Source organism: Amia ocellicauda, chromosome 10, assembly GCF_036373705.1.
Source record: "Amia ocellicauda isolate fAmiCal2 chromosome 10, fAmiCal2.hap1, whole genome shotgun sequence".
NCBI classification, from domain to species: Eukaryota; Metazoa; Chordata; class Actinopteri; order Amiiformes; family Amiidae; genus Amia; species Amia ocellicauda.
In genome coordinates, this window is record NC_089859.1 from 40160765 (window position 1) to 40232853 (window position 72089).

The 72089-nt window shown below is 40.0% G+C and overlaps 3 protein-coding genes, 1 long non-coding RNA gene and 1 other non-coding gene across 9 annotated transcripts; 1 reads left to right on the plus strand and 4 right to left on the minus strand.

Annotated features, from left to right (window-relative positions):
- Nucleotides 1-3369: 3369 nt before the first annotated feature.
- LOC136760599 (L-rhamnose-binding lectin CSL3) lies at nt 3370-15509 on the plus strand. Of its 2 annotated transcripts, none has more exons than XM_066716086.1 (12): nt 3370-3490; nt 4048-4071; nt 4855-4917; nt 6783-6921; nt 8786-8895; nt 10539-10583; nt 11577-11712; nt 12254-12363; nt 12625-12669; nt 13275-13410; nt 13705-13814; nt 15322-15509. In XM_066716086.1, the coding sequence occupies exons 1-12, from the start codon at nt 3460-3462 to the stop codon at nt 15324-15326; spliced, it is 954 nt and encodes a 317-aa protein (XP_066572183.1). In that variant the 5' UTR covers nt 3370-3459; the 3' UTR covers nt 15327-15509. The 2 variants fall into 2 exon arrangements, with proteins under 2 accessions (XP_066572183.1, XP_066572184.1); XM_066716087.1 differs by having other exon boundaries at nt 6786-6921.
- A 4083-nt stretch (nt 15510-19592) lies between these two features.
- On the minus strand, nt 19593-19669 carry LOC136762348 (small nucleolar RNA SNORD66). The gene has a single exon (XR_010820550.1). It is a non-coding gene; the product is annotated as a small nucleolar RNA SNORD66 (small nucleolar RNA).
- Nucleotides 19670-29516: 9847 nt separating this feature from the next.
- snrnp48 (small nuclear ribonucleoprotein 48 (U11/U12)) lies at nt 29517-41314 on the minus strand. Of its 2 annotated transcripts, XM_066716084.1 has the most exons (10): nt 41226-41314; nt 38283-38456; nt 38021-38137; nt 37097-37157; nt 36515-36595; nt 32789-32974; nt 31943-32064; nt 31268-31362; nt 30762-30893; nt 29517-30284 (listed from the first exon to the last, which is right to left on the minus strand). In XM_066716084.1, exons 2-10 carry the CDS (start codon nt 38442-38444, stop codon nt 30233-30235), a joined length of 1008 nt encoding a protein of 335 aa, XP_066572181.1. In that variant the 5' UTR covers nt 38445-38456; nt 41226-41314; the 3' UTR covers nt 29517-30232. The 2 variants fall into 2 exon arrangements, with proteins under 2 accessions (XP_066572181.1, XP_066572180.1); XM_066716083.1 differs by lacking the exon at nt 41226-41314 and having other exon boundaries at nt 38283-38581.
- A 3228-nt stretch (nt 41315-44542) lies between these two features.
- On the minus strand, nt 44543-53868 carry LOC136760600 (uncharacterized). Of its 3 annotated transcripts, XR_010820223.1 has the most exons (5): nt 53719-53868; nt 53374-53462; nt 53023-53097; nt 49665-49754; nt 44543-48082 (listed from the first exon to the last, which is right to left on the minus strand). It is a non-coding gene; the product is annotated as an uncharacterized LOC136760600 (long non-coding RNA). The 3 variants fall into 3 exon arrangements; XR_010820222.1 differs by lacking the exon at nt 44543-48082 and having other exon boundaries at nt 48740-49754; XR_010820224.1 differs by lacking the exons at nt 44543-48082; nt 49665-49754 and adding an exon at nt 50513-50844.
- Nucleotides 53869-64350: 10482 nt separating this feature from the next.
- On the minus strand, nt 64351-69932 carry slc52a3-2a (solute carrier family 52 member 3-2a). The gene is made up of 4 exons (XM_066716082.1): nt 69653-69932; nt 67707-68783; nt 66731-66854; nt 64351-66201 (listed from the first exon to the last, which is right to left on the minus strand). Exons 2-4 carry the CDS (start codon nt 68726-68728, stop codon nt 65989-65991), a joined length of 1359 nt encoding a protein of 452 aa, XP_066572179.1. The 5' UTR covers nt 68729-68783; nt 69653-69932; the 3' UTR covers nt 64351-65988.
- Between the last annotated feature and the right edge of the window lie 2157 nt (nt 69933-72089).

Below are 72089 nucleotides of genomic sequence, written 5' to 3' on the forward strand. Positions count from 1 at the left end.
AGTGAATGTAACCCTAGCTCCTGGTTAAGCATAACTAAACAGTGAAAACTGGTTCCTCTGTAACATACAACACAAAGCCACATTCAATCTATTAGTCAAAATGTTGTTACCAGGTTGTTCTCTCACAATTCTATTTGCTACTCTACAACAAAGACCAAGGGCCGGATTCAATCAAAACTTTGACCCACCTGCTAATAGAAAACTACAGAACTGTACTCAGTTGTGGCTTCATTTTTATTAAGATGACACTTTCTTCTAATCATAAATGTAACTGCATATGATGTACAGGTTTGTAGTTTGCTATTAGCTGGCGGAAACAAAGTTTTGATTGAATCCGGCCCCAAGTCAGTCAATCAGGGCCATCCAGTGGTCCAGCAGGTCAGGTGGTTCCAAAGAATAATTCTTCCTCCCAGGGCTTCTGGGAGGTGTAGTGTTTGCCTGCCAGCCAAGCAGTGCTACACCCAGCACTACATCACAATATATAAAACCTTAAAGGCACTCATTGTTAATTAAACATGTAATAAATAAAATTGAAAACATAAAAATAAGTGTATACAGTCCTATAAAATCTCTTATGTATATTGTCTGTGTGACAGGCTGCTGTCTGTCACGGCACGGCTGCTGCTGACGCTCGCTGATTAGGTGCTCATGTGCTGCAGCTGTGTTGTCCACTCCCTGCGGACTCACAGCTGTGGGCAATGAGCATCGTGGCACCTGTGACGTCAGCGGCAACTGTGCCCTGTCTATTTAACCTCGCTCCCTCCCTGGTGGGAGAGGGCTAACCACGGAGACACAGAACTGTTGAGCACACCTGTTGACTGCCCGGAGCACCCTGTTTATGTGGACGTTGTCGTGTGCTGGTGTTGCTTTGTTCCCCTTTGTGTTGTTTTTTGTTGGACTTCAAATAAAGCCCAGACACCACCGGATCCCGAGTCCCTCTGTCTCCGTTACCTGTGTCCGGCTTTTACAGTCTGAAACATGTTTTTAAGAATAACACTGAATTTCATAGATATTCAAAGATAAATTCACTCAACATCTTAAAAACAACATATCTTTGAATTAAGTAACTGCTTAATTTTGCTGCAGATGTAAGATGTACACTTTTTTCCTTCCTAAGTCACCTTTGTCTGCAGTAGCATCCATAATATGTCCTCAAAATAACTAATGCATGCCTGTTTGGAACAGTGCTCATAGAAAAAGAACTACACATTACAATAGGTTTGCAGGCTGCTCTGCAAGTCTGCTTTAGGTTCCACATGTCCTTTCACAACAGTCCTTTAGTCTCGCCATTCATAGTCCGCAAGAGAAAAAATCAGTGTGAGCGCTCTGGGGTTTACTGAATATTGTTTTGTGGTCTTGCTTCGCATCACTTTGGTGCCTCTCTCTGAGTTAATCCTGAAGATCTACAAATGAAATGCATAATTGTTTCTGAAATAATTTGATAAAGTAATAATTAATAGAAACACAGCAACATGAAAAGCCCTTAACTAAGTTACATTTTAGCCATTAATGAATTGCTTTCAAAACTGATATATTAGAAGTGTGAGGTGATTTACTATGCAAAATCATAAATACTGATTTAACCTCACCTTTGCATAAACTCAAGTGTGGACCCAAGCTCCAGTGGATAGTGTACTGTATATTGAAGCAGTAGAAGCTGCCAAACATCATTGTAAAAGCTGTTGCAAAAGTGGAAATGTTGTCATTCACAATGATTTTGTCAATGATGAGAAAAAACCTTGATGTGGTCAGAAGGGAAGATCTTAGAGAGAAAAGACAAAGACAATATTTGTGTAATTTTGACCAATGCATTTCCTCCCCTTCCCATTCTTTGCAACATGTTTAAACTTATAAAACTCTGAAAACATGTAATGCTTACTTACATCTGAAAATGAATTAATCGTTAATGCTGAATATTTTCTGTTGAGTTGAGAATACCGTTAAGTTACGTTTAAGTAAAATAACATTACACAAAAATAATATTAAAGTATAGCTTAATTTTATACAATGATTTTTTTTATACAATAAATATGACACTTTGAATATGGCTTACCACACCCAACAATGCAAGGAGTTACAGGTAAGTCCACTGTGGCAACTTCTGATGGCAAACATCATCAACATAGTGAAACATACACTGATCAGCCATAACATTATGACCACCTGCCTAATATTGTGTAGGTCCCCCTTTTGCCGCCAAAACAGCCCTGACCCATCGAGGCATGGACTCCACTAGACCTCTGAAGGTGTGCTGTGGTATCTGGCACCAAGATGTTAGCAGCAGATCCTTTAAGTCCTGTAAGTTGCGAGGTGGGGCCTCCATGGATCGGACTTGTTTGTCCAGCACATCCCACAGATGCTCGATTGGATTGAGATCTGGGGAATTTGGAGGCCAAGTCAACACCTTGAACTGAACATCAGACCAGGCCACCTTCTTCCATTGCTCCGTGGTCCAGTTCTGATGCTCACATGCCCATTGTAGGCGCTTTCGGCAGTGGACAGGGGTCAGCATAGGCACCCTGACTGGTCTGCAGCTACGCAGCCCCATACGCAACAAACTGCGATGCACTGTGTGTTCTGTCACCTTTCTATCAGAACCAGCATTAACTTTTTCAGCAATTTGAGCTACAGTAGCTCGTCTGTTGGATCGGACCACATGGGCCAGCCTTCACTCCTCACGTGCATCAATGAGCCTTGGCCGCCCATGACCCTGTCGCCGGTTCACCGCTTTTCCTTCCTTGGACCACGTTTGATAGGTACTGACCACTGCAGACCGGGAACACCCCACAAGAGCTGCAGTTTTGGAGATGCTCTGACCCAGTCGCCTAGACATCACAATTTGGCCCTTGTCAAATCCTTGCTCAGATCCTTACGCTTGGCCATTTTTCCTGCTTCTAACACATCAACTTTGAGGACAAAATGTTCACTTGCTGCCTAGTATATCGCACCCACTGACAGGTACCATGATAACGAGATTATCAGTGTTATTCACTTCACCTGTCATTGTTGTTGTGGCTGATTGGTGTATATTCTCCTTTCTCCTGGAAGTAGACAAGCAGCAATTCCTGACATGTTTGCTCATAGCGAAGGGCACCTGGGGTACACTAGTTTAATTGCTCATGCAATTCCGTTACTAGATCAGATACCTGTCTGCCATGGATCCCCCCTGCTTAGTATGTGGCTGTCAGGGCTCATATTAGCGACAACAAAATAAAGTATCTGTACATATTTGTACAGTTGATATGATCTGTTTACCGAGACATTGGTCTCAAAGTTGATTAGGTGATTTTTGTTTCTCGTTTGTATTCTTGACTGAACACGGATGTTGTTTTCCAGTGGATCCTGAAAATAGTGTTGATACAGCCAACAGCCACTAATACTGGGCATCACATGACATATGTATGTCATTTATAAAGTGTACACTGCTATTGAATTTCCAGATCATCAACATCTGTCAAAATGGTGTGTAAAGAACTGCTCCTGTTTATCTGTAAGTATTCATTTTTACTTTACATTTTTCACAAATATAAAGCAAAAGGTCTTATAAATGTTGTAAAATAAGTAAGTGGTTTGGAAGTAGAAATACAAGGTTTATTTACTTTCTTTGAATACATCATATAAATATGAATATACATATGTTAAAATGCATTAAGAGTACATGAACAATATTTAACTTATATTGTTATTTAATATCATATTTTAAGTATGAATATGTTGTACATTTACCTTATTATGAAACTGGGACAATTTAGTAATATTTCAAATACATTTGGTGTTATATATGTTTGTGTGCTTACGTGTGTGTGTCATCCCATATAATTAGTTATATATAATTACATTTTTGTTGTGTTATTGTTGTAGTTACTCAGAATACATTTGTATACAGGGTTAACAGTAGCACAAATATACTCCAGGATATGTACTTGCTATGGTTAGGATAACTCTGCTTGTACACCATATGTCAGTATATTTAATATGTTTCTATAGGTTGTACCATATGCTTGCTTTATATTATAACATATTGCTTTATGCTATTTTGTTTTTCAGTGCTGGTTCCAGTTTGCTGCTCTGGTAAAGGAGTGCATTACCTTAACCTTTAACCTTTAACCCTTAATTGTAATATAAGTTGGAATTTTAATATATCTCCCGACTAAATGAACCCCTGAAATCAAGACATATTGATTAATGTATATCTAATTCATACATAAAGGAGAGGTATACTTAATTACAATGTTTTCAGTCTTACAAATCTTAAATCACAGTAAAGTGAATGCTTGAAATACAGGTACGGTTATCCCTCGAGATATGCGAGAGTTGCATTCCTGGAAGACTTTGTGTAGTCAAGAATTGCACAACGCAGGGAGCATTATCACACAGCAAACAATGGAAAACAACGGAAAACTCTGACACCTTATTTTAAACACCCCTATTGCACTTAAGGTAGCAAATTTTTTCAGTCAATACTTTATTTAAACCATTACATCATATTCCGTTAATATGTATTCAATTAACATTGATATAAAACGCTATAAAATAAATGTTGAATTGTTATCAAGGGTAATCTTAATCACTAAGAACTATCGCTGCTAACAGGCTTCCTGGCACTCATTGTCAAACCTCATTCATTTGAAATTCAAGTGTGACATTGAGATCAACCATGTGGTTGCATATATACACATTGCACATTTTGAAATTGATTAGATGTCCATTTATTAGTCGCTTTAAAGTGAAAATCAATTAACTAAAATTTGCATATTTGGGGGATTACAGGCTAAAACCAGGCCTTGCACATAGTCTTAATTTTAAATAGTTTTTGAAAGATATTTACTATAAAAAAATTTTTTTCCCTGGCAGGGTGTAAAGCAGACATAGAGACAAGCATCACCTGTGAAAGTACTTCAAGTCAACTCTCCTGTGGTAAGGATGGAAGCAGTCAAACCTATTTGCCTAAAAAGGGAAGGGACAGAACAAATACATATCTCTTTTCAAAGACCACATATTTCACCTTGCATACCATCTATCCTCAATTTTAATTCTGGACCTTCAGTTAAGTTCTAAAAAGCAGAGAGAATTACTTTGTTTTCAACTGCACTTCTTACAATCCAGTGCAATTCAGTGTGTGTAGATACACCAGGCTTGTGAGATGTGATACTGGTTCCATGCTTCCAAATATTTAATGCTTTTCAAATAGCAAAACAACTTTTACCCTAATATAAATGTAAGCATGGAAAACAAATTGGCTTGGCTTACCTTGTTGGATGCTAGTAGCTATCAAACTATCCAAGAATCTCAATCATCTTCTTAAAGCCACATTATTCAAGGGCAAGCAGAACAAATATTTTGGTCAAAATGTCCAAAATTTTCTTAATTAACACTTACTGGATGTCCTCTGTCCCTACTTTTATTAATTAACTTGATGCAATATTCTGAGATAATCTTTGAGTGTAAAACATTGTAATAATGGATGACAAGTCATTAATTCATTTATGAATCCCACAGGAATGACATATGAATGCCTCATGCACTTCCACTGAGTTCTTATGTTGATCACATGTATAAGCCCTAACCCCAAACCTAGTCTGTAACCCTATCCCTAACCCTGATCCTAACCTTGTTATATATGTGATTAACTGCAGAACACAGATGAAGTGCATAAGGTATGAATCTGTTATTCCTGTGGTATGCATATGTTCATACTTAATTATATATTTTTATATATAAAATATGTAATTTAAATCTTTAACTTTAATGTTACTACTTTGATTAATTACATCTAAGCATTATGATGGCTTTTTTGCTTTTTTTTTTTTATAGCTTACCGAATAGTCTAGATGCCCATCTATTATGGCAAGCCGAATTATCATTTAGAGATATCTTTAATTCATTTAAAGATATCTTCAATTATTTCAAGATATCTTCAAATAATTCCAGATATCTTCAAATATTTCAAGATATTTCTAAATCATTTCTAGATATCTTCAAATGACCTCCTGTTAATTTAGAGATATCTCTAAATCATTTTGAGATATCTTCAAATCACTTCCCTGTATGTAGCCCAAAATGATCACTTTCTGTTAAGTTGTTAATTCATTTCTATGTAACTAAAAGAGGAAACAGGAAGTGATAATCTTAGCCAAAATACAGGAAGTCATTTGAAGATATCTTGAAATGATTTGCAGATATCTCAAAAATGAACAGGAAGTCATTTGCAGATATCTTCAAATCATTTAGAAATATCTTAAAAAACCACCTTATTTAAATATCTCTAAATGGTTTGCAGATATTTCTAAATAATTTAAATATATGTTTAAATCATTTAAAGATATCTCGAAATATTTGAAGATATCTTGAAATGCATTTAGTGATATCGATAAATGGTAATTTGGCTTGCCATAGTCTTTAAGTATATTCAGCTTAATTTGGCACGTATGTGCCCAGTACTAAACAGCCTCTGTTTACATTTTGGGGAGTTTTGCTATAGTTTGCTACTCCCCTTATTTTGTTATCATCGACCAATATGTTTTGTAAGTCGCCCTGGATAAGGTCGTCTGCTAATAAATAAATAATCATAATATATCAAGTTTATTAATTATACCAGAACCTAGATCATATTCTATCTATTTGAGGTTTCTCGACTCAATATCAGTTATTGACTGAAATGCACATATCACATATTAGTTTGAGAATGAAGTCTGATTAAACTCCTGCACTCATCTGTTTATATTGTGTTGTGTAGTCATCTATAATGAATACAACTTCTCAATGAAAAATTGTATTTTCAGCAGGAACTGATGTCATTGAGATATACTCTGCCAACTATGGCCGCACGGATAGCTCTATCTGCAGCCAGGGTAAACCTACTTCACAGCTTGTCAATGTGAAGTGTTTCCTCCCTCAAGCAATTGACAGTGTCTCCCAGAGGTAAGATTCCTCTCTTTAGGCCAAGTGTACAGTATAAATTAGGACAAATTACATGCAAAAACAGAAAAGCGTGACAACACAATTCTCCCACACTTGGGGTTACAACACTTCTGCTTCCCCGTTTATATGTGAGTTTATATTAGAGAAAGAATGTAGTCATCCAAATGCAAACAACCTCATTTATAATAAAATAATGGAAGGGTTTATTCAAATATTAAAGAACATCTGAAAAGAGATGTTGTGCTCTAAAGGATACATTTCAATTAATCAACAATAGTTTACATGAGGTGTTATGCTGGACAGAGATGATGTGTAGGATGCAGAAGATTTGTAGTTAAAACTATTCATGCTGCCATGAAGAAGAAAATATAATATAATTAATTATATTATTACTATTAATGTCATAGTTGTAGAAGTAGAAGTAGTATGTTTAAAAAAAAGCTGACAACACAGAAATTCCCACTATTGCTTTTTTAGGCTTTGTAAGCACTATCGACGGTTAATGGAGCAGGCAGGGAAGGTACTTGACATAACTTGTCAGAATTAGGCTGTGCAGTCTCACAACATGTCTGATTAACTATATGATAAAGCAAGAAAAACACAAGATGATTGGCTATACCTAAAGCATTCAGTGTTGCTTCTGGGGACACAATAAAAAGTGCAAAAGTCATGTTACATAGATTCACGATTAAGGTATTATTAAATTACACTTAGAAGAAGCGTAGGTCACACGTTAAAATCAGGTGGTGTTATTTATCATGAATTCATATATGAATACCACAGGATTAAAACATCAATACTTCATGAACATCATCTGAGTTCTGATGTTAATCACAAGTATAACAGGGTTAGGGTTCGATTTTTGGGTTAGGGCTCCTGTGCAGATGATGTTCATGAGGCTATGGTTTAATCCTGTGGTATTAATTATTAATACTGTTTTATTGTTTTAGTATTTTACAAAATTTAAATTAAAAAACATTCAAAATTGTGATACATTTGTTTTGTTTTTTTAAATCAATCAGAGAAAATATTCATATATTAATTCATGAGGAATCACACCACCTTATTATAAAGTGTTATCCTGGATATGACTGTTTACCTCACTCTCAACTTCCCACCAGTCCTGTTGCCTACAGGTTAGGCCGTTCCCAGCATGCCTCTGTCCCCCTGTGCAAATGTTAGAGGAGCCCTCTTCCTCAGCACAGTGCCATCTCCTGACCAGATGGAGTTACAATATATACATTTTTTTAAATATGAGATTGATCTGTATAATAAGATGAGAGAAGGGAAATATTACGCTGCAAGAGGACATCAGCATGGAAGAAGCATTCATTAAATAGGGGAAGTGGAGGAGGTCTCAAATTATTTTTTTCCCTTGCACTATTGGAATGAGCACAGTCTTGGGTCATTTGTGTCATTTGGGTCACACGTCATGAAAGCACGCGCATATCAAGATTTAAACTTGTATGAAATAGCCCTATTCTTTACTGTTGTTCCCAATTCGGACTGTCCAATGTAGTACCAACTCTAATGCAGTTAAGCATCATTAGCTTCATCTGGGTTTAGGAAGCATTACAGTATCAATGGCTCTTGAGTTTACCTACGGAGGGATTATTAGGCACTGATATATAATAATAGCTTTGAACTACATACTTTATACTGCTGCATCATATTAGCTCACATTAGTTATTTTAATTGAAAATAACCACCCTTTAAAAATATTTGCAAAGTTGTTTTCTTTATAGATTCCATAAATCCTGCTGAATTATAGCCCTCCGGCAGTAGTATCTCACACTCTTGCTCTAGACTAGAGCACTGACTAATTTGTAAAAGCCAATGAAAGTGTGTAACTCTAATCTAACAGGTGTAGTGGCAAGACAAACTGTGAAGTGACAGCCAATAACGCTGTCTTCACTGATCCCTGTGTTGGTACCTACAAATATCTGGAGATTACATATGCCTGTATCCCTACTGGTGAGTACATGTAACTTACATTAATCATTGCAGGAGAATACTTTGGTCAGTATCTCTGGGGGACTGGAGAAAGTGGACCACTGGGGAGCTGCATGGATGTTTCAGGGAGTTTGTAACAAATTTGTGAAATATTAAAAAGCAAACTGATGAAAACAAATCTCATATCTCCTGCCCCTACGACCCCTACCCTGTGTATGTACTTCAGTAGTCGGAATGAAGTTCTGTTTAAATTATCTGCCATTTTATAAAGGCAAGTGAATTGTAATTACAGGCAAAAATAACTAACTATATTAGTGCATCTCACATCATGAGAATAATCTAGAAAATACAATTTCTGTCAATACAAGTGCGATTTTTAGACCATTGTAATAGTACAATATAAAGTGTAGGAGGAGTCTTTCTATTGACTTGTATGAAGCAGCTCACAATCTTAAGACCAATACAATGGACATGATATCCCAATCCTTGGCCTACATTACAGAAAAGAAGTTCTAAAGACAAAAAAAAGGATTTATACCATGAATTGTGAAGTAAAACTATCATGCAATGAGATTGTTTAATCAGTCATCCTTATACTGTGAAATGCAGAAGAATTGATTATCCATCACTGCAAGTCTAGACACAAAAGTGGATTATTTTGGCAGGATGAGGCAACTGAAGTGATGGAGGCCTCATTGTCAGATCATCAGTGTAAATGAGAATGTAATGCCCCATCATTCGGAAAAATATAGTGATGGGGCAATCGAACATGCATAAAATGTAAATTTTTAATGATTTTCATGACTTTTCTGATTTTCTTAATTGACTTCCAGCAAAGCAGCTCCACAGTTAGCACACCTGTGACATCATGGCATATTTTTTGATCTCTGATTTCTAGTACATAGAATGAGCTGGACATGAAAAACTCACTCCACAGAATATGTTTCTACTTATAGAATAACCTGAGAAAATATGGATTTTCGGTGAAGTTACCCTTTAAGAGCTCAATACTACCTAATTAACTGCCCCTCATTATTTGTCCCTACAGCGAAAATTAATTGTTGGGTGGGATTAAATACAACTTTACCCACCCACTAATAGCACACTACAAAACTGTACATCATGGTGGTTCTATTAAAAATTAGAAGAAAATGGCATCTTCCTACAAATTACAGTTCTGATGTTTTCTATTAGCAGGTGGATCAAAGCTGTGTTTTATTCCCTCGCGTTGTACGAGAAAAGATCTGCGAGAAGGTCATGTGGAGGCACAAATCATATGAGACTGAATACCACAAACGTTTAGCAGTGAGATGCATTTGGAGATGTGCTGCTAATGATTCACAGCGTAAACATTTTCTATTTGATCGGGCCCTGTGTAAAGTCAACTTAAAGAGACATGTTAAAAAATAACATTTTCGAGCCTAAACTTTGAAAACATACAATATTTATACAAACATTATACATCTATAATGTTAACCATTAATAACTTCAGATCAGCTAAATTATAATTTCTGAAATCCAACGTGTTTTTGGATATTTTGTTCATGGAATACCATATAATTCAGTGCCCTATTCAGAGATCTTATTCTGAATGAGGTATGCTTTTATATGTATTTGTGTATATTGTTGCACCAATTTAATACACTTTTCTTTTTAACTGCCAGAGATGAGCATAACCTGTGAAAGCTTCCCCAGTCAAATCAGCTGCGGTAAGACTGACAGTAACCAAAGCTTTACATTGATTATATCTAGGCTACACAAGACCTAAACTCCAGATAAACCCAAACCCCGAAAAAGGAACCTCTCCAGTGCATTCAAATTTAGTCTTTAGTTTTCAGTAGAGATGATGGTCAAACATTGACAACCTTTAAATGTTGGACTTTACATATATTTCTATTATGATTTAGCCTATCATAATTCAGTCCTTTCTTTCTCAGTCTGCGAATCTATCAGAGCTTGTGTTCTGTGGATTATTGGACATCCAAGAATCTGTTACTGCTTGTCTGTTAAACATTGTTTTGAATGTGCATAAAATATAATATTTAAAAAAGACTGTTTGACTGAAACAGGATGGGATTTTGAAATTGCCTTTAAATAAACAACATTTGCATTTTAATGAAGCATCACATTTGAGTATTTGTATTATTAAATGTCAGGGTTTCTTTCTCTACTCCCTACTTGTCTTTGAAGTAGAAACTAGCAGTGTTAATTCATGACTGTGTCTCAGTTAGATCTGATGACATCAATCATGTGTTAGTATTTCATTTGTATTACAGGGAACTTTAAACTGCAATCAAGGAATGCAGAGCAATGCAACTTTTACAGTCATTAACCGGTCAGTCAATGTGCCATTGCGTAATTCTGAGTACAATTCTCATTGGTTTAAAATTACATATAAACTTAAACCAATGACATTTCTTTCAACAAATTATTTTATTTTTCTTGAATTGTGCAGTGGCACAATGACTGATACGTAATTACTCTAATTGGAGTCATGCTCTGTATTATCTGTGTCAGTTGAAAGAGTATCCCTTCACTGGAAAGGAAATACTAATAAATGCATTATTTATTATTAGGTCCCTGAGATTTAAAAGAGAAAAAACACAAATTGCCAGTGCAATTCAGATAGAGAAAGCAGAAATAAACATTGATTGCTGATCAGACAGAATTGTGAGTGTTATAATAATTGTTATCTTTAACAGAGATGGGTTCAATTAAGATCTATAAAGCCAATTACGGTCGCACGGACTCCTCTGTCTGCAGTAACAACAAACCCAGTGAACAGCTGGTCAATGTCAATTGTTACCTGCCTAAAACACTTGATGTCATGTCCAAAAGGTGAGATGCTTCTCTTCCCAGTAACTGGATATGTCATTATTGTATCCATCTATTAAAATGTACAAATTGTCTGCCTACAGTAGTGAGTTTTCATTCATTAAGAAACACATTTTAAGAAACAACCTGAATCATTACATCATTACAGTCACAAATTACATATTGTGTGGTTATAAATACCTGGGAGCAGTTCTCCAACTTTTCTGTTAGTCAGCTGGCCTTACTTTGAAATTAGCTGACAGGAGAAAGCAGCCAGTCTTATATAAACAGGCCTGTTGTATTCACAATTGATAACAAGGGAAGAAAATGTCTGATTTAAATCTGAGCACATCTGAGCCATGTATGTCTCCTCATCCAAAACACATACTGTATACATGCTACAATGATTTTACATTTTATGATTGTAAACAAGTGTTATGCCTGGGAAGCTACTAAAACATTCAGGTGGATAATAATTTGTCTGTATTTCTTGTCATGGAGGTTATGTGAAGTGAATTGGCATCAAAGCCAATGAGTGACATTGTTTGTACCTACAACACTGTAGGTGTGATGGCAAGACGTCTTGTGAAGTTATGGCCACCAATGATGTTTTCTCTGACCCCTGTTATGGCACATACAAATACCTTGAGGTTGTGTATGCCTGCCTATCTGTCAGTAAGTATATGCTGTGTAAGTTTACTATTACAATGATGGGAAAGTTTGTTAACTTTTCAACAAAATTATTCTTTACAGCACACACATAGGCATACTGACACATTAGTTTCATATTTTAGTTAACCATTCAGAATATGTCTGGAAACATAAGATGAGACATAACTACGAATACAAATCTTAACTTTAGTTTTTTTTACAAATTCAGCACTTTTACTCAATTTTATTTTTCTTAATGTCTTACTTTCTCTTTGTTCTTGACAGAGAAGAGCATAACCTGTGAACATGAACTTGCTAAACTACAGTGTGGTAAGGCTGACGGCAACAATGGGGGAATGTATGGAGGTAGAAGGTGACCAATAACAATAAGTGATCATTTTACACAGTATTACTGCAGTTGCTGATTCATCCTGTAAAAACTCCCCAGGAGTATCCAGTTTGTACACACCAGCTATGTGAAATAAGCACATATTTCATGAGCTGCAGAGACTGGAGTTTTTAAGTGCACAAATTGTGAAAAAGCAACATTTCCAGTTTCAATGAGATAATAATACGGAAACACAGAGAAAACCTAAGTACCAAAAACATAATTACTGTTCCAATTAATGGATTTGGCTTATTAAATCTTCCCTCCTGTTTATGTAATCGATTGCATGGTTTACTCATTTGTGTGCATTGTTAATTTAAATCTGCATATATCCAATGCAGTAATGCCAGGAAAAAAACATTTTTAATATTCTGATGCCTCATCATACATCTTACATCATATACAAATTGTGACTTCTGATATTCTCCAATAATAAGGATATAATACCTTGGATAATGAAATCATCAGGTCTCAGGACATAACACTGTATTTGTCCCCTACTTGCTGCCAATCTTGTATTCTGTTGTAAAAGTGATGTCTTTGACAGGGAGCGATGCCATTAAGATCTACTCTGCCAACTATGGACGCACAGATAAATCTATCTGCAGTGTCGATAAACCCCTTTCGCAGCTGACTAATGTCCAGTGCATGCTGCCCAAAGCACTTAACATCCTTTGCTCAAGGCAAGATATTTTTCTTCACAAAGACATTTATTGCTCTAGAAAGCATATATGAACTACCTGTTCAGTGCTATTTTAAACTAATTCCAGTTTTTCTGTTATACCCTAAACCAGTGGAGTTAAGGAGAGAATATAGTTTAGTTTCTGTATTTTAGCAGTGATGATATAAAAGATGCAAAACCTGGGGAGCGCACTACATGCAGAAAGCTTGATAAGTGAGGTCCTAGGTGTTCATACTATGGACATTACAGGACTGAGATGTTGATATACACAAACCCATTCTGTGTGACTCAACAGGTGTGATGGCAAGAAAAGCTGTGAAGTGGAAGCCAGCAATGCTGTTTTCTCTGACCCCTGTGTCGGCACATTTAAATATCTAGAGATTTTGTATGACTGCCTCCCTGACTGTGAGTATATGCTGGTTTTGTCTGTCCCTCTAACTCATAAACGAATACAAATAAACACACACATAAACAGGTGTCCATTTAATTTTGTTGAATATCTGTCCATATAATCTCTAAATATTTCACACATACCAAAACAATTGCAAATGTTTGTTTTTGTGGATGAGGTTCAAATGTAGGCTATTATACACTCACCTAAAGGATTATTAGGAACACCTGTTCAATTTCTCATTAATGCAATTATCTAACCAACCAAACACATGGCAGTTGCTTCAATGCATTTAGGGGTGTGGTCCTGGTCAAGACAATCTCCTGAACTCCAAACTGAATGTCTGAATGGGAAAGAAAGGTGATTTAAGCAATTTTGAGCGTGGCATGGTTGTTGGTGCCAGACGGGCCGGTCTGAGTATTTCACAATCTGCTCAGTTACTGGGATTTTCACGCACAACCATTTCTAGGGTTTACAAAGAATGGTGTGAAAAGGGAAAAACATCCAGTATGCGGCAGTCCTGTGGGCAAAAATGCCTTGTTGATGCTAGAGGTCAGAGGAGAATGGGCCGACTGATTCAAGCTGATAGAAGAGCAACTTTGACTGAAATAAACACTCGTTACAACCGAGGTATGCAGCAAAGCATTTGTGAAGCCACAACACGTACAACCTTGAGGCGGATGGGCTACAACAGCAGAAGACCCCACCGGGTACCACTCATCTCCACTACAAATAGGAAAAAGAGGCTACAATTTGCACAAGCTCACCAAAATTGGACAGTTGAAGACTGGAAAAATGTTGCCTGGTCTGATGAGTCTCGATTTCTGTTGAGACATTCAGATGGTAGAGTCAGAATTTGGCGTAAACAGAATGAGAACATGGATCCATCATGCCTTGTTACCACTGTGCAGGCTGGTGGTGGTGGTGTAATGGTGTGGGGGATGTTTTCTTGGCACACTTTAGGCCCCTTAGTGCCAATTGGGCATCGTTTAAATGCCACGGCCTACCTGAGCATTGTTTCTGACCATGTCCATCCCTTTATGACCACCATGTACCCATCCTCTGATGGCTACTTCCAGCAGGATAATGCACCATGTCACAAAGGTCGAATCATTTCAAATTGGTTTCTTGAACATGACAATGAGTTCACTGTACTAAACTGGCCCCCACAGTCACCAGATCTCAACCCAATAGGGCATCTTTGGGATGTGGTGGAACGGGAGCTTCGTGCCCTGGATGTGCATCCCACAAATCTCCATCAACTGCAAGATGCTATCCTATCAATATGGGCCAACATTTCTAAAGAATGCTTTCAGCACCTTGTTGAATCAATGCCACGTAGAATTAAGGCAGTTCTGAAGGCGAAAGGGGGTCAAACACAGTATTAGTATGGTGTTCCTAATAATCCTTTAGGTGAGTGTATTTTATTAAGTCTTTCCTAAATACCGTCAACTTCTGTTTCAGAAACTTTAGTCTCAATTATGTTTTTCCATTTTGTATTTGTTATTGAATTTCCAACAGGCTGACTACCTGGATATGGGTTCAGGCTGGAGATAGGAAATGGAATGATCAAGAAAGATTCATTTTGAAAATCTTTGTGTGAACCACTGCACTGTTTCAGCTTTAATAAGTTCAGTAATAAGGAAGTGTCTACTTGTTTTTTTCTCAACATTACAACTGCACTCTATAATAAAACTTACTGCACAATCTCTGTGTATTCCATTTTGTATGTCATTTTGGAAGGTTAATAATCTTCAAAAGTTTGACAAAAGTCACAAGAGAATCAGCAAAGGATACAAACAAACCTAAAATCTGTTTTGATATATATTACAGCTGTATGATTGCATAGTTAGTTGTAACTATCTGAGAAAAATGTGTTATACATCATGATTATTTACATATAGAGCTCGCTACTAGTCAACTTTGCCCTAATATACTGTGCTGTGTATTACTGAGTTTAATTTGACATAAAATATTTGGAGACCAAAACACAAATGCAGTTTATTAAGTAGCAGAAGCCCTTATCCACGACAATAGTGTATCTGGTAGAAACCTCAAATATCCCATATGGAAAATAAATATGAAATTATACACACATTATATATATATATACACACACACACACACACACACACACACACATATATATATATATATATATATATATATACACCGATCAGCCATAACATTATGACCACCTGCCTAATATTGTGTAGGTCCCCCTTTTGCCGCCAAACAGCCCTGACCTGTCAAGGCATGGACTCCACTAGACCTCTGAAGGTGTGCTGTGGTATCTGGCACCAAGACGTTAGCAACAGATCCTTTAAGTCCTGTAAGTTGCGAGGTGGGCCTCCATGGATCGGACTTGTTTGTCCAGCACATCCCACAGATGCTCGATTGGATTGAGATCTGGGGAATTTGGAGGCCAAGTCAACACCTTGAACTCATGATTCATCAGACCAGGCCACCTTCTTCCATTGCTCTGTGGTCCAGTTCTGATGCTCACATGCCCATTGTAGGCGCTTTTGGCAGTGGACAGGGGTCAGCATGGGCACCCTGACTGGTCTGCGGCTACGCAGCCCCATACGCAACAAACTGCGATGCACTGTGTGTTCTGACACCTTTCTATCAGAACCAGCATTAACTTTTTCAGCAATTTGAGCTACAGTAGCTCGTCTGTTGGATCGGACCACACGGGCCAGCCTTCGCTCCCCACCTGCATCAATGAGCCTTGGCCGCCCATGACCCTGTCGCCGGTTCACTGCTTTTCCTTCCTTGGACCATGTTTTATAGGTACTGACCACTGCAGAAGCTTCCAAAAATGCTATCTAGCATGCTATCGGAGCTAAGAATCATGGAATATTGCCAAAACATTTTTTTTACATTTGACAGCCTATTATGCTTTACAGGTGGCAGATACAATGTTTGTCACTATAAAACACATATAGGAAACCAGATGGGCTCTTTGCAAGCATGACCTTCAACTTGACCTCTGACCTTTCCTTTCAGGTCAAAGGTGATTTCTGTACCATTATTTTAAACAGGATTGTTCCGCCAGCAGCTGGTGCTGTGAAGACAGTCCTCCTTCCACACTCTGATCTACAGTGCACCTCCATTCAATATAGTATAGATAAAGATATCCATACTGTTCGCCAGGCTGTACTGATCCTGCTCTATATATTTATATATATATATATATGACACCACATACACACTGATCAAAAGAGTCTTAGTTCGAAGTGAAGAACATTTTCATTTTATTTTGTAGATTAGACAGAGAAGGGAAAGAAATTTAATGAATGTTGATGCTTTCATCTTCACCAGAGAAGGACTGGTGCTTCTATTTCTAATGCTTTCACAAAAGGCCCTCTCTTCCTGGCCTGCTCTGCTCAGGCCCGACCGATGCGTGACAGGACACTTTCGCTGGAGTTCGCTTCACGTCGGTTGTACATCTTGATCATGAGCTTCTGCTGCACCTTGATCTGCTCACGGTGCACCTCCTGCTCTGCATCCTTGTGGACCTGGTCGATTGTCTTAGGACCCTGGTCACCCCTCCTGGGCACCCAGTTATCCTGAGGAAGGGGAGAGAGAGTCAGTGACCATGGTAGAGAGAGAGAACAAGAGGCAGACAGGGATTGGGGGGCTGGGAAGCTGAAAGCAAGGAAGGTTTCTATTCTCCCAACACTCATGACTTACTCTTCTCAAATCCAAGACATCCTGCAGCATGAAGCGGATTCGAGAGGAGGTCTTCCTCTTTTTGATGACCTGCTCCATCAGGCTGAAGTACCGGTCCATGCGGGGCTGGTGAAAAGGTCAGACAGAACGATTAACGATTAAGTAACTTTATACCACCGAGTGTAGCAGCATTCCTTCAAGAAGGCTTCTGCAGATGCTCAGAAACACTTATTCACACCACTATCAAGAGCAGGAGTGTCAAACTCAAGGCACGCGGGCTGAATACAGCCCCCCAATGGTTTTAATCTGGCCCCTGCAAACGTGTTGTATCATTAAGTAATTAGGCCCGTGACAGCTTGTGAATGAGGAAATTGCGTGTGAAAACTACAATTCCCATCGGCCATTGTGAATGTCATTGGCACGAGGTAGGGTTTTAACAGCCAATCATAGGCTGAGTTACTGTCCACACTCCTGTTCTTTCAGTAATCTGCAATAACTCAAAATGTCCAACAAAAGAAAAATCAACAAGGAAGGTAGAGTGTTTCAGGAAAGGTGGGAGTGGGAATATCTGTTTGTGGAGCACAGTTTAAAACCTGTATGCCTCATTTGTAAGGAGAGTTTAGCCGTGATGAAATAATTCAATATACGGCGGCACCACGAGACTAAACACAGAGAAGTATGGGTGTATGGAGAGAAAGCAAAGGCTGCACAAAGTGGCTGAATTTAAAAAAATTCTACATACTACAAAAATACTTTAAAAACACACAAAAACAGCAAAGGTGGCTACAATTTAAGACTAAGAAACACTTATTCAGACCCCTAGTCTAGAGGCCCCATCACGTTGCTGAATGTTTAGCCAGGGCTCAGTCTGGCACGGCGGCCAGACCTGCCTTACCTTGGCTGTCTCCAAGTCCAGGTCTTTGCCAATAGTGGAGAGGAGTTGGCACAGGCACTCCAGGGACTCTTCATTGTTCTTCAACAGTTTGAAGATGCAGGCGTGCATCATGGCCTCTGTCACCATCTTCACCTTGAACAGCTCCCCAACAAACTTTATGTGGCCTAGTGAGCGCTGCTGGGCCTTGCGCTTGGCCTCCTGCAGCTCGTCACGTAGACGCTGCCGCTCCTCGCCCTGCGCACACAGACAGCACTCAATTACATACTATCATAATGGAGGCATGATTTTTCAAGCATTCCAACAACTGGAAATCAGTTTTGCATTTTTCAGACTAGCATATGAACCCTGATTATATTTAAAAAAAAGTAATTCAACATTTTTTACCACCAAAGATGCATCCAGCATCTTCTGTTTCTTCTTCTCAAACTCCTTCAGGCAACAGTTCAGAAGCAGAGTGCGGAAAGGCACCATCACTCCCGGCTTGTCAGCGGTCGGGACTTTGAACTACAGAAGAGGGAGCAGGAACAACATAAACCCTAAGCAAGATGGAAACTTGCTAAGCATGGTCTGTGTGCTAGGCTGGATTCCAGCTTTAATAGGTTTCGGAGTGAAAACTCTTGATATGCGCATCACAAGACAGGCATCTGCTAGTCCATTCAAAACTGAACTCCCACAAATTACATTTCCAGAGCTAAACGAATCTGATCCATGTATTATTATTATTATTTATTTCCTAGCGACGTCCTTGTCCAATATAAGAGCAATACAAAGTGCAATAATACAGAGCAGTTCAAGGCATAATACATTTTACAAGTTCAAATTTACACAAATAGCATCTTCACAATCCTCTACCATTCCCTCCCTCCCTCTTTCACTTCACTCTCCCCGTCACCCTCCTTCTCTCACCCTCAGAAGGCACTGGCACATATTGGCATATGAGGCGGAGAAGTTGGGTTCAGAGACGGCCTTCTCGAAGATGAGCTCCATGACACCCTGGAGTCGCTGCTCCGTGTCGATGGTCAGCTCGTTCACTTGACGCATCCACGGCTGGAACATCTGTGGGGTCAGCTTGTTCAGAATACCACTCACCCTGCGGAACGGCTCCTGTTGAAGGGGAAAGGGGGGAGGAGGGAAGGAAGGAAAAAGAGTTAGTTCTGCAAACCTCGGCCAAGTCCGTGTTTTTATTTATTCTGGAGAGGTGGGTGCATGTGAGCGTACTCAGCCCCTCAGTTCCTCTTCTCCATCAGTAGAGGTCAGTGGCCCAGACACCATGGCACTACAAATAGATCATCACTGGGGCTCCAAGTTTACCCACAATCCCCTTTACTAGACTAGCAAATTATTATTCCCACCCCCCCAAACATGAACCGTGTCCTCTGCTCCTACATACCTGTGTCTTAATGACCTCGGGGTCATCACCCACTGTGGGAGCCTGCTTTATTGTAGGCTTCCAGGCCTTCTCGGCCTTGTTGAGCTGAAACTCATCCGTGAATGACACGTTGATGATTCGCGGCTCCTTCCTCTCGCCCTGCCGGGAGCACCGGGGACCCTCTGCTGAGGGCTGGGGGGAAAAAAAGTGTGGGCCATATCCCCCCATGGGCTGTATGCCAATGTTGGCAAGAGAGGGGGTAAGGTCAGGGACAGAGTTCACCCCTGTCAGCTGACTGGGGTCCAGGCGATGCGCAGGGGTATTTATGGCCTGGAGAGAGGGGAGGGAGAGAGAAAGGGTCAGACCAAAGCTGCTATTCCTTCAAGCCATAAAACAGTCTTCTGGTAACTTGCTGTGGTGGACAGGTAACACACATACAGTCATCTAAATAACAATCGCAATTAGACAGCAGTTGACAAAAAACATGCAACATGGTACATAAGTACAAATGAGACAAATGCCCAAGATCAGCATTAAACAGATCCATCAGAACAATGCAGGTAACCAACTCAATCAGAAGGATTTATATATAAAAACATGAAAATAAAACTCTAGGGTCTCCTAGACAAGCAGGGGGCTGCATACCTTAGCCAGGACCACATCGCTAATGCGGAGTTTCTGCAGCCTGTCACAGATGAACTCTAAGTCCAGCAGAAACTGACGCTCATTTTTCTCCTTCTCGTCAGGGACATAATTTCACCTGCAACATAATTTGAAAGCAACAACATTTCCACAGGAGTCTTGGTTGTGCCGAGGATTACGAAATAATGAAAGCAATACATTTTAGACGTCGGCTCAAAATTCCTACCATTCGGCGTTGAAATGACCCAGGTTTATTTTGTATTTATTATATTAAATAATTTGTCTCAGGGAGTAAAACACATTTCCGCATATACCATATCCAGTTCACCATATTCACATCCTCTCATACAGTAATCATTAAACGAGAATAATGGTTCAATTTGTATCTACACACCTACGCTTAGGAGCAATTCACACGATCTTGTACTGGTGAAGAACATTATTATTCACAATATGTCATTTAAAAAAATGTAGGCTATACATACCCTGCTGCAATGAAAAGAAAAAGATAGATTAATGAAACGGCCTACCTGAATCTTGCGGAGTCTTCAAGACAAAACTTGAAGTTTGCAATCGCTGCCATGCTTTTGAATTCAATACAACCAAAAGGCTCTCGGGAACACTGAAATTACTCGGAGGTAAAATCAATCAACCGTACGACTCCGTCTCCAAACACACTATCAGCTCTAATTAGGCAATATCCACAGAGCAAACAGAATCGAATTCCAGCAACTGTTACGTATGCAACTGACAACAACTGACGTCATACCCAACACATATCAGAACAACATAATACAGTTCAGAAACGAGAGGCCACTCGACCCATCAGCTCGTTTGGTGTCCATTAATAACTAAATGATCCAATGATCACATCCAGTCTATTTCTGAATGTTCCCAAATTGTGGCTTCAACCACATCGCTGGGGAGTCTGTTCCAGATTGTAATAACTCTCTGTGTGAACAAGTGTCTCCTGTTTTCTGTCTTGAATGGCTTGAAGCCCAATTTCCATTTGTGTCCAAACACACTGAATCGAGTCACTCAATCGGTTCGCATCGCCCCACAAACGAATCAGCCCCTCAGCCAGGCTCACACTGCGCACTTTTACAACCCGACCCAAGTCTGAGAGGCGGGCAGCACGGCTTTCCCTGGATGCTGTCTTTTGCTGGTGAAGAGTCGCACTACTGATCATTAAGGATCAACATTTGATCTGCATGGCTTATCACATCAGCGCCAACACAACAAGCAATGAGCAGCACAAGTGTCCCTCAGTCCAAGTCCACAACACACACGAGTGGCCTGTAACTCCCGATCAACAGCAGAGCTAGTAGGCTGGCACCCCCTTAATGTAAAATGAGCGGAACAACCCTATTCATCAACACCCAATACAAGGCTGTAAGTCTAGAGAGAGGGCCTACCTTACATGTGTTTTCTTCTGGATTTTCAGGAAGCCAAGTCTTTGATGATGTCACCAAAACCCAGGTGGTGCTTTATGGGCTTCAGAGTGAGCGCTCAGTCTGTCAGCCCCACTGTAGAGGCGCCCTGTTCTGCACAGGCCGGGTTACACACAGAGCGACCTGCACAGCCACGCAACTGGGAAAGTGACATATATGCACAATGCAATGTCCACCTTCGGGCCACAGATTGCAGCTTCTTTCACGCAGTGACTGAAGCAAGGCGCTTGCAGTTTTGATATATCCCTTGAAATGAGACAGCGCAGTGTTTCCTCTGAAGCAACAGCACAGGATCGGGGTTCTTGAGATGAGAGCTGATGTCCGTCCTGTTTCCAAACTTCGCTATTACTTTCCCCCGGTTTGTCTTTACAGTAATTGAACCCGTGAAAGGCTCTCTGGATTGTCAGTATGCTTAGTCCCGCCTTCAAGCAGAGAAACCAACTCTGATAGGACAGAACTGCGCCGGTAATCCCATGCATTAAATAGGGCCTGATTGTAGCGCCGTCTCCTGGTCAAGGGTAGACAGTGGTCAGCAGGCACCAACACCAGCCTAGGCACCCACACCGGGCTGCAGGCCTCTGCAGGGCCCCAGGGTCCAAAGCAGGGGCCCACACTTCCCCACATCACCCCCTCCACACTCTGTGATCTGGTATATCCACTGCACAGTGCACAATTCATTGAATTGCTGGTAAATTAAATACATTGTGAGCATAAGCGACATATATGTGAACCTTTTCTTGTCCCAAGAGTAGCACTGTTATCATTTCCGTTGCACAGAGCACAAGCATTTCCCAATCTTTTTCAAATATTTAACATAACAACATAAGAAAGTTTACAATCGAGAGGAGGTCATTTGCCCCATCGTGCTCGTTTGGTGTCCATTAATAACTAAGTGATCCAAGGATCCTATCCAGTCTGATTTTAAATGTTCCCAAATTTTCAGCTTCAACCACATCACTGGGGAGTAGTGTTTCCAGCCCGGGGACCCGGGGCACCGAAAACCCGGGCAACCCGGACGATTTGTCAACCCCACAAGCCCGGGTTTGGCATGGGTATAAAACCGGGGCTGAGAAACAAACCAACAAAAATCATACTTGCGTGCACAGAGCCTCAGTGAGCTCTTGTGTTTTTTCATTCAGTGAGAAGATTGATGTTCATTCCGTAACCTACAATATAATTGAGCACTGTTGCAAAATACGAGGAGTTCAAGAAAAATTTTCCGATCCAAGCTCGGTTTGGTTCTACTTCCTACAAATGCAAAAAGTATACAAACAACGTATTGCAAACAGCTGGGGGCTCTACAAGGTCACTTCAGTTCATACAAATGATCAATACATAATAACTCTGTGAATGAACTGAGTTCGTGTTTAATTTCAGCTTCACATAAAATACAGACACAAAAATGACATGTATTATTTTACTTATTTATATTAACATTGATGATATGGCCAGGTTGTAGTTTAATGAATAAAATAAGGGGGAAAACTAAGATCCGAGGAGTTCAAGCATACGTTTGATGTGTCTAACAGTGTGTTTTTTATTTATTTAATTTTGTATGCATTTTGATTATTTATTCAATTTATATGCCTATGAGATAATCTGGCTTCAATCACAGATGCCCCGGGGACCCAGGGTTTATGAATTATAAACTCAAAAAACCCTGGCCTGGAATTTTCTCCCGATTTTGGAAACCCTACTGGGGAGTTTGTTCCAGATTGTGACAACTCTCTGTGTGAAGAAGTGTCTCCTGTTTTCCGTCTTGAATGCTTTGAAGCCCAATTTCCAATTGTGTCTCTGCTGATCTGGAAAAGCTCCTCTGGTTTGATGTGGTCAATGCCTTTCATGATTTTGAAGACTTGAATCAAGTCCCCATGTAGTCTCCTCTGTTCCAGGGTGAAAAGGTTCAGTTCCTCAGTCTCTCAGTAGGACATTCCCTTCAGACCTGGAATAAGTCTGGTTGCTCTCCTCTGAACTGCCTCTAGAGCAGCGAAATCTTTCCTGAAGTGTGGAGCCCAGAACTGTCCACAATATTCCAGATGAGCTCTAACAAGTGCATTGTACAGTCTGAACATTACAGTCTGAAGATGGTCCTCTATTTTCTGTCTAATAATTTTCTCCAACATTTCACAAGTAATGCAGGTGAGACTGATTGGTCTGTAATTTCCTGGCTCCGTTTTGTCCCCTTTCTTGTGGATTGGTATGACATTTGCTGTCTTCCAGTCAGTTGGCACATCCCCTGTTCTAAGTGTCTTTTGGAATATTTGAGTTAGCGGCCTGTAAATCATTTCCCTCATTTCTTTAAGTACTTTTGGAAATATACCATCTGGCCCAGGTGATGTTTTTAATTCTGCTAGTTCCTTTAATACCTCCTCCTCATTTATCTTGATCTCTTAGTATTTGACTGGACTGATTGTTAACCTGGGGCATGTTATCCATTTTATCTTTTGTAAAAACCATTTTGAAATACTCATTTAGAACATTTACCACATCTTGTTCGTTTTCCAAGATACTTCATTTTTTGCCATTTAGCTGTTTCACTTCCTCCTTTATTGACTGCTTGCTGTTGTAGTATTGAAAAAAGCTCTTTGCATTAGTTTTAGCTGCAATGTTTCTTTCTATTTCCCTCTTTGCGTTCCTAATCCCTTTCATTGCAGCTCAACATATTCTTTGTATTTTGTTTAGTCTCCATCCCTTTTGTATGCACTATACAACATTCTTTCTCCTGATATTTTTGGCATACCTCTATTAAACCATTTTGGCCAAGGTTTTTTGCTCCTCAATTTGCTAAGTTTTGGTACAAATTTCCCATGAGCCTCAAGTAGTATATTCTTAAATATACCCATCCATTTTCAACTGAATCTGTATCCAATGTGCTGTCTAAATCTTCTAAGTGCCGCCTCATACCTTCAAGGTTTGCTTTTCTAAAATTGTAGACCATTGTTTTAGACTTGGTCCTTATTTTTGGAAAGAATGCCTCAAAGCTAACCATATTGTGATCACAATTTTCTATTGGTTCTCTAACTAGTGTCCCTCTGACTCTATCTTGGTCATGTGAAAATATCAAGTCAATGTATGCACTCTCCCTGGTTGGTTCCCTGACAAATTGAGTTAAAAAGCAGTAATTTACCATCTCAACCATTTCTATTTCGGCTTTCCCAGTCTATGTTTGGGAAATTGAAATCCCCCATTATAACAGCCACATCCTTGCTACATGCAGTCCTGATTACACTGTACAATGCAACATCTTTCTGAATTGGGTGGTCTGTAACACACTCCAACCACTAATCCTCCAGATCTCTCGTTCAAAAGTGTGACCACACAAAGATTCTGTTCCATTACTGGAATCTAATTTGATTTCTTCTGCCTCAATGTTATTTCTGACATATAATGCTACCCCACCCCCCTCTTCGATTTTGTCTGTCTCTCCTAAACTGTGTGTATCCTTTCAACTTGTATTCATCCCAATCATTTTCTGTCAGCCATGTTTCTGTCACTCCTACATCATAGTCACACACCAGGACTGTTGCTTCTACAGTGAGGGAAAGAAGTATTTGATATCCTGCTGATTTTGTACGTTTGCCCAACTGACAAAGAAATGATCAGTCTATAATTTTAATGGTAGATGTATTTTAACAGAGAGAGCTCGAACCTTCAGCTCCCTCCACAGACTTACTATGGGATTAAGGTCTGGAGACTGGCTAGGCCACTCCAGGACCTTAATGTGCTTCTTCTTGAGCCACTCCTTTGTTGCCTTGGCTGTGTGTTTTGGGTCATTGTCATGCTGGAATACCCATCCACGACCCATTTTCAATGCCCTGGCTGAGGGAAGGAGGTTCTCACCCAAGATTTGACGGTACATGGCCCCGTCCATCGTCCCTTTGATGCGGTGCAGTTGTCCTGTCCCCTTAGCAGAAAAACACCCACAAAGCATAATGTTTCCACCTCCATGTTTGACGGTGGGGATGGTGTTCTTGAGGTCATAGGCAGCATTCCTCCTCCTCCAAACACGGCGAGTTGAGTTGATGCCAAAGAGCTCGATTTTGGTCTCATCTGACCACAACACTTTCACCCAGTTCTCCTCTGAATCATTCAGATGTTGGCAAACTTCAGACGGGCCTGTACATGTGCTTTCTTGAGCAGGGGGACCTTGCGGGCGCTGAAGGATTTCAGTCCTTCATGGCGTAGTGTGTTACCAATTGTTTTCTTGGTGACTATGGTCCCAGCTGCCTTGAGATCATTAACAAGATCCTCCCGTGTAGTTCTGGGCTGATTCCTCACCGTTCTCATGATCATTGAAACTCCACGAGGTGAGATCTTGCATGGAGCCCCAGACCGAGGGAGACTGACAGTTATTTTGTGTTTCTTCCATTTGTGAATAATCGCACCAACTGTTGTCACCTTCTCACCAAGCTGCTTGGCGATGGTCTTGTAGCCCATTCCAGCCTTGTGTAGGTCTACAATCTTGTCCCTGACATCCTTGGACAGCTCTTTGGTCTTGGCCATGGTGGAGAGTTTGGAATCTGATTGATTGCTTCTGTGGACAGGTGTCTTTTATACAGGTAACGAGCTGAGATTAGGAGCACTCCCTTTAAGAGAGTGCTCCTAATCTCAGCTCGTTACCTGTATAAAAGACACCTGGGAGCCAGAAATCTTTCTGATTGATAGGGGATCAAATACTTATTTCCCTCATTAACATGCAAATCAATTTATAACTTTTTTGAAATGCGTTTTTCTGGATTTTTTTGTTGTTATTCTGTCTCTCACTGTTAAAATACACCTACCATTAAAATTATAGACTGATCATTTCTTTGTCAGTGGGCAAACGTACAAAATCAGCAGGGGATCAAATACTTTTTTCCCTCACTGTAGGTCTACCATCTTGTTCCTTATACTCCTGGCATTGAGGTACAAACATTTCAGGGCTTTCCTACTAGCAGTTTCCCTTTGTTTTCTTTCCTTAGTGGAACATCTCCCATTGTCAGAGCTCCCTGCCCCCCTTGTTAAAAGATTCTCAATTACTCGGCAGTCACAGTACAATGGTAAAGCATAAGTACTGATCTGAAAGTTGCATGCTTTTCACACAAACTATAAAATGAGCTGAAGATTAGACAGTACACTACATTTTTGCATCTGTAATGCCCATCACCTCACAATGTTATTATCATTTTGAAAAAGTACATCATAATGCAATAATTTTTACATATTTGAATGTTACAATTTTCCTTTCACACTTAAATCATAAAAAGCTGTTCACTATTAATTAGTATTGTTTAATTAATTCTGGAAATATGAATAATTGCATTTGACCCACATTTATCTGGATTACAAACTGAAACCCATAAACACATAACTATTGAAATATTGTTTAAAAAAATCTGATTGTGAATCAAAAGACATGCAGATACATGATCTAGGAGGAAGTCTCCTAATTTTCTCACAGCTCTGTCATTGAAGCAGCCCTCAGGTCTCCAGGGAGTTAAAGGTGCACTGAGAAAACCAGACTCAGTATGACTGCTTGTAGAATAAGTATAAGATCCTTATCATAAGTGATACGGAACATATGATAAAATATTGCTCCTTGAAGCTAATGCATGTTTCTATGGAAAACATGATCCGAATAAAATATGTATACAAAAATAATATATGTTAAATCACATTTTGCAATTATTAGTGTAGTGCGGGGGATACCCAATATGACAGTTAACACTTGCTCTCCACATTTGTTTAGCTGTACATAGACATAATGAACAGCACCTTTAGAGCAATAAATTCCAGAGCTACAGCACTCCTTTGCCAATTAAGGGAACAGCATTTCAAAACATTAAAAGTAATACTAAATATTAACTAAAGGCCTTTGATCAATAAAATGTATTCAAGTTATTAGAATGCTATGAAAGATGGATTTTGGAGGTTAAAGGTCATCCTTTTCAATACGCTTTGTTAGAGTAAAAACAATTAGTACATAACAGAATACATGAGAATGTACTTTAATTTGGTGGGTAAAATCTGTAACAATATCAGAGGCTACAATATTCCTCTGACTGACTTCTGTTTAATGCAGAATGGTGCAGATATATACAAATAGACACTTGTACAGGGCCCTTCCCCATTTTATTGACTCCGATGGCCTGTTACATCATTATTTTCAAGGGTCATATTAGTCCCTCTCTTCAGTTAATTCCCATCTGCTTAGTAAACTTGCTACCTGGTGCCTCAAGGCAGGGCTTCTGCATTTGCCACCCATGTCAGCCTGATCTCAGAGGGCCCTGGGCAGCGATTTACTCTTCCCAACCTGGTGAGAAATACCGGACCCTCTTAAATGTAAACATCCCCCCTGAAAGCTTCCCACTCTCACTCTCCTGAGTTATGAAGGCATCACAACTAAATAAGCCTCTTTTTTTTATCACTCTTGTGTTTTAATCCTTTCTATTCAATACACCAAAGGTTATCAGTTAAAACTACTTTGTCACATAACATAAAACAGGCAACATAAAAAAAATGATAACAAAAAAACAGGCAACATGACAGCCCACCACACTGCAGCTTACAACCCAGAAGGTAAATAACACCAGCTAATTGGTAATTACAAAATTAGAACTTTCAATGATCTTTAACTCCTTGTATTCCTAAAAGAAAGAAAGAAAAGGCATTACCCTCAAACACATTCTTTTATGCCCTGGAAACTGAGACATTAAAAATATGTAATTGAGAAGGAGTGCATACCTACACATTGAGTTTTACTGTACACTCTTAACTTCCTAAATAAGAAAAATGGTTTGAAGTAGTACTTATAAATAATAATAAATAATATCAATAGGAAAAAGAAAATTAACTTGAAATCTAAATGAACACATAGATTGCCCCACTATTAATACTTGCATTTTGTATGGTCATCTCCCAACATGTCTAAGGATTGTTGGACAGTATCTGAACAATAGTAGAAGACGACCAGAAGACAGGTGTGGTGTGAGGTATGGTGTGTAGACCAATCTATCATTCTAATAATTACTGTAACCCTTCTGATATATACAGAAGATTTATGTGCCTTTCGTCCTGGAGCACATCGAGGAAATTAGAGCTAGACTGATTTATAAAAATGATAAAGTGATGTAGAGATCTTATGTCACAAAACTGCATTCTTATAACTCAATTGCACATGATCAGTAGGTGAATGGATCAGCATGTTAGACATGAACACAAAGTATAGGGACAGGACACTATCAAATGATTTTATGGGACAGTGCTCCATTCACAGTGGCACCACTTGTGAAATGTCAGACTTTGGTGTAATGGCATTCATATGGGAAGTTTGTTAACATGCATAAGTAGTAGTGTAGAATTTGCGTTTTCTTCTTGTGTACCAGTTTTTGAAAATTACATAAGTAGATATGAAGGTAAATCAACTGTAAAGACTGAACGCTCCAGCAGTATTTATAAACTTATTTAGGTAAACAATGCTAAATAAACAATGCGAACAGAAAAGTCTTGCTCTCCCTGAAGTTAAATCTGTTAGACAAGACATTTTCGTTTCTCTTCCATAAGCACTTGACAGATTCCACAACAACATTTTATTTTTAGAAACTTGTGGATTCTTGAGATTGGCTGTTGTATAATGTAACACAATTAGCTTTTGATCTTAAACACAGGGCTTAAATCACACAAACAGCAATACAAAACCAAAACATAACTTATTATAATACACTTTATTATAGTCAGCACTTTGTTGAAAGCATCTGAATTGATGGCTAGAGAAATACTGCAGAATACCTCCTGCAACTTCTAGTGGATCAAGAACAAATTTCTTCGGTTCTTGATTTGCTTTTCCAGTTCGGCATTGTGTTGAATTGAACAGGCAGTGATGGGTTTTCATTGATAATCCCCTTGGTCTACCATGTTGCTCTCCCAGCTTTGTGACATGCATCTCTCATGTTGGTACATGTATGGGTACTTTACATTAAATGCCTCAAATCCTGGTATTTTCCCCTCACACATTTCAGAATATGAAATAATGGATGTGGAAACTTACAAAAAATTAGCTTGGCTTTTTTGAAGATGTTTTAATACTGCAATTCACAGAGAACATTGCATGTTAAAAAAACTGCAATAAAATAACTGAAATATAGCAAATCAGGTTGACGTCAATTCATTGTTCAAATGAGGGTAATGCTCAAGAAATAACTCCTAATACATAACACATATGAAGTGGATTAATAACTAAAATTTGCAGAGATTCAATCATACCTCTTTTGATTTGAAATGGTACAATTTTGGGATTAATTCTCTTTGACCAATGACAAAGCCTGTAGTTTTTAGGTAAATCAGTTTTTCACGGTAAAAAGTTTTTTCACCATATTTTCTGTTGTAACCATGTGCAAATAGTTTAACACCTTCAGAAACAATCTATTTCCTTCTTTTGCGTTCACAATGTCTTTCATCTGGAGAGCGGGATTCTCTGCAAAGGTTTAAATTAAAAAAAAAATATATATATATATTACATATATACACACACACAAATAAATGCATGCACACATCTTTAACACCTAGCTTTAAAATGTCAACTTAGTATACAATATATTCTTTATAAATAATTTCAAATAAATTTGAAATGGCTTTACAAAATGTTCTAAGAAAAGAGAAAAGCAAAATGCACATCCTTATTAATGCCAGCAATTAAATGATAATTCAAAGCAGTTAAAATGTGATAAACAGGCCCACAGATACTATCACTTTCCAATATCTCGTAGTAAGTCTAATAGCACTGAGAAATATTGGCTTAAAGTGGCAAAAAAAATGCTGGCTTTCTTTTTAAGACTAATTATTCCCTTTCCCTACAAGCTCCTCAGAGGAAACAGCTCAAAGTTAAAACCCTTCAGGTTCCTTTAATATTGCATTATTGCTTTAATATTGAAGTTGAATGGCGGCAACTTACCTTTTTCTCCTGGAGTCTTTGTCCCTCTCGCGGCTGTGGTTTCTCCGGTGCCGTGAACTGTCCACGTCTCTAGAGCTACCAAGAGAGTGCCGGGACTCTATAGAGGCTGATCTCTTCTCATCAGACTTCATCCTTGAGGGAAAAAAAAACAAACATACCAAAAAAATATATATATATTTTTTTTTAAAGCCTCTTTAGAACCAAGGTTCTCACACACTCAATTAATGAAATACAAAAAACATTACTTTTGGTATTGCCTTCATATGGATGTAACTTGGCTCTTGTCTTAGTCTATAGGGTGCCAAAGCATTTAACTCAAAGTCTCCTTGCACTTAACATTTTAAGGGGTTCTGTTCAGTTGGAAGTCTTATGGCTTACAATGTATTACAGGGAAATAAAAAAATAAATCTAATCTATTCATTTAAAAGGAATTTAAATGGTAAGAACTCAGTTTCAAACACCACTTTTAGAAACTTATGACTACAGTTATTTTTAGTGGGCTGTACCTCTGAGATGATGGTTTTGCAGACCTGAGTCCCTCCTCTTCCTTCCACAGCCTGGCCAGCACTCCTGAGTGAACATCTATAACTTCTCTGATCACCTGCAAAGAGAGACCGAACCATTAACCTAGAGGAAAAAGTCAAAGCAAACTGTGACACAATCTTTAAAACTAAACCACTTTGAAACGTATCAGTGCAGTGCACTTTATACATATTACACTACATACAGCTATATAAAATAGATTAACTATGTGACATGTACTGAACTTGCAAAGATATCACTGTACTCAAATCAGGGATTGACTAGAACATGTACGTGGATACAGGATTCTAGTTTTTAGTTCCTATACATCTTACCATTTAATAACATTTCACTATAAAAGGTTAAAATGTATTTAAAATATGTATGGCCATGCATTCTCTTACCACTGTAAATGAACAGCATGTGTGAAATGTTGAAAGTCATTCCCTAAAATTAGACTATCAATTTGCCCAAGTTGATTTCCTGGAGTTTTAATTCGTGGTTTGAATTTGGATGCACAGGAAACCAAAAGGTACAAGTGCAATGCGGTATTTGGAGCAATGTCTACAGTCTCTTCATATCTATAAGAAGAATGATTGATTTTGCAGGTCCAGGGATTTCACAGATAGTTAGGATATATAGATGTTCCTGGTACTTACCTCTGTGTATGATTTCTTGGTTATATGAACATTCTTGGCTCTGTAAGACTGGCGCCGTCTTTTATAGTCCCTCATTTCTGCCAGGACTTCAAGGTGTGACTTGGGGCCATTCTGGTCATCATCTACAAGGTGGTTTAGTAAAAGAGCCATTCATGTTGTGATACAATGTTGCAGGCATTTTAAGCATCTGTGTTACACTGTGAAGCATGGATTGTCCAAGCAACTTCTTTTAAGAAATTTGACAGCCTATAGCACCTACTTCATGGCTGATTTGGGCCTAACAAAGCTCTACAAATTCCATTGAAATAATATAATGTGCAAAAAAATGATTTGTTTTCTTTATGTCTAACATGGTATTGCCTCTACTGATAGTGTTTCCATATCTAATTAAAAACATACACCTCCTTATTAAAGAACATGACTGAATTCATTTAAATAAAAAATACTGGGAGTGATGAGTGAAACCTGCAACACCTTCTTAAATATTTTCCTAATTAGTTTAATTACACATTTATTACAAAATCAGTCTTCATCACTTAAGAGTCTTAAAACCTTCACATGGGACTTACAAATGCATATATGCATTAATCTAAGTTATAAGAGGTTGCAGAGAGGTATGATTAATTTCATGAGATTTTATATATAACCATGGAGCTGCATATTACCAAATCAGCTACAAGCAACCAACTGAACAAGATTTGCCACACATCTTATATTACCTCGCTCTTGTTCATGTACTGAAAATCAATTAACTAATCAGTGCTGTCTGTACCCAAAGTAGACATGAGAAAATAAGCACTGGCCAAGTAGAATACTAAGTAATGGACTGGTTTGACGGATACATACCTCTTTTGAGTTTAGCAGCTAAATCCACATACAGGTCCTCATTTTCAGCCAACTCTGCTTGGGACCTTTGACGTCCAGTCTCCCTTGACACATGGTTGTATAAAGCCAGGCGGTCAGCCACAGTCAGATCACAAACAGCATGCTTGTGATTCTGTGGAACTTCAGCAGGTTCTGAAGAATACTCACCTATAGCACACAAACAAATTCTTTATGCATGTACAAAGGAAGGACCACAAAGATGTGCCATTTCTGGTATTAAATAGTGGACCAGCACCATATGAACTATACAGCCAACATAACTTTTTACTGCATATAAAACATACAATGTTTTCCTTTGTATGCATGTACACTGATCAGCCATAGCATTATGACCACCTGCCTAATATTGTGTAGGTCCCCCTTTTGCCGCCAAAACAGCCCTGACCCGTCGAGGCATGGACTCCACTAGACCTCTAAAGGTGTGCTGTGGTATCTGGCACCAAGACGTTAGCAGCAGATCCTTTAAGTCCTGTAAGTTGAGAGGTGGGGCCTCCATAGATCGGACTTGTTTGTCCAGCACATCCCACAGATGATCGATTGGATTGAGATATGGGGAATTTGGAGGCCAAGTCAACACCTTGAACTTGTGATTCATCCTTCCTTGGACCACTTTTGATAGGTACTGACCACTGCAGACCAGGAACACCCCACAAGAGCTGCAGTTTTGGAGATGCTCTGACCCAGTCGTCTAGCCATCACAATTTGGCCCTTGTCAAAGTCGCTCAGATCCTTACGCTTGCCCATTTTTCCTGCTTCTAACACATCAACTTTGAGGACAAAATGTTCACTTGCTGTCTAATATATCCCACACACTGACAGGTGCCATGATAACGAGATTATCAGTGTAATTCACTTCACCTGTCAGTGGTCATAATGTCAGTGTATCTGTGTAACTACCTATTAAAGATGTAGTACCAATACACAACACTTGGAAGTATTTTTAATTACTAAATATTTTGATGGACATTTAATGTTGAATTGAATTTGTGATGGGGTGCACACAGAATTATGCTATGGACCAACAATGTTCACAGGCCACTGTTTGAACATCTGAATACTGCATTTCCCCAAAACCTACTAGGTACTAAAGCAGAAAACAATGCTAATGTTCCTACTCCACTACCATAAGAATGCACGATAAAACCATATGCCACATAAAATAAGGCAGCAAATAAGGGATATCCCTTTAAATATCCTTGTAAATGTAAATAATTTTAAAGGATTTAAAATAGGAAGAAGTCTACATAGATTTACCAGGATGAAGTGAATTTTACCCCACTGTGATAATCGGATGGAAACTACAGCACTCTGTAGACTACAAAACATGGCTGGTAGTCCTCCCCACCATACCAATCTGTGGATTTTATTTCACAATTCAGATCACTGCACTGATTATTTCACATTGCTTATGTCTCAGACTATCTGCAGTGGATAAATCTATGACCTTCACCCAAAACTTGTTTGAAAGGATATTGTCGTAAAAGGATACTGTAAGTAAACAGGCAAGCCTGTATGAGAGGAGAACAGTCTAGTTCACCTTTCCTCTTTATACTCACCCCTGTTACTGAAAAACAAAACAAAAAAATACAATTCCTGTTTTAAGCGATATTCACAACCATAAAATATAGTTTCAAATTCACAAAATTACTTTGTTGCCGTTCCAGTGGTGATCAATTAATAAGTTTAGGAATGAAAAACATTTACTAGCATTAACGTAGTTTTTGTAAAGGAAAATACCATCTGGTGATCCTCATTAATACTCATATAAAAGTACATATTACACCACCAGTTCAATACCTGTACAGTAAAAGATTAAAGAAAATAATAGACATGCAAAGAAACCATATGGCAGAAGAGCATTCATATAGACATCCCCCATCTTCTGCAGTTGCAGGTTGCAATTTTAAAAAGGCAAACAGATCCGTACAAATCAAGAGATTTTCCAAAAAGATGCTAGTTTTAATTGTGTATATTTACCAAAATACGCAACACATATCATTGCGTTTGGTTACACAGGAGTTTTGGGAATTATTTCTCAAACTGGTGAATGCTGATATTTATCCAAGTTTCCTTGAAGAACAATTTATGCCATTCCTCCAGGGTATCTGTGTCAATTTCGACCAAACCTCTTTTCAACAGGATGGGGCTCGACCACATACAGCAAATGTTGTCAATGAGCATTTTCACAACCAAGTTTTGTCTAATCAACCAAACTGCAGATCTGAAACTGTGTGATGAATTAAGTAAAGAGTTTAGCAGTGGTTCTCAATCCTGGTCCTGGAGAACCCCCTACCCTGCTGTGTTTTGTTCCAACCAAGCTTTCAATTACTTAATTGAACCCTTAAGTTAACTAATAATTTCCTAAATCAGGAAAAAATTCCTAAATACATTATTTTAAACAGTAGGGTTTTTTTTGTGAAGTATAAAATTGTATAAGGAACTTATTATCTTAACTTTTATCAGTTGCACTATTTAAAAGCCAAATGTAAGCAAATTATTAGTTCAATTAAGCAATTGAGAGCTCAGTTGGAACAAAAACCAGCAGGGTAGGGGGTCCATCAGGACCAGGCTTGAGAACCACTGGTTTACAAAATAAATCCACTCACAGGTCAAGAACTGAAGGAGGACATCTTAACAGCTGTGAACAGCATCAACGACAAAACTCTGGCTGTAGAAATTGAACATTTTCGAAGACAACTATGGAACTTTTAGGATGCTGCTGGTGTACATATTGAAAAATGTTTTTAAATGACTTTCACTCTCCCAAGGCTGCTAATTTCAGAGACACCAAACACAATGATGCACGTCATGTATTTTGATCAATTCTGTACAACAGGAAATAGTCTGGTATTAAATTTGGTGGATCTTCTACATTGAGGGATATTGACGTATTCTGAATTCTGTTTACAGCATGGGACTCTTCAGAAATATGGCAACTAACAAGTATGTAGTGTTCCCTTCTTGTTCAGAGCCCCAGGACAGTCAGGCACTACAGGCAGACCACTTAACTGTTTGCAATTTACAAATTGCTGGTCAATTGAACCCTGTTAAGAATTTCCTCTTTTCCTCCCTGCAACACATTCAGAAGGTGGGATTGCTGGTTTGGCAGAAGTATAATTGGGATTTAAATAAAATCCACTACTACTGTTTAAATTTCCTGTGATATGGTACCTACAATTCAAAGTGGAGCATCGTTTTGGAAAGACTGTAAATGTTCTGTAAAAATTTATAAAAATCACTGAAAATCTATTTTACTTATATGCAAGCTGAATAAGGGAGAGCACTAACTAAAATAAGATCAGTGCTATACATTTTTAAACATGTATACACACACAACTTACTAAATATATATGCTTCCCATTCTAAAACAACTTCAGCTGGTTAAAATGTGTTGTGACTATCTAAATTAAAATAGACAATGTGTAACACTGCAATATTAAAAATATTACCACTTACACAATATTCTCAAAAAATTAAATGTGGGCAACGATCCAGTTGTTGATTCTCTATAAGTCTACCATGGTAATTACTCATAACTGACATTTGATTTCCAGGCAAGGAAAGAATAACAAATCATATATGTTTGTAGAAATATAACCCCCACAGGGAAAGAATTTAAAACATGTTGTGATAATCTCATATTACGATTCTTTCTGTATACAGATGCACACATCAAATTATGCTCACTTTGACTGTACAATCCCTCTGTTCTTTCTGGAGGTGCATCTGCCCTTGCTTGTAGAATGATCTGCTGCTGCAATTCTGTATCTAAAAGGAAAAAGTATATTCAAATGACTATGTGACAATTATTTGCATCAGAAACAAAGGAAAATTTCCAGTTTTATTGTATTTTGTTCAAAGTCACACAGATTAAGATGGCAAACCACATCACTGTTAACCCAGCTGTCAAAAATGAGCAGAAAGAAAGATCAATACTGTATATAAATGTGCTAAACAATGTGGTTGTTACAGGCCAATGATTTAATATGCTTTGACTGTAAAGTTACTTTTAGATTCAGTGCCACTTTCCTTTCCAAATAAAATCCATTGACTAATCTCATATTACTTCCTTTGTAATAATCAAGTTTATTTATTTAATCATCATCAATTTATGCTTACTGTAATTTTGACTTGCTAGAGTTCATCGCTTCCTATAAACCATTTTCTTTAGATGTTTTTCAAAACAAAAAGGATTACAATTGTACTAAATGTCAATTAAATATTCCCAATATTGCTCTTGTAAATATGCATTTTGACTGCTTTACTCACCCATGATAACAGATGGTACACGTGCTTTCTCATAGCATACAGAGGGATCATACATTTCATCCTGGAAATGTAAAAAGTTTTCAGATGTTGTTAAGCTATCAGACCAGATATATACAGGCTAGGAGGTAAGGACAAAATGTGTTTTCTTACAATTAAATCTGCATTTGAGAATATTTATAGTGTACTTTAAAATGTCATATTGCAAAGTTGTTTCAAAGAGTCCCAGCCTGCTGCAACCGTGATGCAATGTAGGCTATATGTGGTACAATATCCTATACGCAAGTTTGATTACACTTGAAAGTCATCATGAATAAAGGTGTCTGTTAAACTGTAAAAACTTAAACACTCAGTGATATTAACAACAATAATAAATGTCATTTTTTTTCATGGGTTCATATAAAATGGTCTATTCATATCCTGATTCAACAGATGTATAATTTTGTGAGGGTTGGAACTATAGGTCAGTCAAGTACAAGAGTAAATAAATCTACAACTGCTGCAGTTCATGAAAACAGATCAGAAAAAGGTCCGGTTCTTTTGTTATTGCTATATATATATATATATATATATATATATATATATATATATATATATACACATATATACATATACACACACAAAATCACACGATCACTTGGACTTGAAAACCTATGAATACAATTGTAAACATTTAACAAAAACTTCCATGCAGGCTTTTAGCGAAAGGGCGACTAAATTATATTTTCGTGGGAGACATTTTTTTGTTTACTTGCCACGTTTATATGTTTGTCACACCACAAAGTAATACGACAGACAACAGGAAACTAAATCCAGACCACATCTGAAGCAGGTTAAGACATGTTATCGAACTGACGAAGAATGCTGAAGGACTGAATTCCCAACCCGACCAACTGGGTCTGTGGTGAACGAGCGGCCGCGCAGCACCTGCTCTTGGCGGGAGTAGCCCATGTGCCGGAGCCGGCAGGACAGCAGGTGCTCGTCCAGGCTGCTCCTGGGGACTCTGTGGTTCGCGTCACAGGGACACAGCTGCGTGGGCTCCTCCTAAATGAAAACCAAACGCTCCTGGCATTAGTGTAACTCATACGGCCAACAAAGGCGTTAACAGAGGTTTTAAACACTACCATGTACACATTCAAATGTGTAAACTCAAAAAGGCAAGGTTATATTTGTGTTGTATGAGGCCCACCTGAGTGCGGTCTTTATTGAAATCCTGACTCCATCCGAGGCACTGGAGCAGCCCAGTCAGCGTGTGCTGGCATCTCTCCGCGAAGCCGCTGAGATCCGCCAGGTCGTGCAGTCGCGACTGGACGGTTTCAGACAACTCACCATTGACAGGCAAGTCGCACATCTTTTATTTCCACTAACAATACAAAAGGTAAAAGCTAACATGCCATCAAACCGTTTTCTGAGTAGAAACCAGAAAATGGTAGCTAGCAGGACAGCAAGGGAAAAGCATCTTCCGGCGCACAATATGTTACCCTGTACAGTCAGCACATCTCACAGCCTATTGGCTGACTGCTAACATTACACACGTAGTCTGCGCCCGACGTCACCTTCTATGCAGCCGAAAATCGCCTTCTTGTTGCGCAGATTTCCGCACGTCTGCACAGATCTGCATATTCTAGCCATCCCATTGGTGGAGCAGCGCCTAGTTTGGCGGTGTAAAGAACACCATCACCTTCGCGTCTTTAACATTTTAAGTTTGAAATGACAATAGATACGGTGTGTGTGTCATATTAATTAAAATAAAGATACTGTAGCTGCAGCGTGTCAAGGTGTACATCTCACGACTAGTGCTGCGCGGTGTTACATTCAGTCGCCGGTAGAGGGATGCAACTCTTTTTGTCACCATAATTACAGGGTAGATCAACTCTATGGGCACAAAATACTGTGAACCCCTGCACTTCTCATTTGACTTTTAGCTGGTTTCATGATGTTTAACATATTTGCAACGCAGGGTCTCACAGGCATAAAAAAACAGTGCAATTGCAAATAACAAGCTTGTATTGTAAGTCTAAGCAGAAGACAGTGGTATCTGTGTAAAAATACCAAATTATTTAAATATCATAATGCTTGTTTTAATTCAGAATTACCATCTACGCCACATACACACACAATTAGTTTGCCCAAGCTTTGTTATTATTATTGTGATCATCTACCTTAAAAGCTAAATATCCTCATCTGATTTTTTGTTTGTTTTTCTTCAGGTAAAACAGCAACTAAAAACCAAGTGAATAATACATCAATGTTTGTTTTAATATCGCAGAGCTTTGAGTTAATGCTAATGTATATTATTTCAATGCTTTAACTCAGCCAGACATGCCAACCTGATTTATGTATTTTTTAAATTGCTTTACTTTATTAGATGTCAGGTTTTCCATTTTTCAAAAGTTGTCGTCCGTTATTTGCTTACTGTTCTGACTGACACAGTGACTTGGAAAATATACATCATCACATTATCAAAATAGCATGCACTATAAAACCCTAGAGAGAAGCTAAGTCTTTAATTTCCATTCAAATAATAATTTAAACGGTCTCTTTTACCAATCTGATATAGAGGACTAATGAGTTTGATTAATAGGAAAGACTTTCTTTGGGTCTAGAAGACTATCAAACAATGTGAACTACAGCTTTCAGGCTTTCAAAAGTTGGCAGTGTCAGAAGAATTACATCTTTAGAACCTGATCAAATAGTGTTTTTTCAAGTATACCAGACACAGCTCACAGAAAATGAAACACTAACAAATTTGGCGAGTTAGTAACCACTAAATCATATATTTAAAAAAAGTTAAATTTTGGTCTCATCAGACCAGAGAACCCTTTTTCACGTTTGCTGCATCTCCCACATGCCTTTTGGCAAAATCCAAATGGGACTTGATATTGTTGTTGTTGTTTTTTTTCCAGAAATGGCTTTCTTCTCGCCATTCTTCCGTAAATCCCAGCTTTGTGGAGAATCCAGGTTATAGTTGTCCCATGGACGGTTTCTCCCATCTCAGCTGTGGATCTCTCCAGCTCCTTCAGAGTTACCATTGACCTCTTGGTTGCTTCTCTGACTTATGCCCTCCATATCTGGTCACTGAGTTTTGGTGGATGGCATTCTCTAGGCAGAGTCACAGTTGTGCCATATTCTGTCCATTTTTTTTAAATAATGGATTTAACGGTGCTCCGGGGGATGTTCAAAGTTTGGGATATTTTTTTTATAACCCAACCCTGACTGGTGCTTCTCCAGAACTTTATCCTGGAATTTAGATAGCACCTTGGTCTTCACGATGCTGTTTGTTTTGATATGCTCTTTAACAAACTGTGGCCTTCCAGAAACAGGTGTATTTAATCTGAGATCACGTGACACTTTAATTGCACACAGGTGGACTCCATTCAACTAATTATGTGACGTCTGAAGGCAATTGGTTGCACCAGAGCTTATTTAGTGGTGTCACAGCAAAGGGGGTGAATACTTATGCAATCAATACTTTTAAGTTTTTCCCCACTATTTTGTGTAGAACAGTTAAAAAACAATCCAGTGTACAATCCACTCTTTCTTGACAATTTCTATCGCATCGCAAGACATTTTCTCCATCTCTTTACTGCTCCATGAAGTGGTATGTAACTGTGGGAGCTACCTGTCAAACACAAGCGGTCACTTTGCTGGTCTCGTGCATGTACATTTGAAAAGTAGGGCGTGATTTAAAATGTAAAATCTACATTATTATACACTAAATTATTACTGTTTTACAGCTGTCCGATGAAGAGGTTTGCAATTCAGGTGAAGATGAAACGGAGTTTAATAGGGCTTCCTGCCACTCCACCCAATGTGAAGTTGAAGTGGACGGTCAAAATGCAAGTAAAATTATATTAAGAACAATACCTATTGTCATGGTCCCCTAGCACTCGCCATTTCCCTGCCTTCTCCCTGCTCTCCTCATTCAATCAGTCTGTTTACATTCTGGTCACCCTTGTGCACTCCTGCTTCCACCCTCTGTTCCCATTCGTCCTGCTCCTCCCAAGCCTGGTTCCTGTTCCCCTATAATCCCCTCACTTCGCTCAGTCGGGTCGAAGTTTTGCCCGTAGTCACTGCAACTCTGAGCCTCTCCTTGTTTCCCCGTGTCTGGCGTTTTCCGTGGTCCCTTTACCTCCTTCCTGATTTCCCGAGCTCGACTCCGTCTCTTTGCCTGTCTGTCCGCCCAGCCCGCGATCCAGCACTGCACTTGTATCCCCAGTTCCCGGGTCCCCCCGCGAAACCTGACACCTATATAATCTTACCGTATGCTTATCATCAAACCCCATAACATGTAATGACAATTATATGCACAACTACATTACATTTACTTAATTTACATGTATTTAGAACTAACGAGTCTATATAGTTTGCTTTGACCAATTTCACAACCAATTTGCTAACAGCCTAGGCTTGCAGCTCTGTCTATCCCTTAAAACATTGCATTGTTAAATTATTTTGCATACATGAATGCGAGTACTTTATGTAAGGAATTTAAAATAGTTCATAAGCACAATAACACACATACAGAGACTACCGATGCCTTGGCCACATTATTTTGAAATGAACATGCAATACCTAAGATGGCAAGATAAGATTGCTTGTAGTGTTCAAGTATAATACTGTAGCGTTGAGCATGTTCTGCGGCGGTGACGGTGGAAAATAAAAGATCAGACCAGGCAATGAGGTTAAAATGGAATAGTTCTTAGCTTGAACCACACTAAGTAGGGATACGTCTCCAGTTCCCAAGGATTCATTATTGCGATTCATGCAGCAGCGTTCGATCGACCGCAGACCCGCACGTGAAGCCGCATTAACCTTTGCAGTCCATTTATTAAGCGGGTCACGCGCACAGCTCACTTCAGACGCGCTGCTTAAACGACGTTCTGTCCACAGTCAAACGGGTTTAAATGTACGGAAGAGTATTAGGGCCACGAAAAAAAGGCAATGCAAAAATACAAGTACCCCTGTGTTTCGAGCATAAACTCGGAATTCCAAGTTTAAAGTAGAAATTTCGAGAATAAAGTCGGCATTTCGACTTTAAAGTCAGAATTCCGAGTTTATTGTCGGAATTAAGTTTTCTCGCTTTTCCTGTAAACCAGGCCGCCGTGAATCCGTCCCTCTGATGGAGGAGCAGCGACTGTGGGTTTGGTCTGTGTTCGTGTTAAAAACAGAGACAGGAAACAGTACGAGCGACACAGCCTGACGTGGAGAGGACTTGTGTGTCTATTTTATTCTTTCTACATTACTGTAAACAGCGTAATAAATACACGTTTCTGTTCAGAGATATTAGGAAGAGCTAAACGTGTAGACAACATTACAGTAGGGGTTGTAGCATTTTGTGGTCCGAGTGGTCCGACCTCGGCACAGTGGTCCGCGGAGTGGTCCAGATCACGTAGCGCAAACTGGGATTTTTTTTTTTCTTGGACATATCGTCTAAAACCCGTTTACTGTAAAATATGTGGTCGACATATCGAAACTACAAACATAATAATCATAAACATATAATATTATAGTTATCAACCCTACTGTTTAATAATAATAACAATAATAGTGTTTACTGATATTATCCCGTACAATAACGGGGAAGGCATTAAGTATGTTAACCGCTAAGTAACCGATATAGGTATGCCTTTTAAAAACAAAAACACAAATCAGAAACAAAATGAGAAAGTGTTCACATGCGCACAGTGTCCGGTCCGGAGCGCCGAGCGCTCTAGTGCTGCAGCCCCGACACTGGCCGCAGAGCAGTGCTGTGGTCCGGACCTCGGAAATTGTACGCAGACGAAGGCATAACATTTACATTTTCAAGCAGCATAGCTATACTCTGTGGTTAACAGACATAACCCCACTCGTGTATTGTACGGAAGACTAAAAACAGAAACCATGTGTGCCGGTGTGATGACAGGACACGGGGCGCTGTGCTCGGGGCTCCGCTGGGACTCGGCCCGTATGGAGGAGATTTTCCTCCACAGCCGAGCGCTCAGCCGCCGCCACAACACTGGCTCGTCATGGGCAGGAGGCTCAACACGGCACTGATACACTGAGGGCTCACGACACATGTGCTGGTTATACACAGAGGCACAGGGACAATATGAACATGTGTGTGATTATTATCACTGTAGTCTGGATAGTTTTTAGGAGTTTAGAAAACTAAAGCATTGGCAGCGCAGTGACAGTGTCGGGGCTGCAGCACTAGAGCGCTCGGCGCTCCGGACCGGACACTGTGCGCATGTGAACACTTTCTCATTTTGTTTCTGATTTGTGTTTTTGTTTTTAAAAGGCATACCTATATCGGTTACTTAGTGGTTAACATACTTAATGCCTTCCCCGTTATTGTACGGGATAATGTCAGTAAACACTTATTATTGTTATTATTATTATTATTATTATTATTATTATTATTATTATTATTAAACAGTAGGGTTGATAACTATAATATTATATGTTTATGATTATTATGTTTGTAGTTTCGATATGTCGACCACATATTTTACAGTAAACGGGTTTTAGATGATATGTCCAAGAAAAGAAAAAAAAACAGATACAATATAGCAGGTTATAATTTAACCAGTCCTTAATGTTTTAGAGGGAAACCCAGATCTGCTGTATTAATTTATTCATTAATTTATCTTGTAAATGGACACGTTAACTGAATCGTGTTCCCTTCACACTGACTGTCTCTGCGGATTGTCCTGCACACCATTCACACAACACAGCCTGAAACACCGGCCAGCTGATCATACAATATTAATAATATCGGCTGCTACGATCCAATTATTATCCTTCAGTTTATTTTTAACTAGTCAAGGCACTGCACCGGTCCTGTGAAATCCAAGTTTTGATACACTGGGATATTAACTGTAAGCAGTCATTGTTTCTGTATGTGGATTTCACTCCATGCTGCTAATAAAACTGTAATTTCTTCGTGATCACACACGGCACTTGAGATTATATCTTCCGACACAATGTGTCTGATCTCCTCCCTGTGTCTCAGTCCAGCGCACTGCTCTCTTCTGAAAGTGAATCATGTCCTCAGTGGGACGGACGCTTACGGACGCGTCCAGCACCAGATTGTTAACCGTCCACAAAACACGGACGCGTCCGGACGCTTAGCCAGTGGAAACGGTGCATTAGTTTTTGAAAATTACATAAGATATGAAGGTAAATCAATTGTAAAGACTGAAAGCTCCAGTAGTATTTATAAACTGTTATTTATGTAAAGAATGCTAAATAAACAATGTGAACAGAAAAGTCTTGCTCTCCTTGAAGTTAAATATGTTAGACAAGACATTCTCTTTTCTCATAAAGAAGCACATGACAGATTCCTCGACAACATGGCATTTTGAGAAACATGTGGATTCTTGAGATTGGCTATTATTATTTATTTTTTTATTTCTTTGGCAGACGCCCTTATCCAGGGAGACTTACAACATAAGTGCAAAACAAAGTGCAAAAATACAGTTCAATAAAGGCCTCAATCATTACAAATTCAATTTACATAAAACATAGCAATACAAAATATAATACATTTTACAACTTCCAATGTACAATTTACACAGGCAAGCACAGTAAGTGAGGTCCTACATCCTGGACGGTAAAAGCTAAGTGCTGTCAAGATGTAGGGTTACAGACGAGGGCTACGGGAAAGGGAGCAAGGAGGAAAACAATCAAGAACGCGAGGAGCATAATAAAACTGTGAAGTGCTATCTAACGGGGATTAAAAGGACTCGTATTATAAGTACTGTCTGAAAAGATGTGTCTTGAGTAAGCGCCGGAATGAGGTCAAGGACTCTGCTGTTTTGACTTCGGTGGTGTAGCGTAAGGTACACTTATAAATTTCAGTTAAAGAAGTGAATTTAAGTACCTTATCAAGAATCCTAGAATCTTGTTGAACTCAATTTCTGCAATAATTGGACGCAGACACCAATTCCAAAGACATGAATTCTCAAATTTATTAAAAACAAAGATAAAATGTAGCACCACACTAGTTATACAAAAAGGGAAAAACTAATTAAAATTCACTCAAGATCAACAAATCAAAGACAAATCACTTTCGTGACCAAATCAAAGACCATGGAATGGCATATGATGACACACAAAACGTTACACAAAATTACAAACACATTGACTACAATACCGGTTAGTAAGACGAAGGTGAGTCTCTCATTAGTATTGTTAGTCGGACATTAAATAACTAACGTAGGTTAGTATTTAAGTCAAATAACTTCTCGTTATATATATATCAGTCTCATTTACGCTTGGGTGCTGAGAAAGATCCTATAATTTCTTGTTACCACAATTCTCCTTAATTGATTACTGTTCAATGATAAAGGACAGGCAGGGCCACCAATAATCTAGTGTCTATTAATGTGTGTCAATTTCAGACTAAACAGTTAAACAGGAATGAGAAGATATTTCTCTGCGTTGACAGGTTTTATTTATAAAATTATCAAACAAAACAGTTTAATGCAACACACATTTATATTTAAGAAAATACTAAATGATATTACACATTCTAAAGTTTTCTGACTCACAGAATAACATTTCTAACTGATTTCTCAAATGTCATGAATGATAAACTCCAACTGTTAACTTATCTGAACTTCGTCGCAGAGAGGCCTCTCTGTCTTCGGGCTCAAATAAAAACACACGGCTCAAGGTCCGTGTGGTTTGGAACAAAGGCAGTCCGGTTCGGCTTTGTCCAATAACTTTCAATCAGTCGATGCTCCTGGAAGTTGGGGTTTCGCGAATGTAGAGTCTTTTCCAAACAGATTGTCCACTGGTTTGAAGGCTCCAAGGTTGTGCACAAAATCTTTGCAAGCAGGGTTTCCACCGTAGTTACTTGAAGACAAAGTCTTTGAGGAAAGCAGGGCCCTGTTCGTTTCCAAGGGTCAAGTTTCTTAAGACTCAATAGCTATTTAAATGACTGAATACTTTCGTCCAGCTGTAAAACTCCACTGATCAGATGGGTACAGGTGGGCATGCGCAGTTTCTAAAGTTCTTTAACTGAATAAAGACCTTTAAAATAATTATTCGTACGGCTCAATCTCCTTCTCCCAGTTTAACTCTTCTGTTGCTGGCAAAGACTTGGTTGGTTTCCGGTTCCGGTTCTGGCAACAGAGCTACAAGTTGAGCTGTGGCAGCGAGTTATCGGTTCGGGTGAGAGAGAGAGATGTCGTGCGCTAGCTTTTAAACACCTGTCAGATCAATAGACGATTGGTTCTTAAGTTTGTGAGATTAGATTTTGGTTTCAGCCCCCAGTGTCCTATTGGAGGAGGCTCGATTTATGACTGATGTCAATCCATGCCATCTTTTGGAAATGCCGGTTGGCCTGGGTTCGTAGCTCTGTGTCTGGATTTCGGCTCTCGTCCACTTCAAAGAGTTTTATGACCTCCAGGCCATATTCCCCCGAATCGCCCAGGGATTCCAGGCCATTTGGCCCATTCTCGGTGCCATCCTCCCAAGACTGCCACTTTGATATAGAACAGTTCATGTGCCGATGAGCTCAGGAAATCTGATAACTTTGGGGGAGAGGTCTGCTTCAGCTCAGAGCTAGAATGCTCTATCAAAATACACCCCCCCTTAACGCTACAGTGGGAAGGTCGTTCCACCATTTAGGGGCCAGGGATGAGAAGGAGCAGGTTCTGGAGGAAGGGGAGTGGAGAGGAGGCAGAGTTAGTCTTCTGGCACTAGAAGAGCGCAGTGGTCTGGAGGGAATGTATGTAGAGACGAGGGTCTGAAGGTAACTTGGTGCAGTGTGGTCGAGACAGCGGTAGGTGAGGGTCAATGTCTTGAACTGAATGCGTGCCGGTATCGGGAGCCAGTGGAGGGAGCGGAGCAGTGGAGAAGCATGTGCGAATCGGGGCAGAGAGAATACCAGACAAGCCGCAGAGTTCTGGATGAGCTGGAGCGGTGGGTAGTAGTTGCAGGCAGGCCGGCCAGGAGGGAGTTGCAGTAGTCCAGGCGGGAGAGGACCAGGGACTGGACGAGCAGCTGAGTCGAGTAGTCGGTGAGGAAGGGACGGATTTGGCGTATGTTGCTCAGGAAGAATCTGCAGGTGCGTGTCAGTGTGGTGATGTGCTGGGTGTAGGAGAGCACAGGATCAAGGATGATTTTTAGCGGAAAAAGAAGGAGAGAGTGTGGTGGATTCCAAGGGGACTGAGATGGAGAGATCAGCAGAAGGTGAGGAAGAGTGGGGGAAAAAGAGGAGATCCGATTTGGAGAGGTTGAGCTTGAGGTGGTGCGAGTACATCCAGGCGGAGATAGCAGACAAGCAGGAAGAGATGCGAGAGGGGATGAGAGGGTCAGAAGAGGGAAAAGACAGAAAGATCTGGGCATCATCAGCGTAGAAGTGGTGGGAAGCGATGAGGGGGCCCAGGGAGCAAGTGTAGAGAGAGAACAGGAGCAGGCCCAGGAGGGAGCCTTGGGGTACGTCTATGAGGAGAGGTTGGGGGGTGGATGAGGAACCTCGCCATGTCACTTGGTAGGACCGGTCACTGAGGTAGGAGGAGAACCAGGTGAGAGCAGTTCCAGAGATACCGAGGTGAGCGAGGCAGGAGAGGAGGATGGAGTGATCGACAGTGTCAAATGCTGCAGAGAGATCAAGGAGGATGAGGACTGAGGAGAGGGAGGCCGCCCGAGCACACCGGGGGGAGTCAGTGACTGCCAGGAGAGCCGTCTCAGTGGAGTGAGCTGTGCGGAAGCCGGGTTGCAGAGGATCCAGGAGTGAATGATGGGACAGAAAGGCAGAGAGCTGACGGTGGACCGCCTGCTCGAGAGTCTTTGAGAGGAAGGGGAGTAGGGAGACAGGGCGGTAGAGGTGGGGTCAAGGGTTGGTTTCTTGAGGAGTGGGATGACAGCAGCTTGTTTAAATGCAGAGGGGAAACAGCCAGAGAGGAGTGAGGAGTTGAGGAGGGAGGAGGTCAGGTGTGGCTGCTTGGAGGAGACGAGAAGAGAGAGGGTCCAGGGCGCACGTTGTAGGTTTGTGACCTAGGAGGAGAGAGGAAAGTTCAGAGTCCGAGAGAGGTGACAATGAAGAAAAGGAAGCTTGGTCGGTGGGAGGTTTGGGTGTGATGGGAGAGGAGGGGGGACTGTGGAAGAGCTTGCGGATGTCTGCGATCTTGGAGGAGAAGGAGGCAAAATCATCTGTGAGAGACGAGGGAGGAAGAGGGGAAAGGGGCAAAGAGGGAGGAGAAGGTGGAGTAGAGTTTGCGGGGGTTTTTGACAGTGGATTCAAAGAGTGATTGGAAGTAAGACTTCTTGGCTGAGGTGAGTGAGGAGAAGAATGTAGACAGCGGTAGAGTTCGAAGGCAGCTGGGAGTTTGGTACTTTTCCACTTCTGTTCGGCGGCACGCAGACTAGTTCAGGTTGAGCGGAGAACAGCAGAGATCCAAGGCTGAGGAGGGGAGGGATGGGCAGGATGAGATGTGAGAGGACAGAGAGAGTCAAGGGAGGAGGTGAGGGAGGAGAACAAAGAGGAGGTAGCACAGTTGACAGATAGATGGGAAAAACAGTCAATGGAAGATAAGAGAGTGAGGGCAGTGGAGGCAAGGGTGGAGGGGGAGACAGAGTGGAGATTACGGCGGAAGGTGACAGAGGGAGTGGGTGGAGTGGGGAGGGAGGGGAGGGAGGGGAGGGAAAGGGAGAAGGAGAAGGAGATGAAGTGGAGGTCCGAGATGTCCATGGGTGCCACGGAGAGTGTTGAAGGGGAGCAGCCTCTAGAGAAGATGAGGTCTAGCTGGCGGCCAGCCCTGTGAGTGGGGGGAGATGGGGAGATTGAAAGGAGAGGAAGAAATCTGGCAGAGTGGGAAGGGTTGGAGAGGTGGATGTTGAAGACTCCCAAGACAATGGTAGGTGAGGACAGCGAGGGGAGGGAGGAGAGAAGAAAGTCAAGTTCATCCAGGAAGGAGGCGAGTGGACCGGGAGGACGGTAGAGAACTAGAAGGAAGAGGTGAGAGGGAGAGGTGAGTTCCACTGCATGGAATTCAAAACTGCTGGTGGTGATAGAGGAGAGAGAGAGGGGGGGACAGAGAAGAGGAGAGAAGGGGAGAGCAGGAGCCCAGTTCCTCCTCCCCGCCTGGTTAGACGAGGGGAGTGGGACAGGACGAACAGAGAGGATAAGGCAGCAGGCGTGGTAGAGTTGTCTGGGGAGATCCATGTCTCGGTGAGAGCGAGGAAATCCAGAGACTGGTGGGAGGCGAAGGCGGAGATGAAGTCGGTTTTGTTGGAAGCTGAGTGACAGTTCCACAGGCCTCCAGAGAGTGGAATAGAGGGGAGGGAGGAGGAGGGGAGAGGCAGAGAGATGAGGTTAGAGGGATTGGGGAAGCAATGGCATGCAGCTGCACACCGAGAAGACGGAGAGAGCAGGACAGGAATAGGAGAGATCGTCATGGTTGACTGTTGTTGCTGTGCAGCGTTTCCTCGCAGTCTTCTCCTCACTGGAGTCCTCGCAGCTAGAGTCCTTGCACTTTGGACATGGGGACCTTCGGAAGGGGGACACTGAAGGCTGCTGGCGCAGAGCTGTGGGGGGCGGTTAAATACGTCACCTGTAACTAATTAGCACAGTGCACACCTGTGTTGCGTTGAATGACACAAGGCTGGTCAGGATGTCCCTCCCATCCATGCAGGACTGCTAATAGCACAATTAATGGCCGCTTAATATCTGAATACAGACAAAGACAGTACCAGACACATAAAGTTACACTGAACAATAGCTCGTAGTAATGCAAAATAAATGCTAAATAATCGCAGCCTACAGTGTAACGCTTCTGATTACAGACAGGGCATGTCGAGTCGAGTGTGCTCCGTAAGTTGCTAAATGTATAATGTAACACAATTAGCTTTCTATCTTAAACACAATATTGTTGCTCTCTGCCCACACATTATATTCCACTATAATCAGAGGTTAGAGACACACAAACACCACTTACACCACACAAACTGCAATACAAAACCAAAACATAACTTATTATAATACACTTTATTATAGTCAGCACTTTGTTGAAAGCATTTGGATTGATGGCTAGAGAAATACTGCAGAATACCTCCTGCAACTTCTAGTGGATCAATAACAAATTGCTCCTGTTCTGTATTTGCTTTTCCAATACAGCATAGAGGCGTTGTGTTGAATTGAACAGGCAGTGATGTGTTTTCAGTGATAATCCCCTTGGTCTACCATGTTGCTCTCCCAGCTTTGTGACATGCATCTCTCATGTTGGTACATGTATGGGTACTTTACATTAAATGCCTCCAATCCTGGCATTTTCCCCTCACACATTTCAGAATATGAAATAATGGATGTGGAAACTTACAGAAAAATAGCTTGGCTTTTTTGAAGATATTTTAATACTGCAGCCTTGAATTATCAATTCACAGAGAACATTGCATGTTAAAAAATTGCAATAAAACAACTGAAATATAGCAAATAATGAATGTCAATTCATTGTTAAAATGTGGGTCATGCTCAAGAAATAACTCCTTTTGTAATACATCACACATATGAAGTGGATTAATAATTCAAATCTGTAGAGATCCAAACATACCCCTTTTGATTTGAAATGGTACAATTTTTTGGATTAATTCTCTGACCAATGGCAAAGCCTGTAGTTTTTAGATAAATCAGTTTTTCACTGTAAAATGTTTTTTCACCATATTTTCTGTTGTAACCATGTGCAAATAGTTTATCAGCTTCTGAAACAATCAATTTCCTTCTTTTGCGTTCCCAATGTCTTTCATCTGGAGAGCAGGATTCTCTGCAAAGGTTTAGGTAAAAGTATATATATACAAATAAATGTATGCACACATTTTTTAACACCTAGCTTTAAAATGTCAACTTAGTATACATTAATAAACTGCTAAAAACAATTAAGGGAACACGTAATCATCACAGTATAACACCAAGTCAATTAAACTTCAGGGATATCAATCTGTCCAGTTAGGAAGCCTAAGCAATTGTGAATCAATGTCACCTGTTTTGGTGCACTGGAGAGGCAACAGCAAGACAACCCCCAAAAATGGAATGGTTTTGCAGGTGGTGGCCACAGACAATTGCTCTCTCCTTATCCTTCCTGACTGATTCTTCTCTAGTTTTGCATTTTGCTAATGTCCTTGTCACTACTGGTAGCATGAGGCAGTACCTGCAGCCCATTCAGGTTGCACAGGTAGTCCAGCTCCTCCAGGATGGCACATCCATACGTGCCGTCGCAAGAAGGTTTGCTGTGTCTCCCAGTACAGTCTCAAGAGCATGGAAGAGATACCAAGAGACGGGCCATTACACGAGGAGAGCTGGACAGGGCCGTAGAAGGGCGTCAGCCCAGCAACAGGACCAGTATCTGCTCCTTTGTGCGAGGAGGAACAGGAGGAGCACTGCCAGAGCCCTACAAAATGACCTCCAGTGGGCTACTGGTATGCATGTTTCTGACCAAACTGTCAGAAACAGACTCCATGAGGGTGGCATGAGGGCCCGATGTCCTCTAGTGGGACCTGTGCTCACAGCCCAGCACTGTACAGCTTGATTGGCATTTGCCAGAAAACACCAGAATTGGCAGGTCGGCCATTGGTGCTCCGTTCTCTTCACAGATGAGGGCAGGTTCACACTGAGCACATGTAACAGACGTGAAAGAGTCTGGAGACACCAAGGTGAATGTTATGTTGCCTGCAACATCATCCAGCATGACCGGTTTGGCGGTGGGTCAGTGATGATCTGGGGATGCATATCCTTGGTAGGGTTGGGAATCAAAAATCGATTCCAATTCTGGAATCGGATACTTAAGGTGAGGAATCTGATACTTGTTATAAAATTAAAATTTCGATTCTGCTTATTGATTCCTGTATGCGCATTTTCAGATAGATTTCGGATTTTTTGACACGTTATTTTGACATGAACGGCAATCTGCCAGGAGCAGACAATCTACATGCGCTCTGGTGCTCAAGTGGTGATCTCTACCTGTCTACTGCTTGAAAAACACACTCATTGTACAGCATTACAGGTGTTTTCTTACAACTGTAGTCAGAGTTGAGTGGACCGCAAATAAACATGGATTGGAAATGGAGATTGAAGAGAGCTCGTTTTGGACATGCCGTGTATATGAACATGACTGATTCAGGGGCATCAGTGATACTGGGAATGACAGATCATTCGTGGGTTTGTGCCAGTGTTGTGAAAACTACGAGTGAAACGCCAGGTCCAAATGGCACCGAGTGCTTTTACTCTACTGATCAATATGCGTTTGCTACTGCACATAGTACAGAGTGCAATAGCGCAGCACATCGCACACACAATAATGATTCATGGACATTATCAGCGGAGGAGCATTTATTGCAATGCTATATATTCATGGAGTAAAAGTGTTCACCTGGAGAGGGCTGCAGTAAGCAGTGTGAGGTACGAGCTCAGAAAGTGCAGAAACGTGTCCTTTGTGGACTGTCCCCAGCTGTCAGGTATGCAGGCTAAATATATAGTAAACAGTTTATTGAAATACACTGATTTTATTCACTGTAGCTTTGTATGTTGAAAACAAAGTTTACACAGTGTTAAATGTTTTGATGAATGCAATAGTTATTTTTTAACTATAAAATATTATTAGTATTAGCATTATTCCAATATTTACGTTTACACTTGTTTCATTCCCTTATTGAATGCTGTTTTTGAGCTTTTTGCTTATTGTAGGCTATATAGTTATTTGTCTTGTCTGCAGTGTCCGTGTTTAGAAAAATAGGACCACAGATACTTTCACTTTCCAATGTCTCTTAGTAGTGAGAACTGAGAAATATTGGCCAAGTGACAATAAAAAAATGCTAGTTTTCTTTAAGACTATTTATTCATATTCCCTACAAGCTCCTCAGAGGAAACAGCTCAAAGTTAAAACCCTTCAGGTTCCTTTAATATTGCATTATTGCTTTAATATTGAAGCTAAATGGCAGCAACTTACCTTTTTCTCCTGGAGTCTTTGTCCCTCTCATGGCTGTGGTTTCTCTGGTGCTGTGAACTGTTCACGTCTCTAGAGCTACAGAGAGAACCAAGGTTCACTCACACACTCAATTCATGAAATATGAACAACATTACTTTTGGTATTGCCTTTATATGGATGTAACTTGGTTCTTGTCTTAGTCTATAGGGTGCCAAAGCAAAACTCAAAGTCTCCTTGCACTTAACATTTTAAGGGGTTCTGTTCAGTTGGAAGTCTTATGGCTTATAATGTTTTAAAGGGATATAGATGAAATTTAATTGTATTTATTTAAAAGGAATTTAAATGGTAAGAACTCAGTTTAGTGGGCTGTACCTCTGAGATGATGGTTTTGCAGACCTGAATCTCTCTTCCTTCCACAGCCTGGCCAATCCTGAATGAACATCTATAACTTCTCTGATCACCTGCGAGGAGAGACAGAACCATTAACCTAGAGGAAAAAGTCAAAGCAAACTGTGACACAATCTTTAAAACTAAACCACTTTGAAACGTATCAGTGCAGTGCACTTTATACATATTACACTACATACAGCTATATAAAATAGATTAACTATGTGGCATTTACTGAACTTGCAAAGATATCACTGTACTCAAATCAGGGATTGACTAGAACATGTACGTGGATACAGGATTCTAGTTTTTAGTTCTTATACATCTTACCATTTAATAACATATGTAAGAAAATGGAACCTCCTGTAGCAGTTACTGGAACTAAGACGGTTCAGGTTCAATGTGATTTATTACAGAATCCAGAATATAAATCACAGCATACAAGTATACTGGGTACAGCAAGGCAAAACTGATACAAAGACTTTATGGACAAGTCAGCTTTTATGAGTTGAACCCCTGTCCAACTCCACCTTCCAGAGTAACCACCCCACCCACCAGAGTATCCAATGGCAGCTGCCTATTAGCATACCAAGTGACAATGGAGCCCTCACCCTGCTCTCCCACATTCCAGGGTAACAGTTCACCCATTCCCCTCACCCATACCTTTCTCAGCAGTGATTAACTCATCCCTCCCAACAGAGACAGACTGTCTCCTTATTCATCCTTATCAATAGCTTTTGATATGCTATTGATACAAGACAAACTGTGTCCTTATCAGCCTTCTGTTCCTATTGATACCAGGGACCCCACCTTTGCTCAGCCATCTGCGTTTACCTTCTGTTAATTAGGACAATACCCAAGAACATTTGGTGAGTCGACTTTAAACTGTGGAATTTTATCATGGTGGAATTTGCCCAGCTTCAGCAATTTCATTTTTCCTTACACATATCACTATAAAAGGTTCCTCATCCACCCCCCAACCTCTCCTCACAGGTGTTGCCCAAGGCTCCATCCTGGGCCCGCTCCTGTTCTCTCTCTACACTCACTCCCTGGGCCCCCTCATCGCTTCCCATGGTTTCTCCTACCACTTCTATGCTGATGATGCCCAGATCTTCCTGTCTTTTCCCTCTTCTGACCCTCTCATCCCCTCTTGCATCTCTTCCTGCTTATCTGCTATCTCCACCTGAATGCAGTCGCACCACCTCAAGCTCAACCTCTCCAAATCGGATCTCCTATTTTTTCCCCACTCTTGCTCACCTTCTGCTCATCTCTCCATCTCGATCCCCTTGGAATCCACCACACTCTCTCCTTCTTCTTCCGCTACAAATCTAGGAGTCACCCTGGATCCTGTGCTCTCCTACACGCAGCACATCACCACGCTGACATGCACCTGCAGATTCTTCCTTAGCAACATACGCCGAATCCGTCTCTTCCTCACCTACTTGACTACTTGACTCAGCTGCTCGTCCAGTCACTGGTCCTCTCCCACCTGGACTACTGCAACTCCCTCCTGGCCGGCCTGCCTGCAACTACTACCCGCCGCTCCAGCTCATCCAGAACTCTGCGGCTCGTCTGGTATTCTCTTTCCCTCGCACACGCTACTCCACTGCTCTGCTTCCTCCACTGGCTCCCGATAGCGGCACACATTCAGTTCAAGACTTTGACCCTCACCTACCGCTGTGTTGACCACACTGCACCAAGCTACCTTCAGACCCTCATCTCTCCATACATTTCCTCCAGACCACTGCACTCCTCCAGTGCCAGAAGACTATCTTTACCTCCTCTCCACTCTCCTTCCTCCAGAGCCCGCTCCTTCTCATCCCTGGCCCCCAAATGGTGGAACGACCTTCCCACCGAAGTCAAGTTCTTGACCTCATTCCGGCGCTTACTCAAGATGCATCTTTTCAGACAGTACTTATAATATTAGTCCTTTTTCCCCCCCTCAGATAGCACTTCACAGATTGTTATTATGCTTCTTGTGTTTTTAATTTGTTTCCTCCTTGCTCCCTTTCCCGTAGCCCCTGACTGTGACGCTACATCTTGACAGCACTTAGCTTTTGCTGTCCAGGATGTAGGACCTCAATATGCGGTATTTGGAGCAATGTCTACAGTCTCTTCATATCTATAAGAATGATTGATTGTGCAGGTCCAGGGATTTCACAGATAGTTAGGATATATAGATGTTCCTGGTTCTTACCTCTGTGTATAATTTCTTGGTTATATGAACATTCTTGGCTCTGTAAGACTGGCGCCGTCTTTTATAGTCCCTCATTTCTGCCAGGACTTCAAGGTGCGACTTGGAGCCATTCTGGTCATCATCGACAAGGTGGTTTAGTAAAAGAGCCATTCATGTTGTGGTACAATGTTGCAGGCGTTTTAAGCATCTGTGTTACACTGTGAAGCATGGATTGTCCAAGCAACTTCTTTTAAGAAATTTGACAGCCTATAGCACCTACTTCATGGCTGATTTGGGCCTAACAAAGCTCTACAAATTCCATTGAAATAATATAATGTGCAAAAAAATGATTTGTTTTCTTTATGTCTAACATGGTATTGCCTCTACTGATAGTGTTTCCATATCTAATTAAAAACATACACCTCCTTATTAAAGAACATGACTGAATTCATTTAAATAAAAAATACTGGGAGTGATGAGTGAAACCTGCAACACCTTCTTAAATATTTTCCTAATTAGTTTAATTACACATTTATTACAAAATCAGTCTTCATCACTTAAGAGTCTTAAAACCTTCACATGGGACTTACAAATGCATACATGCATTAATCTAAGTTATAAGAGGTTGCTGAGAGGTATGATTAATTTCATGAGATTTTATATATAACCATGGAGCTGCATATTACCAAATCAGCTACAAGCAACCAACTGAACAAGATTTGCCACACATCTTATATTACCTCGCTCTTGTTCATGTACTGAAAATCAATTAACTAATCAGTGCTGTCTGTACCCAAAGTAGACATGAGAAAATAAGCACTGGCCAAGTAGAATACTAAGTAATGGACTGGTTTGACGGATACATACCTCTTTTGAGTTTAGCAGCTAAATCCACATACAGGTCCTCATTTTCAGCCAACTCTGCTTGGGACCTTTGACGTCCAGTCTCCCTTGACACATGGTTGTATAAAGCCAGGCGGTCAGCCACAGTCAGATCACAAACAGCATGCTTGTGATTCTGTGGAACTTCAGCAGGTTCTGAAGAATACTCACCTATAGCACACAAACAAATTCTTTATGCATGTACAAAGGAAGGACCACAAAGATGTGCCATTTCTGGTATTAAACAGTGGACCAGCACCATATGAACTATACAGCCAACATAACTTTTTACTGCATATAAAACATACAATGTTTTCCTTTGTATGCATGTACACTGATCAGCCATAGCATTATGACCACCTGCCTAATATTGTGTAGGTCCCCCTTCTGCCATCAAAACAGCCCTGACCCGTCTAGGCATGGATTCCACTAGACCTATGAAGGTGTGCTGTGGTATCTGGCACCAAGACGTTAGCAGCAGATCCTTTAAGTCCTGTAAGTTGCGAGATGGGGCTTCCATGGATCGGACTTGTTTGGCCAGCACATCCCACAGATGATCGATTGGATTGAGATCTGGGGAATTTGGCGGCCAAGTCAACACCTTGAACTTGTGATTCATCAGACCAGGCCACCTTCTTCCATTGCCCCGTGGTCCAGTTCTGATGCTCATGTACCCATTGTAGGCGCTTTCGGCAGTGGACAGGGCTCAGCATGGGCACCCTGACTGGTCTGAAGCTACGCAGCCCCATACGCAACAAACTGCGATGCACTGTGTGTTCTGACACCTTTCTATCAGAACCAGCATTAACTTTTTCAGCAATTTGAGCTACAGTAGCTCGTCTGCTCGATCGGACCACACGGGCCAGCCTTCGCTCCCCACGTGCATCAGTGAGCCTTGGCCGCCTATGACCCTGTTGTCGGTTCACCGCTTTTCCTTCCTTGGATCACTTTTGATAGGTACTGACCACTGCAGACCGGGATCACCCCACAAGAGCTGCAGTTTTGGAGATGCTCTGACCCAGTCGCCTAGCCATCACAATTTGGCCCTTGTCAAAGTCGCTCAGATCCTTACGCTTGCCCATTTTTCCTGCTTCTAACACATCAACTTTGAGGACAAAATGTTCACTTGCTGTCTAATATATCCCACCCACTGACAGGTGCCATGATAACGAGATTATCAGTGTAATTCACTTCACCTGTCAGTGGTCATAATGTTATGGCTGATCGGTGTATATATATACACACACACACACACACAGCATGACTTACTGTCACATAACAACAATACCACAAGTAATAATAATCACGCAACACATGCGCTGTAAAATGGTATAGATTCAGGTAGATTTACCACAGCCGATTCTGCTTACCGGTACAGAACGTGTTAATACAAAATAGTTATTAAAATAAAATAATAATAAAAAAACTGTTGTACCACTTCACCATCTTAATAAAAATAAAATGAAACATTCTCCATTTGCTTACATTGCTCTCCAATTGATTCAAATGTTATCAAACTTTATTATTCTGTAATGTTATACACATTCTATCAGTATAAATTAGCGGGGGTGGGGGGTGCTTGCAGATCGAGTTTAGCCCGGCGTATAAAATAAAGTGTCTTTTGGTTATTGCCCGGTGTGCCGTTTCCCAGCTAACATTCATGCTACAACGTTGTGGCAACATTGTGTGTTAGCAGGGTTAGCTTGAATAGCGCTGCGGGATGCCATGTGTATGTATGTGTATATATATCCGCATTCGCATCTGTTTTTAGTGTGTAATTCAAACATTTAATAACTATTATTTCGTTTATTCACTTCCATTGATTTAAATAAAATCTTACTAACATTAGCATAAATTATTAGATTGTAACACACCACGCAAATGCATTTATTTCCACCTCTTCATTCCTTCTCCCGCCGTACTTTGATAAATGACTGATTGTCTTCTGCAAGTGATTGGCCAAAAAGATTGACAAGCATTTCTTGCAAAGTGATTGGTTGCATAAAAAAACTGTTACGCCTCCCACATTCCATGGTCTGCATCTATACATACATTTGCATAAAAATTACAAAAACTCGATACTCGCGATATAAGCATTTTGAATTTCGCCCAAAATAATACATTTTGTATATCGCAATAACTCGATATATCGCCCAGGCCTATGAAGAGTTTACTCTGGGGGCTTTCACACTTCCTCTCCGCTATTTGTTTTCCAGGTGGCACATGAGGAGCCGCCGGGGTCGGAGACTCTGCGGGGTCAGTATATCTCTGAGCTATTGGACGGGCCGGTGAAGCGAGAGCTGCAAAGGGGGTGCGCCGAGATCCAGGACTGGCCTTTCTTGAAGTTCAAGAGGAATTTTTAAATTGCCTTTAAACACAAATTAATTTCCATTTTATTTAAGCATCACACATAATAATTTGAGTATTTGTACATAAAGCTCAACTTATTTTCTTTTTCATCTTGAATTATACAGTGTCACACTGACTGATTCTTTAATTACTCTAATGGGAGTCATGGTCTGCGTTCCTGTTGCAGTTTAAAAAGTATCCCTTCAATGGAAATGCAATACTAATGTTTTATTTATCATCAGATCCCTGAGATTTAACTGATAAAAAAGACCTAAAACACTCAATGCCATGTCCAAAAGGTGAGATGCTTCTCTTCCCAGTAACTGGATACATTATTGATCTTTCCATCTGTTAAAATGTACAAATTGTTTGCCTACACAGAGCTATTAACCTGTAGTGGCAGAACTGGTCAAATCCTGGTCCTAGAGTTTTAATTTCACTGATTTATCTAAGCCCACACTTTAATTTTAATTTTTTTATGGTTTTCAGGAACAAGGTTGGCCAATCTTAATTCATGGGTTTTAAGAAACAACCCGAATCATTACATCATTAAAATCACCGTTACATATTGTGTGGTTATAAATACCTGGGAGCAGGTCTCCAACTTTTCTGTTAGTCAGCTGGCCTTACTTTGAAATTAGCTGACAGGAGATTGGAATAATGACTCAAACGTAGCCTTTTGTTCTACAGAAAATATGCCCCTACTTAACGGGAATAAATATGTGCCTTTCCACATGGCTTGTAAGAAAAATAAGTTATTTTATCCTATTCTGCTAAAACAAACACACAAACAACAACAACATCTGAATGGAATAATTAACATATAACAAAGCAGCCAGTCTTATATAAACAGGCCTGTTGTATACACAATTGATACTTTCAGTCAGTGCAAGAAAGCTGGAGAACAAGAGAAGAACATTTCTGATTTAAACACATCTGAGCCATGTATGTCTCCTCACCCAAAACATATATAAATGCTTGGAATAAGTCTACAATGATCTGTAAAGAAGTGTTATGCCTGGGAAGCTACTAAAACATTCAGGTGGATAATAATTTGTCTGTATTTCTTGTCATGGAGGTTATGTGAAGTGAATTGGCATCAAAGCCAATGAGTGACATTGTTTGTGACTAAAACACTGTAGGTGTGATGGCAAGAAGTCTTGTGAAGTTATGGCCACCAATGATGTTTTCTCTGACCCCTGTTATGGCACATACAAATACCTTGAGGTTGTGTATGCCTGCCTATCTGTCAGTAAGTATATGCTGTGTAAGTTTACTATTACAATGATGGGAAAGGCAATTCTTGCCCACTTCCACTAATGATCAGTGTATCTTCAGTCTGAAATCTCAAAATACCTATAATGCTGCAGTCATTTGTAGGTTGCTTAAAATAATTAACATATATTATTATGGTCTGATAATTATTTTGGTTATGCCATTTAGAGAAGAAGATGGGAGCAAAGCAAAAAGCTTGTAGTAGTGAACTGAATCCATCAAATGAAACATACTGTCACGGCTTCCCCCCACACTTCTCCAACTCGAAACCAGAGGTCATCGTCACCAGCATTCTAAACATTGCAAGCCACATTCCTCAAACCCTATGCACCTGTTAATCCACATTCCTCAAACCCCAGTGCACTCTCTCTCACCTCCCTCAGCTCCCATTTGCTCAGCACTGCCCAGCACCTATTACCTTCTGTCTCCTGCCCTGTATATAAACCCCTTGGTCACTTCTATCATTGCCAAGTCTAGTCTTTTCTTGAGTTGCTAGTCTCTGAGTGAGTGAGTGAGTGAGTGAGTGAGTGAGTGAGTGAGTGAGTGAGTGAGTGAGTGAGTGAGTGAGTGAGTGAGTGAGTGAGTGAGTGAGTGAGTGAGTGAGTGAGTGAGTGAGTGAGTGAGTGAGTGAGTGAGTGAGTGAGTGAGTGAGTGAGTTGTGTACCTTGTCTTACAAGTCCTAGATTCTCCTGACCAGCCTGTTCACCTCATCGTTGACCTTATTGACCTCTCTTTCGGATTCTCCTGGACATTGCTTTTGCCGATATTGACCCTTGCCTGTCCCTGGACTCCCTTATCTCTGTACCTGGGTTCCTCTTACCTGAGTCACTACGTTACACATACACGGGTATTATATTTTTACTGTAGTGTAAGAACAGTGTGTGATGCTGAGCCTAACTTGGCAAAAACATGGCTGCAACACTTTTCAACAAAATTGTTCCTTACATCACATGTATAAGGATATTAACACATGAGGTTAATATTTAGGTTTTAAGTTAACTATTCAGAATATATGTATGGAACCCTTCAGACTAAAGCTGAATTTGTTAAACTAAAGTTCAGAACTTGGCCCTTTTACTCAATATTATTTTTCTACATTCCTTACTTTCTATTTATTGACAGAAGAGCATATTGTGGAAATGAACTTGCTGAAATGGACTGTGGTAAGGCTAATGGCACAATGTGGGAATGTATGGAGGTAGAATGTGACCAATAACACGTCAAATCCAATAATTTGACTGACTCCCCAGGAGTAGGCCTATTCACTTTGTACACACCAGCTATGTGAAATATGCACATACTCACTGAGCTGCAGAGACTACAGTTTTTTTAAGTGCTTAAATTGTGAACAAGCAAAATTACTGTACCAGATTTTCCAGTTTCAGTGAGAATACAGAAATCCAGAGAACATCATTACCAAAAATGTTACTTCTGTTACAATGAATGGATTTGGAGTTCAAGCTGGAGATAGGAACTGGACTGATAAAGAATTTCAAAATGTTCTCTGTGAATTAATAAGCTCATGTCACAGTTTTGTTGTTCACTTTACAAACAAGCCAATCCTGTTTCCCCTGGGATGCTTGCACGCTTTGGACGGAAATCTCCAGCTTCACTCGACTCACTTGCGGGGGATAAAAATTAGTTGGTCCAGTTTGAGGTGATCAGATCTGATTGGGGAGATGGAAGACAAGAGCGAGAACACAGGCAGCGGCTCTTCCTGGGCAGGAGAGGGGCCAGGTAGGGTATGGAGTGAGGGCAGAGAAGAGAGCCAGCCAGAGAGGTATAAGCGACCTGGGGTCGTGTAGGTGGAAGATCGGGGGGAGGGAGGTTATAAAAAAACTATTTTTTCACTTCAGAGAATGCTTCACATAGTTAGAGAGTCACAGCTTTCATGGGATATCGAACACTTGGGGAAACAACACAACAGTGAAGAGTACACATGGGATTAAAGAGAAGCACATGGATTTGGGTACCAATGGTCATCTTAAGGGATTACGGGGGTTAAGGGGTTACAGTTTGTTTAACAGAATGATTCCATTATTTCTTCTATATCTCCAATTGTTTATTTGTTCTGTGCTTTACTGTCAGAGTACATTGAGACATTAAACTGTAAATTTCAATAAAAACTGGAAAAATGTAGTTGTTCTAAAACTTTTGACCAGTAGTGTATATATACTGTGTATTTGAGTGTGTATATATAGACTGGTGACAAATTAAAGGAAAAACCAACATAAAGTGTTTCAGTAAGGTGTTGGGCCACCAGAACAGCTTTGATGTGCTTTGGCGTAGATTCTATGAGTCTCTGGAACTCATGAGTATGAGTATGAAAATGATGTGACTGCGAAGGCCATAGCATATGATTAACATCATTTTCATGCCCCTCAAACCATTCAGTGCCCTGTGGATGGGGGCATTGTCATCCTGGAAGAGACCACTCCCATCAGGATAGAAATGTCTCACCATAGGATAAAGCTGATCACTCAATAACTTTGTAATGATTTGCAGTGACCCTTCCCTCTAAGGGGACAAGTGGACCCAATCCATGCCAGGAAAATGCCCCCCACATCATAACAGCCTCCAGACCTCCTCACTGTAGGGGTCCAGCAGTCAAGCCTGTACTGTTCTCTTGGTGTCGCCACACATGCACTTGCCCACTTGTCGAGAACACTAGCCAGTTGAGCATCTGTGTCACTGAAGATCCTGCCTTTCGGGCCCCAATATTGGAAAAAGCAGCAGTTTATTCATGCAAGCTGATGATAAAGGATGGGGAGCAGGGCTCAAAGTTTGAATTTTCTAGCTGGGCTTGAAATTAGCTGACCAGTGTTTAGAATCATGAAACCCAAATGTGTCCTTTTGTTAAACAGAAAATATGCCCCTAGTTAATGTGAATAAGTATGTATCTTACCTTACTACATGGTTAATGAGAAAGTAGTCATTTTATCCTATTCTAGTAAACCAAACATATCATCAGACAGTGCCACACCACAGCTCTTTATTATTGTTTTTCTTATATTGAGTTATTGTGCTTTACTTGTGGTTATGACACATAAGGGACACATGGCATCGTCCGCCTGAAGCATTGATGCCTGGTATTGACCATGATGTGGAGATGCTGGTCAGGGACTGGTCAGGTTGCCTACTCAGTGGAATAAAATTGGACAGACAGCTCCACCGCCTCTGCCACTGCTGCCCCGTCTGTCCACACAATGGAAACACCTGCAGATAGACATCTGTAGGGAAATCCATGGCATGCCACATCACCAGTGTTTCCTGGTGGTCATCTATGACCTCCATGTTAAATGGCCTGAAGTCTTCCCAGTAGGCACAGTCACCTCCCAGGCCATATTCTGCATTCTGGACACAGTCTTCACCCACTGGGTGTTGCCTTATGCCATTAACACAGATAACAGACCACAGTTAATCTTTGCAAAGATATCCACATCCTTACATGACAGTGTTATCAAGTATATCCACACAGCCGTCTATCACCCACAGGCCAATGGAGGGGTTGATGGTTTTAATCAAACAATACAAAATGGCAACCAAGTACACCTGACTCAAGGCTGCAACTTCCAAACAGCTGTTTTTGTCAATGCAGCTCTCCTGCACTATAGAACAATCAAGCACACAACCACTGGGGTTTCACCAGCACCTGCTAATGTTGGGGCATGAGTTACACTTGCCCTTGGATAGGCTATGCCAACCTCTAACTTGTATGATGTATGAAGCTCACATGAGGGTCTGCCAGTGCCAGCTCCAAATGAAGCAATGATTCAACAGAGTTTGCATGGCAAAGCCATCTGTCATATGTCCCTCAGACTGGGTCAGAACCATAAGGCCTAACCTTGGTGACAAAGTTCAATCATTCTTGCCTTCCCCACTACGGGTCAGTCGCCAGCTGGGCCTAGCCACTTTCCAGCTCCAGGACAGCTCCTACTAGCATGTCAGCTGACTGCACAAAGCGCCACCTCCAACATCGCAGTCAGTACCTTTTGGGCACAGAGGAGCTGGGTTCTGGCTTTCCAGTGAGGAGGCTGTGGTCACAGGAGGTGGTCCTGTCCCATCTGGGCTACTTTTATGATTTTGTGACCTCCTTCCATACTTTAACTCTGTGTGGGGAAGGGGGGGGATGATATGTTTGTAGTTTGGAACTGTTTGTGTGTGCATGTGTCATGCTGCAAGGTTGTGGGAGTTGCATTTTGTGAGTATGAGAGGGGGAATGTCAGGTGCTTGGCATGGGAGTTGAGATTCTTTAGAGAGATGAGGCACACAAAATAATACACCTGTGAGTTTATGTATTTAAGAGTTCACTTTCTTAACAGAACAGGTACAAATTTGTAATTTACATTTCAGGGGTAGGTCAAATTGCAGTCGACACATACCACAGATGTCTCTCCTTATTTAACCTTTGGCTTGCAGCAGCAGAACTCACGCACACCTGCCATCTCCTGCCATTGCCTCGGAGCCCCCCAACCCCCAACCCTAGTTTACACTTCATTTGTTTGCTTTAGTTATGAATACACTTTATGCAATTTTTGCTGCACTTTTAACAATTTTTAACACTTCACTTTAACCAAGTGAATCAGGCTCCCTTGAGTTGCTGTGTTTCCATAAAGCAGTGAATTATAACACTAACACCCATTGGATGAGTGGATTGATATTCTGGTGAAATATCTGATGATGGCAGGTTATGATGATGACAAGTTGTATTGTACAGGACATTCTGTATAAAATCACATCACATTTTTCTTCTTAAGAACTCGTAAGAATAATATGCATAAGTTATGTTTTTTTCACAAACAATTCTATTCAATTGCAAGCCATATTACAGCAAAACACGAACCAATATCAAATCTGTCCTCATTTCTAAATATACAAAAATGAATACAATATATTGTAGGCTATACAAAAGAACACTGACAAATAATTAAAAATGTAACAAAGAGCTTAGAAAATGAAATGTTTCTGGACAACACTGTCCACAAACAAAAGGCAACTGGTCTGCCCTATAGATTTTTAATTACTTCAGTTGGCAGTCTGAGGTGTTACATCATCTTAATCCACATAACAAAATTAAGGAAACTAATGGAGAATCTCAATTATGATAACATGGCATCACAATTCCGTTATTTTGTATACATTTGTTTAAGACTTGTACCATTGTTTTAATTATTATTTTTACTTTAGGTGCATTTTTCAGTGGGCTACTTTTTTTTAGCAGGGTTTAGTAATGGTTCATTTACATGCTAATTTATTTCAGTTTGGTTTCAAAATACCTTAATGTTTTCACAATTTAGGAATTATTAGAGGAATTAGTGGAGGGATTTTTGTGTAGAATAAAATTATCCCTCTATTTTAAATTGAAGAGTGTATATTTTATAAACAATATGTGTGTGTGTGTGGCATGTATCAACATTACTGAACAAGCATGTTTAACAGTATATCATTCCATGGATGCTGAAGGCACTGTTTCCATTATACATAAGCTGTATAACAGGTGTAAATGAAATAAGTTTGTTAAGTTATATATAAGTATATATATATATATATATTATAGTGTGCTTCAAGGCAAAAATAACCTTTCTCTCTGAAATTTGACCTAAGACACCTTGAGAAGTTTGGATTACTATATTAAGTGCTCCATCTTGTCAAACCAAGATTACTACATTATACCCTACTCAATAACTGCATCATAACCTACTCAAGGTTTCCCATCCAAATTGCAAAAATTATGTTGCTCAAATAATCAGGGATATACATAAAGTTGACAACATATTTAACTAATAGTGAGACTATTATTAATCATTGACTGACTACTAATGGCTAAATCAGTATAAACTAGTTATAAAACATAATAATTCCCTGTAAATTGAAAATTAAATTCTAAAAATATATCTTATTTTTCTTTTCAGGTGTCATTACTTTGGACAATGTGTATTACAGGGATCCCCAGACTGGAACAAGTTATAAACACTAATCAGGGGAAACATTGTTAGAGCACCAATCATGGAGCCTAACTGCACTACAGCACCACACCACACGAGGGCGCTGTGGCCTTCATCTCGGAGAATAATCCCGATCATCACCTTCACATAGGACAGTGTGAGGACAAAAAGCACCCAGGCTGTGACCTAAACCAAAGACAAAATGGCAGCATGTTAACGAAAGTGTAGACATACTCAGTCTTTGCAGTTTTACATAAGAATAACTCAATTTGACAATATCCACAATATGGTTAGCAATACAACTTTGTAATTTGTAACTTGTAATTTGCAGGAGTAGAATTGAATAGAAAAGATATTAAAAAACAAATGTATTGTAATGCTCAGAGAAGGTAGGTTTCTTAGGTGTTTTAGTACTAAATAAATATAACACGAGAGGCCTACATAATATATTGAAATTATTAATGAATATTTAAAACACACATATTGTTCCCACCGTATATTACCCATATATACCTATATATACATATAACTACATATATTTATCGGTATTTGATTGCATATCTACAAAAAATGTTCAGATAAGCTACATTGTCAAAATGTCTTAAAGCTGGTGAATGAAACATAACCATTTATGTGATCTTTGTGTGCACATTGTGTAATTGACACAGACATAAGGGATTTTGCAGTTGAAAACATACAAATAAAAGCAACCTACAATAAGGAAAGTCCCAGTAGTGTAATGAATGAGTAATGGACAGGGACTCAGTGCTGCCATGGCCATGATGTAACATCCAATCCCAGAGCCAGCTACAGTTAGACCACCCATCAGCAGCAATGACCTTGAAGGAAATAAGACTTCAACTTTTGTAACTTCGTGGATACAGAAAATCAAACAAGTTTGTGGGTCCTGTCACAAATACTACTGTGTTGAAATGTGGAATGTACACAAAGGTTACAGTTCTGCACACATATCAAATGAAAATGATAATCCTAACAAACACCTCTTCTGATAGATAGAAGTGCACATAATTGCATCTAATTTGAATGTCAGATTATTTAAATATAATTTCCAAACCAATATATTTACTGTCTGAATATTAGACACCTGAATGTTTCGCAAAAAGGACTCCTAAGCCTATCAAAAATTTAAGAACACATCTTTTAAATGAATGTGAATAAAAGTTTTCAACTTTCAACTTTGATTACGCATACCAGTACCTTCCTAGTAAGTGTATTTCAAATAGTTGGCATGGTGGCAATGGTGGCAAACCAATGAACTCTGTTTATCCAGTTCTACTAGTCATATTATATTGCTGAGGAGCATTCACCCTTTTAATTAATTATGTTTATATTCCTTCCTATCTGAAAATAATAAACACGGCAATTGGAATTATATTAAAAAATATGTGTACATTTAACTGAAGAATAATACCTTATGAAATAAATTAGATCAACACCGTCTTTAACCCAAAACAGTATAAACTAAGATCCACATTAATTCAAATTTTTGACTGCCCTTTAGTTTGCTGTTGGCCTCTTGTATCTGCCCAATGGAAGAATGCTGTCAAGCACAGTGATTGGAATTCCCTGTTAGTGTGAGGATTGAATTGTTAAATTGACCCAGAACTAAAATGTGACATTCTCCAGCAACTGTATAAAAATCATCTTCAAGATCAAGGTATAATACTCACCTTATGGGCAAAAACATGGCAATAAAGCAGGCCATAGGGTTAGCAACTGCTGCAAGGGTGGCTGAGAGATGATAGGCATTATTGCCATAGGGCAGGCAAGAGTATGACTGCACAGAAGGAAGGACAGCATTGGTCAGTGCATTTACCCAAGCAAGGTTCACAAAGATAAACAGGATTTGCATCCAGCTGTATTTCCCAGTTCCAAAAGAGCTCCTTGTCTCTGTCTGGGGACTTTCCACGGGACTGATCATTGGTTTCTGCTCCAGCTGGTTATTCTGTCTAAGGCACAGTTCTGCATTTTCCCCCAGTACAACGCCATTCAGGTGTCGGTTGTTTTTGCGTTCCCGGCCAATGGATGGATGGCAGTTTAAAAGCAGGAAGGCCCCTAAACACACAACCATCATGAAACTGAGGAAAAAGAAAAATATTTGGGTCGAAAAGTTGGCTGGTTGATACCAGGCCTGGAGTTCCAAGGAGCCGGTTGAGTTCTCAGAAGTCTCATTCATTGTATGTGTCTGGTTAATGCATTTGACCACACCAACACCTTGAAACAAGGCCACCAATCCTGGGACCAGCCCACTGAGACCTTCACCGATAAAATATGTGGTCAGGTACTGGGGCTTCAGACGCATCATGAAAGGCAGAAAGGTGACAGAGGAGGTGCAGTCCACAGTGGAAAGGAAGAAGGTAAGTATTAGGAGAGGAATGCTGTGGGAAGCACCACCCACATCAACAGTCTCCTTCCAGAAGAAAGCCAGGAGGAAACTGGCCACGATGCCCAAGCCAATGATTGTGTAAATGACCCCCACTTCATTGAGCTTGCCTGGGTGGAAACGGTGCATCAGAGTGATAAACAAGGGTCCCATATTAGCCAGCTGAATGAGGACAGTGAGATAGGAGGGCAGGTACCATCCTTCTGGAATCTCAGGGACAATGAGGGGCAGCTCCACCCACATTCCATTGATGGCTACCCAGGAACCCATTCCAAACAGGCAGGCCAAAACATGAGTAAGAAGTGACATGGTGGAGCAGTACTGTTACAATTCTTCTCTGGAGACTTCAGGTTGCAACAGGTGTCTGAAATGATAAAACATATATGCTATTTTTATGGACATAAAATGTTCCCACAGAATATAAATATAAGACTTTTGTTTCATTTTTTTAAAGGGATCAATAGTGTAAATTGTTAAGGTTCATTGGTAAAAACATATAGTGAATTTATCAGCAAACACACATATGGATTTTTTTTTTTTTAATCACCATTCCAGTTATAAATATTACATATTTTATGATGTGGAAGTTAAAATAAGTAATTAATAAATACAATCATAGTATTGTGTCATTTCTTCATTCATTTACAAAACATTTATTAAGAGAAATTAAAAGACCAAACACTTTTCAGTCAGCTCAATCAGGGGTTCCCAATCCAGTCCTGGAGGACCCCCTGTCCTGCTGGTTTTTGATTATATAATTGAGCCTTATATTGCATTGTTAGTAATTAAGGAGTGAATTAAGCAATTAAGATCTCGGTTGGAACAAAAACCAGCAGGACTGGGGGTCCTCCAGAACCAGTTTGGGAACCGTTGAGCTTAATAACTGACATGCCCAATGACTAAGCAAACCCTTGGTAAAGGAAATAGAAAATTAAAGGATGTGGCAGGTAGTACTGTGGTGATTTCCTTGTCCCTCTCTGTTTATGAAAAAACACTTAAAACATATTCCTGAGTCACAAATACTGTGACCTACCAGAGGAGTGGTGGGGCTATAAATATACTTTGTGTTGGAAAATCCACTTTAAAACAGTAGCTTTCAGTACACATAGCAATTTAAGATCTGACTCTAGTACAAAAGCAGAGCTGTCCCTTTAATTCCTCACAGTCTTATATATATAAAACTCACAGAGAAATACCCAGACACTGAGTAAAGCAGAAGCTTGCAAGCCCTACCATGTTCCATGTAATGTAGTCAGGGACTGCTTGTCTGTCTCTCTCCTCCTGAGCCTCATGCCATCCATTCATAATGAGTGCATCCTCACTGTTACATCACTGCTTTTGTATGAAACCTCCTGCTTAGAGTCTACAAGCGAGCAGGCTGCCTGTGTATTAATGCACCTGAGTGAGTGGGAAGAATGCCACTCACTTCCTGTACCGACTTTAATCCTCCAGACTAGCAAGGTTTTGTAACAGGAAATAATGACCTCCAGCCATGTGCTTTATTCTCCTGCTGTGGAAACAAGCTCCTCCCCTGCAACACTGGTGACCTTAAGCTTGAATCTGAACAGCCAGTGAGGGAGACTGGCATGACAAGAAGCTACTTCCTTGCTCATCACTTATTATTAGTCAAACTGTATTCTCAGATTACAACACGCCCTGTGCTGTCACAATCTAGCACAGGATTTTTTCTCTTCTGGTTTCCAAAACGTCTGTTTCCAAATAAAATTAAATAATACAAAAAAATAAATAAATAAATAATAATAATAAAAAAAAATTATATATATATATATATATATATATATATATATATATATATATATATATATATATATATATATATATATATATATATATATTTAACCAGGAGGTATATCAGTCTTGTAAAATGAATACATACTATAAACTACAATAACCTTCAGAATGACTGAGTGTCATGTTGCATGTTCTTTCCCTTTTTAAAGTTTACTGATGAAGTCATTTTCAGATAAATAAACAGTTTTAATGTGTTCACCCTGATTGTACTATGTGTGCTCTTTGTCTTGCCATGGTTTTCTGTGATTTGTACTATGGTTTACTGCACATCTCCTTGCACAATCATGATTTAATTTGCATTAATTTAGTTTGTTAGAACTCTTATTGTTTAACTGTGACTTCTCCTATGCCCCCTGCTCCCCTCCTGCATCATGTCTGCACTTGTTACCTCTTTGAACTAGGATGTATTACTACATGAATTGCATTCTGTAGCTTGTATTTTTTTGACTTTTGTAGAAGTTAACACCCCTTATATCCTCAAATTCCTTTTATTGGCAGTTTAACAACCAATCAAAAGGCAGTATAGCTCATCTTGTTGTAATTTCAAAAAAATCCACCTCATTGTAGAGAGGCGTGGCAGAACTCCACCCCACATGGCAAAGTAAATAACTTATTAATTAAACTTTAATGTCAGATGTTTGATTGCAAGTTTTAATACAGAATTTACTACTATAAAAACAGTACATCAGATCAATAAAATGAGTTGATAATAACTATAATATAAAATAATAGATTCAAATAATAAAATAATAAGGAATAAAATAACCTCACACTGTACCGAAACTATAGTGCAGTCTAATGATCTCACACTGTACAGTAACTATAGTGCAGTCTCATGATCTCACACTACATCAACACTGTACAGTAACTATAGTGCAGTCTAATGATCTCACACTGTACAGTAACAACAATGCAGTCAATTTACCTTGCTCTGTACAGTAACTACAGTGCAGTCTAATGACCTCACACTGTACAGTAACTATAGTGCAGTCTAATGATCTCACACTGTACAGTAACAACAATGCAGTCAATTTACCTTGCTCTGTACAGTAACTACAGTGCAGTCTAATGACCTCACACTGTACAGTAACTATAGTGCAGTCTAATGATCTCACACTGTACAGTAACTACAGTGCAGTCTAATGACCTCACACTGTACAGTAACTATAGTACAGTCTAATGATCTAACACTGTAGTCACGACAGTGCAGTCTAATGACCACACACTGTACAGTACCTATAGTGCAGTCTAATGATCTCACACTGTACAGTAACTACAGTGCAATCTAATGATCTCACAATACATCAACACTGTACAGTAACTAAAGTATAGTATAATGATCTCACACTGTACAGTAACTACAGTGCAGTCTAATGACCTCACACTGTACAGTAACTATAGTGCAGTATAATGACCTCACACTGTTGAGTAACAACAGTGCAGTCTAATGACCTCACACTGTACATTAACAACAGTGCAGTCTAATGACCTCACAATGTTGAGTAACTATAGTGCAGTCTAATGACCTCACACTATTGAGTAACTATAGTGCAGTTTAATGACCTCACACTGTACAGTAACTATAGTGCAGTCTAATGACCTCACACTGTACAGTAACTATAGTGCAGTCTAATGACCTCACACTGTACAGTAACTATAGTGCAGTATAATTACCTCACACTGTTGAGTAACAATAGTGCAGTCTAATGACCTCACACTGTACATTAACTACAGTGCAGTCTAATGACCTCACAATGTTGAGTAACTGTAGTGCAGTTTAATGACCTCACACTGTTGAGTAACTATAGTGCAGTCTAATGACCTCACAATACATCAACACTGTACAGTAACTATATAG

Excerpts from the sequence above, each read along its gene's own strand:
- slc52a3-2a (XM_066716082.1), bottom strand. The coding sequence starts at position 68,728 with ATGTCACTTCTTACTCATGTTTTGGCCTGCCTGTTTGGAATGGGTTCC. Across the intron at positions 66,855-67,706 it reads GCCATGTTTTTGCCCATAAG|GTCATTGCTGCTGATGGGTG; the intron begins GTGAGTATTATA and ends ATTTCCTTCAAG. Across the intron at positions 66,202-66,730 it reads CTACTGGGACTTTCCTTATT|GTCACAGCCTGGGTGCTTTT; the intron begins GTAGGTTGCTTT and ends TCTTTGGTTTAG.
- snrnp48 (XM_066716084.1), bottom strand. The coding sequence starts at position 38,444 with ATGTGCGACTTGCCTGTCAATGGTGAGTTGTCTGAAACCGTCCAGTCG. Across the intron at positions 38,138-38,282 it reads TCAATAAAGACCGCACTCAG|GAGGAGCCCACGCAGCTGTG; the intron begins GTGGGCCTCATA and ends GTTTTCATTTAG. Across the intron at positions 36,596-37,096 it reads TGTACCATCTGTTATCATGG|ATACAGAATTGCAGCAGCAG; the intron begins GTGAGTAAAGCA and ends TTTTCCTTTTAG.
- LOC136760599 (XM_066716086.1), top strand. The coding sequence starts at position 3,460 with ATGGTGTGTAAAGAACTGCTCCTGTTTATCT. Across the intron at positions 6,922-8,785 it reads ATTGACAGTGTCTCCCAGAG|GTGTAGTGGCAAGACAAACT; the intron begins GTAAGATTCCTC and ends CTAATCTAACAG. Across the intron at positions 13,411-13,704 it reads CTTAACATCCTTTGCTCAAG|GTGTGATGGCAAGAAAAGCT; the intron begins GCAAGATATTTT and ends GTGACTCAACAG.